The sequence below is a fragment of the Hibiscus syriacus genome, unplaced genomic scaffold (genome assembly GCF_006381635.1).
Source record: "Hibiscus syriacus cultivar Baekdansim isolate YM2019G1 unplaced genomic scaffold, ASM638163v2 tig00110469_pilon, whole genome shotgun sequence".
In the NCBI taxonomy this organism is placed as follows: Eukaryota; Viridiplantae; Streptophyta; class Magnoliopsida; order Malvales; family Malvaceae; genus Hibiscus; species Hibiscus syriacus.
In genome coordinates, this window is record NW_024062751.1 from 865,212 (window position 1) to 937,300 (window position 72,089).

Here is a 72,089-nt window from a genome sequence, read left to right on the forward strand (position 1 = left end):
CAATTAGGATCGTTATTTTACCTTTTTAATTTAAACTTTCTATTTCTTTAATCTAAGACAACTGGAAATTATGTAGTATCGAAAGGGCGGTTCAAGGGTGCTAATCCTTCCTTGACCGTAACCGACTCCCGAACCCGACATATCACTGATAAGATGCAGATCAGGTAAGACCTAGGGTATCCGATCAACCCATTTATTTTAAAATCAATGATCGGTGGCGACTCCAAATCTATTTTCCTAAGTCGAAGCCCGATTCCGGGGCCCAACCGAAAGACGGTTCCGACAATTTGTAAAAAATTACTTAAAATATTATTATTTCTACCTAAAACATTAATGTTTTTTAATAATTGTGACAAAGTGTCCAATAATAACAAAATCGATAGAAAAAATAACTAAACCGGTAGCGCTTTATCGGATATGTTAATAAAACCAGTAAAGTGCCCAAAAAAACAAAACATAGAAATAATAATGTTTCCTGTAATTTTTTTAATTTTTTCTATAATTTATTTAACCGATAGACAACGTCAAGTCATAATATTAGTTGTCTATCTCATATAATTATTATTGGATTCTTTTGATGTTTAGTCATCATTTTCAATAGAATGTTTCTTTTTTCTTCGTATCTTTGAACTTAATTTTTTTATACGAGTTTTTTTGTGTGTGACTATTGTCTCGATTACTCTCGCTATAGTTTTTTATTAAGCTAATGTAATTATAAAGTAGTATATGTTCTAAATACTTTCAACCATTCGACAATGAACGCTCAATCATCTTGCTGCAGCTGCTGGTGCTCGAACATATTACCTATAGAAATAACAACAATTTATTTAATCACTAAAGTAAATTGATTTATAATTAAATACATTGTAATTTAATTACTTTATTTTTATTAATAAAATTCAATTGTCATTATTTTAAAAAAATCATCTATTATTTAGGCATTGTGTAGATACTCGAGCAACATTTTTTTTCTAGAAACCTTCACCTGTTTTCATGCGATTAGATATAAATTATTTGTTTCGAAACAGTTATCATCGTGAAAGCAAAAAACAAAAAACTTTATGATTTGAGTAGGTAAAATAATACTCGTTATAGAATTGATAACTATGATAAGAAAATTCATAGGAATATATTCGAATTCAATGGAGCAGGTGAATAGGTTTATCAAGGAAATTTTTTTTGTTGATCTTCAGTTTTAGGGTTTCGTCCTGATTAATCTAGAACAATCTGAGTTGTACATATGGTTTTGATCGGTGAATCTCTCAACGAAAATTTTCTGCATTTCAATAACTCGAATCTAAGACTTTGTTTAAGCAATATGAAATTGTTTACTACTTGAACTAACCTATGTTAATAACTAATTTTTGTTTGTATAAACTATATATAAATATGTAGCGGTAGAACACAATGGGCGCCTCTGGGGTTATTGTCCTCCCAAAAATTTGAAAAATTATAATTTATATCTTTAAAAGTTTAATTGTTCTTTTATAAATTTTTTAGAAATTCAAGTTAAGCCTCTCAATTTTTTTAAAAAAAGGTTAGACCCAATTTTTTTGAAAAATATAAACTAAACCATTTAAAATTTTAAAAAAATTAATTTAAATATCTAAAATTCTTAAAATTTTAAATTAACCTCCTAAACTCTATCGCTAAATTTCGTCACCATCTATATATAAATACGATTTTGAGTCTTGCTTAAATTTCACTCGCCCTCTATTAATAGTAATAATATGAAAGGGGTACACAATTTCAAACGCGGTTGTTGCACCATACCAACACAAATAAAACAAGTGGCGGTGTGGGATAAGGGTGTGACGTTTTATCGACAACAGGTGGAGAGGAGATGGACAAAAGCCGAAAAATGGAAGCGCGTTGCGTTGGGTATAAGTAACTGTAATATTTGTGGAAATTGTTTGTGGTCGGACGACTCGTCAATGTGAAAGATTCTTTTTGTCAAATAAAATTAGAAAAATGTGGAGACTTTATAGTAAAAGATCATCTTATTATTTGAAAAAACACGTATTTGTCCCTATTTGGCTTTGAAACTTCTCATAGAGTGTAACAACCGAACGACTTCAGAAATAAAAAGAATTGATATTATCATTTAAGATCTCGAGTTTGAACATAAAAAATATTGGGAGTGTGAGCGTTTAATATTAAATGATTGAGTATTATCTTTAAAAAATATATTACCTTATACTTACCCTAAATTAATAAAAGAAAAAAAATCCACAAAATCATATTATCGTCCCGCTGTTGATTTTATTGCATTACATCTAATCCTATTGTATAACATTTATTTATTTATTAATCTAAAAGTGATTTATAAAGTAATATTTGTTTAAAAAATTATCAGTTCATTTGATAAAACATTCAAATACTCTTGACATATAATGTGCTCTAACCGATATCTCTAGAGAAAACAATCATCCCTAACATATTGAATGACTTTAGTGACAAATTTTTTTTATGTTCGAATAGTTATATTCACATGATGCGTAAGTTATCTTCAAACTAAAAAAAATATCTAAATGGATATGCAGCTCCGATCCTAATCTTTTTGAGGCCCTAGGCAAAATAGTAGACTGGGACCCCTATTTAAAATGAAGAAAAAAAATCTTGTTGCCATTGATAAAAGAAGATTTAGGAGTTTTGATGTTAATAACAATTTAATTTTTTTTTGGGAAATAAGGAAATTTTCCATGAGTTTAATGGTGAGTAGAGATTTAGAAATTGAATTTTGGATCTTGAGGGGAGAGAGAAAATAGAGAATTCGAAGAGTTTCTGATGATACTGTTGAAGCAGCCGTGATTCAAGGGTCTTTGATGAAGCTTAAGAGTTTTTTTTAGGTTTTTGATAAAGTCGTGTGTGATTGATGAGGGAATAGCAGTACATCAGTTCTTTTCCTTCTATTTTTGTCTTAATATGTTTTTTTTTTCTAGAACTATTTTTAGATCCAACATTGAACCCCTTCTCATCTTGGGCCCTTGGCTATTGCCCAACCCGGGCACTTCTTAAGGCCGGGGCTGTGGATATGATCTTGTAATCACCCAATATATTTAAAAAAGTTTAATTGAAATATGTTTTATGTTATTAAAGTTATTGCGTTTCTTTTTTTTAAATAATTAAATATATAATTTTTCCATCGAATTAAATTATAAAATTTTATAAATTCATCTAGTTAATCAACATTGATTATTAAATAAAATTTTAAAGTAAACATCGCACACAAAAAATACACCACTAATATGATACACAAAAAGATACCACTAAATAAATTATTCTTATTAAGAAAAATATTAAAAATTTCAATAACCTCTTTATCATTAATACCATATAAAAGTTTATATTTAATTCAAATACAATTATTTCTTTTTAGATAAATGGTAATCAGTGACAGGTTCAGAAATTTAAAAAATAGGGGAAAATTATTTTTTTCATTTTTCCTTATCCTATTAAACTAAATTTCACCTTTTTGAAGATACACTTGGCATTCTATGGGGTTTAGTGCATCCGCCCTTGATGGTAATTCTTATCATACACGTTTTTTAGAATCTTGTGGCCTTAGGGTAAATTTAAAAGTTAGACGTCTAATAAGAAATGTGCATAACATTAAAATTAGCCCTCAATGTTTATCAAAATGATCATTTTGATCCCTATTTATTTTCTATTTTGAAACATTTTAGTTCTTAATGTTTCATTTTAAGGCAAAAAGGCCCCTATGTTTGACCAAATAGTCATTTTACCCTTATTCCTGTTTCTTGAGTACTTTGGCCCCAACCTTTTATTTTAGGATAAAAATGCCCATGTTTTAGTGTGTTAACCGTTTGTTAACTAGTAGTTTTCATCTACAGAGAAATATCTTTGTCCCAAAATGAAATGTTGGAAACTGAAATACTCCAAAAAAAAATGAGGATTACATACAGAGAGGCTCACTTCTTAATAAGGGCAATTTATTTATCACTACAAGAAATTTCTATTATTGCAACAAAATTATTTATCACTAAAAATACTAAATTTGTCACAATATATTTATTTTGACGAATTGTTTTTGTTACCATGTTTGTTAGAACAACATTGTTATGTAAAGTATATTATGACAAAATTGTGTTTGTTACTATTTTAGACTATTTATTGTAACAATAAAATTTCGTTACTATTTTAGACTATTTATTGTAACAATAAAATTTCGTTACTATAATTAACTTATTATGATAAAATATTTGTCAGAATTAATTAAATATTATGTCATGAGAAGTATGTTTTGTCATAATTAATTTTTATTTTAACATTAAATATAAAGGGTTCTTGTGACAAAAATACATATTACTACAAAAAAATATTTTCTCTATTTCTATTTCGCCAGTAATTGTAACTTACTGAGACAAAATATTTCTTAAAATAAAATATTTATTTTATCACAAAAAGTAAATTTTGTCACAATTAACTTAAATTATAACATCAAACAAAAAATGTTTTCATGATCAAGACATATTATAACAAAGTTTAATTTCTCACTACTTTTATTTCGTCACTAAATATTACTTATACAATATTTTTTTGACTAAATAACTTTGTTATAATTTGTTATTGTAAAAAAAATATTATTTGTCATAATTTTTATATTTAAAAATTAATATTTGTTATAAATCGTTATTATGATTAAATAAATTTGTCATAATTTATTATTCCAATAAACTATTATGACTAAATAAATTTGACATAATATTTTATTTTGACTAAATTTAATATTTTATTACGACAAAATAAATTTGTTACAATTTATTATTATGACAGTATAAATTTCTTGTAGTGTTAATGGTGTATTTTGGTGTGTCAAATTACTGGTACATTCTATGTGCAACGTTCGCTCTAGATTAATTCTTTTTATACATATTAATGTCACATATTATAACCTAGTGATAAAATAAAATGTTATTCTACCAAGAAGTGTTGTGTTTAGGGATGGCAAACGGATGGGACGGGTGCAGATACACCTTCCCCCGTCCCCATCTTCACATAATATTTTCATATCCACCACTACCCACGATGGGTACAATTTTTAAATCCACACACGCCCACGCGAATATATTCTCAAATCTACCCCTACTACCCAACTAGATACCCACCACCCATCTCATATTCATCTATACCTGCCCGTACTCGTCCATACCCGTCAATTTGAGATTGGAGAAACAATGGTCTTCAATTATAAAAATGTTTATACCCTAACATTAGGTTAAATTACAAGTCATGTCCTATAAAATATTAAGATTTATATAATAGTCTCTAAAATTATATCTAAAATCATAACGGTCCAAAATTTATATTGTGAGTAGTTAGTGGCCGGGCGGATGCGGGGGCATGTGAGGTCTCGAACCCATCACCTACCTACTACCCACAGCGGGTATGACTTTTTACATCTACACATGCCCACTACCCACTAAACTTATATCCATCTTCATCCCAATTGGAGCGAGTATGGTGCGAAACCCACGAAATAGTACACGTCTGTCATTCGTTGTTGTGTTCGAACAAATGTGTCTACAACGTGTATGTGTGTAGTCAGTTGATTAAGAAAGTTACCAATGGGGGTTGGTTCAAGTGGTAAGCAGCTTGATATCGCTTAAGTAAGGTTTCAGGTTCGAGTCATTGTGTATGCAGAAAATTCCCGTTGGGAGACTCACCCACCAAAACCAGGTGTGCAACCCGGGTCGGTCCAGATTAGTCAAGGCGAAGCCTTGGAACTAGAGGGAAACAAAAAAAAATGTTATGAACATATACTATGTCATCAATAAAAAAGGATAAACTACATGTTTAGTACCTAAACTATTACTTTTGTTTTGTTTTAGTACCTAATTTTTTTTTTCAAAATCATACTTAAGGTTTAGTTTAGATTTCATTTTGGTACATTGTCGTTAAAAAATTAACAGAATTGCCAACGTGTATTTTTTTCAACGATGATGTGACATTATCTAATGGTGACATGTCAATATCATTATTGAGTTTTTAATAGTGAGTACAAAAATGAAACCTAAACTAAATATTAAGTATAGTTTTAGAAAAAATTAAAGTTTGAATACCATAATGAAACAAAATAATTTGTTTATGTAATAAATGTGTAGTTTACTCAAAAAAAAATGTTACAGATCACGTTATGTTATTGTCATATAGTATTTTTAAAAATATTAAAATATAAAGAATTTTTAAGAATTAAAAAAATAGAAATTGTATTGAGACGTGATCCATTGAAGTGTTTGATAATTGTGAGTAGGGCTGATCTGTTTTGCGGCAGATGTTGGGACAATGGGAGTTGCTTGTTTCCCACGTCTATATAACATGACATGAGCATTAGGTTTTGTCAGACCTAAATCATAATAGATCCATATGTCAATACTATAACTGAAAGAGTGATTCAAGTCAAACTATTATTTCATCTCAAATGCTGACAGTATGCGACTTATAGGTAGCATTTTCATCAACTTCGATACGCAGCGTACAGGTAGAATTTCGTCAAAATTCGTCACATTCAAATATTTTAAGGGTAAAGTATAGTAATGATCACTGAACTTTTCTAAAGCTTTCATTTAAGTCCTCCAAATTTTAAAACTTGCAATAAAGTCCCTAACATTTAGTCCGTTTGCAATATGGTCTCCCAACAGTTACATCGGGGACCATATTGCAAATAGACTAAATGTTGGAGGACCATATTGAAAATAGACTAAATGTTGGGGGATTGTATTGCAAGTTTTAAAAGTTGGGAGACCTAAATGAAAGCTTTAAAAAAGTTCAGTGACCATTACTATACTTTAACCTAAAAATAAATTAAAAGTATATTATATAATAATTAATTATTTTTATCTATTTAATGTCAATTATAATGTCAATAATGATATTAGTAATTTATAAAAGTTGAAATAAAATCAATTTACATATATAATTATAAAAAAAATTAAAATTTATGATATAATTTAAGATTTGACCAAATTATGTGAATATGTTAAGTGAAGTATATAAGCATCTCAATATAAATACATACATATACATGTATACATAATAATTATCATCCATTCATCGATTGAACATAAGAGAGGAAACAATTATATATAATATTATAAATAATACTTGAGTTTATCTATATTATCAAATCGTATTAAATATTTATATCTTTTGGATTAAGGAGCATTATAACTCTCGAAACAATTATAATGTATAAAATACAACCTCTTATAAGTTTACGTGATTTACTATAACAAAATTCAAAGTTCAATTATTAAATTTATTTAACAAAAATAATCATAATAACCCTATGTCTAACTATAATAATCATGATTCAGAAAGAATTCTCACTGAGAAGATGATTTTAACCACTTGTATCCTTTGCTTCTCTATTATGTCTTTTTATTTATACCTTTATCTCCATTTAAATTAGAAAAAATGAATTACTAGTGAGAGTCGGTTAAACTGTTACCATTAACAAGTACTATAATGACAAATCTCATAAACTTTAGGGCCACTTATGACATAAATCAAGAGTATATAAAATAAAGGGTAAAGTATAGTAATGGTCATTGAACTTTTCTAAAGATTTCATTTAAGTCCCCCAACTTTAAAAACTTACAATACAGTCCCCCAACATTTAGTCCGTTTGCAATATGGTCCCCCAACATTTAGTCCGTTTGCAATATGGTCCCCGACGTAACTGTTAGGGGACCATATTGCAAACGGACTAAATGTTGGGGGACTGTATTATAAGTTTTAAAAGTTGGGGGACCTAAATGAAAGCTTTAGAAGAGTTCAGTGACCATTACTATACTTTACCCATATTTTAATTATCTCTTACATAAAGTATACAGACACAACAATCCTGGGCTCTTCAATATCCATGGCCATTTTACCTGTTGATTAGGATTGGGTCTCATTCATATCGGTGCTAACTTGACCATCCTGGTCGATCCATAGCAAGGCCCTAAGTTTGAGACTCAGAAGCTGGCCCAAGACAGGGTGAGCTCAATAACACATTGAATCATTGCTAAAACAAATGGTATTTTACCTGTTGGGGTCTCAAAACCATTTTGTACAATATAGCATATCCCAAAATATGAAAGCAGCAACACGGATCACGCGATTTCTGTGATTAAAAAAATAGTTGCTATCTTTAAAGATTTTAAATTCGACTATTTAAACATTATGTTGAGTATTCACTATCAAATGATTAGAAATCTTTCGAACAAATATTGCATGTATTCGTCCTAGGCTAAAAAAAAAATGAAAACAGCGTATAATTTCCCCCAGCGTGTTAGTTTTTGTCCATTGTAGCATGGACGCCAGATTGGTCGCCCATTGAAGTATTTGACAATCCGCACTTTGTTTAATTGTTTGGTTAAATTACATCATTCATTATTGAACTTTATTCCCTCTCTTGTTTTATTTACTGTATTTTAAATCTATTCAATTTCCTTACTGAATTTAATAAAATTAACATTTTGGTCACTCAACCGTTAAATATTTAACGATATTAAAACGACGTTGTTTTAGAAAAATAAAATTTTCACCAAAATAACGTCATTTTGCATTTATATAACAGTTCATTTATAACGACGTTTAGTGAAAAAACATCCAAGTGACCAAAAATGCTAATTGTATTAAATTTAGTGAGGAAACTAAACATTATTAAAGTAAAATAAATGAAATATGAGAGAAAATAAAGTTCAGTGATGATTGATGTAATTTGACATAATTTGTTTTATGGTAGATTTAGGGATTACGTGGTTCCCAAGTATATGACATACTATGGGGCTGTTTGTTTGCCTTTTAATAGAACCATTCAGTTTTGAATTCTGAATCGTTCAGCATTCAGCGTGTTTGTTTCACACCTCTGAATGATTCAATGCTGACTGATTCTGTAAAACAGTACTGAATTTTTCAGCACTGAAGTACATTCTGAATGATTCAGAGCCATTATCAAACAATATGTCACATTCAGAACTAATTCATACAGAGTTTCTGAATCATTCAACATTTAAATCATTCAGCGCTTAATCATTCTAAAGTAAACTAACAGTCCCTATGAGTAGTAGGTTTTTTTTTTTTGGATAAATGAGTAGTAGGTTTTTCCATAGCCAAACCAGTAACTTTCTGGACTATTTATTGAAAATTGCTTTTAAAGAGTAAACATCGTAACATTAGATTGTGGTTGGCTTCTTTTAGCATACTTTTCATTTATTTGTTACATGAAAATAAATAAATTCATACTCATCGTGATTTCTTCTTGAGAAATAATATTTTTTAACATTTGAATATAGTATTTTATGATAGTGTATATTCTATTTCAGTTTTTTTTATTAGTGTGACGTAAATACAAATAGCGATCGAACTAAGAATTTATTATAGGAGGGTTAATTTTTTTTTAATAAATACAATTTTTCTTAATTGTGGGGAGCTTGGTAAATTTTTATTTATTTAATTTTTAAAAATATATATTTTTAATATTAATTAATACTGAGAAAAATAATTGCGGGGCAAGCATGGCCCCCATGAAATTCCGCCCATAAGTACAAGGTAGGGGCGTTCAAAAAAAGCCGTAACTGTTAACCGTTAATCGGTGTAATCGTTATATTTAACAGGTTAATTAACCGAACCGTTAACATTAAACGGTTTTGATTAGTTAAACCGCTAAAAAATAAGGGTTAACGATTAAAGTTACGGTTACGAATTTTGATAAACGGTTAACAGTTAATAAATTAAATTTATAATTTTCTTATATTTTTACACAAATAACTTAATATATTTTTTTATTATTTCTAATATATATATTAATAAAAATTGTGCACAAAAAACTTAATATATATATATATATATATATATATATTTAATTTTTTTATTTCTTTGGAAATGTATAAAGATAGTTACACATATATATATTAAGTTTGGTGTGTTAGGTATCCTTGGATGGCATACCAACTTTCCAAGGATTGCATTCAAACAATTTTCATGTAACAATCGTCTGTTGATGCTGAAGTCCATTATCACGTGATTATCAGATTGATAAGATGAACGAAACAATGATCAGAAGGGGCTCAAGAAGAGTATCTTTCACATTTCGCTAAGGTTTGTGAGATTTACAATTCATGAAGAGATGGTATCAGTTTTTCTTGTATGGAGACTTGAATACCATCTTCCTTGGTGCAGGTAAGAAGAGGACCTTGCCAGTGCGGATTTGTCGTGTTAACGTCGAGATACGTATGAGTACGAGTATGATCATAATTTATATTTTTGCAGCAGAGTTGATTATGTAAGGATTTTGTGCTGAGAGAAGATTGATTTTTTGTTGCAAACTAAAGGTGCTGAACCATTATGCAAAGCTTGATCATACAGCACCAACAATATTTATTGGATCCCGGCAGTGCATATCATACCGTAAGGTGACTAATAACTAATTGGAATGACATTACCTAACTAAAAGAACACAGAAAATACAGCCAACCCAAAATCAGTATAATCTCTGTCACGAGCCGAAGCCTAATACGGATCGTAGTTGTTTCAGTGGTAAAAGAAAATGTTATTTTTAGTAGGGTCTTGAGTTCAAGTAGTTATGTTTTCAATGTGATTTAAACCTATCAAATCTGTTGGACCTGTATTAGAGGAGTCTCTCCAACTATTACTGCTTAACCTAGCAGTTAAGAAATTGATTTCTAACATGACAAACTGAGGGCAAGTGGTTCATCGGTTGTATAGTTAAATAAGCTTGCAGGCAAAAGTGAGTATTAGGAAGTAACGTTAGTTCATTCTAGGGGTATTTATCGAGCGACTCGATCGCGAGTTGGGCAGTGTTCGACTCATGCTCGTTAACAGATTTTGTTACTCGACTCTACTCGTTACTACTTAAGGTCGTTGCTCGTTAAGCTCACTAAAAATTTTACCTTGTTTTTTAGTTTTAGATAAAATCTATTAATACTATATAGAGCTTAATATAAACATAAATTAACAAAATTAACAAAAAAAATTATCAAAAGAGTATACAAAACAATTTCAAAGCCAAAATTCCAAGATAATAATAAAAAAAGAAGTTCAACGATAGATAATCAATCCTAAATTTAAGAAATCAACATCTATTCACTCCAATCATTGTTGCTTGCAATCACTAAACTACTAAAAAAATATATAAAAAATTAACGAGTTACTCGTGACTTTGCTCAACTCAACTCGTTAAAGTCTCGAGTCAGCTCAAGTTAAATCAAACCGAGTCGATCATTTACCGAATTTTGACAGAATTGAAAAGCCTTTTCGAGCATTACGAGCTTCAGTTCATAATTTCAAGTTCGAGTCGAGCTTGAAAATTTTAGACTTGTAAGTTTTCGAGTCGAGCTCGACTCCACTCGTTTACAGCCCTACATATTTTTATAAATTGTTTCTGATATTAAATATTGTAAATTGACTTCATTGATTTAATAGTTCATATTTTTGTTGGAACCATGTCTGAAATTCCAAAATTTGAAACACGTTAGAATTAACTAAATCGGGATATATAAATTAAATGCAGAAAGTATAGGGTCTAACGATATAATTTTATCAAAATTAAAATTCACGAGAAAAAAGGGATTGGCATCACATGCTTTTGCTTATATTCAAGGGAATCTGTATTTAATCTTAGCAAGGTATCATATTTGTTAATATTTTTTAAAAGATGATATATAAGGAAAAAAATCCTATTCTTTTATCAACTTAAATTGAATTTAAATTTGTCCAAAACAAAGAAATTACCATTAATTGTTCTTCGATTGTCTTTATAATCTTTCTTTTTTAGATGAAAATGAAAATAAAATTCAGCTAAGGCTGAACGTAATGAATGTATCAAAGTCTAACATATCCCAAGGATACACACAGAATGTGTCGCTTTTTATACAAAGAAACAATCTCTCATATGCCAATGCTATCTTGCTTGCTGTGAACGTGGAAGCTGCATATTCCTGAGATGCCTTTCCTCTTCGTGCTAGCCTCTTCGGTCCTTCTCCCACCACCTCCTCCAACGCTTCCAACAACGACTCGACATTGGGCGAAAACATGAACCCGAACTCATAGTCAACAACGATGCTGCCTTTGATGCTAGGGAACCTCGATGCAACCACTGCTTTCCCACTGATCATCGCTTCCATCAACGTCAGATCCAACCCTTGAGGCCTCAGTGTCAGATTCACGAAAACATCGATCGCATTGTAAAATGCGGTCAATTCGGATGAGCTCATAGAACGGAGAACTTGTACGCGAGGACCTAATTCCTTGTATTGGTTCTCCCACTCTGGTCCCCGCCACGATCAAATACACATGAGGGTGCTTTGTTATGAGCTTGGAGAAGGCTTCGTAAAGCAGAGGATGCCCTTTGTCCTTCACCAATCTTCCGGCCACTCTGAGCACCAAACTACCATTTACGGGGACATCGAGCTTAGACCTGAACTCGAGGCCTAACGATAAGTTGTTTTGAAAGACGTTTTTATCGACACCATTGAGGATGACATGGACTCGTCTCCTCGGGATCTGATACACATCCCTTAACATCTCCCCCACAACTATCACTGATTGCAACATGGTGATTACAGTCGTTGAAGAATCTTATTTCGTTAAGCTCCGTATAAACTATCGTTGAAACTTGAAAGTAGGGGACATTGGCTCGTTGGGATTACGAGTTAACTCTTGGTAGGTACTCGATTGTAACCTGGTTCTCGAGGGCTATAAGAAAAGACTATATTGATGAAATTTTAAATATAAAAAGTTAAATTTATTTAATTGCTCCAAATCAGGACTAAATTGATCGAAATGTATAATTTGAGGCTAAAACTATTATTATATCATATTATGTTAGAAATCTATTTTAACTTTAACAATGAGATTAATTGTTTATAATAATATTTAATTAAGTAATTAAATTATAATTTTTAAAAGATAACCCGTTTAAAACTAAATAATAATTGAATGGCCTAAGGTGTAAAATTATAAAATTTACAATCGGTTTCACATTACAAAATGCTAACCGCATAAGTTTGTTTTTTCTAATCAAATAGGCAGTGGGAGTCGCACCCACAAAAATAAAACGTGCCCCCAGCAATCATCTTTTGCTTTTCCCCTTAAGCACTTCATGCTTTGTTAGTTGTTACCAGTTACTGTAAGCCAACCCCAAAAGCAATAACATCTTAATAAATAAATAATAATAATAATAATACAGGAAATATGATATGTTGTGGATTGGCGCCTAAGTGGTCCATTAGTCATAGTGGCGGATCCACATATGTACGAGGGTGAGCACGTATTTATTATAAAATTTAAAATTTATTGACATATATGTATCTATCATAAAAATATTTTTAAATCCGTTGCCGACCCAACGCTAATGCACAGTAACTTTGACAAATTAGGCTGGGCCTGATGCATATCCAAACTAACGGCAAGGTTGGTCCAATTGATTCAACCACTAGACAGTAACTCCACCGGTGGAGACTATTTCATGAAAACTTCCATCGGAACTCCACTGGTTCCTGTCCGGTTGCAGACTCTGCTTGCAATTACGGTCCGATTTTATTGACGGGAATAAATTTAATCTCAGTGGTTATTCTCAATTTATCCATTCTAATTTGAACGGAGAGTCGCGACAACGAGAGAATAACCGTTGATTGATGTTCTTCTATATAAGAACGAAAATTAGAGAAAAAGACATATGATATAGATTAAGTCAGGTCCTCTGGAAGAGTTGTATATTCTATGCCTTCAATCTTTTATTAGAATTTAAATACTCATGTTACAGGGTGATTGATGCTAGACTTATGATGATGTCGACAATGAATTATGATCTTCCAATCTTTTTTCTAAGTATAGAGAACCCAAACTTTTTCAGGCGTGTGGTCTCTTATATGCAGCAACTGAACGACATGTCAAGGACATATGTGACCTTGATGATACCTTTCTCGAAAACTTCCTGCAGCATTTCACGCTCAACTTCAGCACTGCCATGGAACCCCTTGAAGTACATTAACAGGCTCTTTTTATACAATACTTGTGGGTTCCCAACCTGTAAGACCCTTTGTAAAAACAAGTATTTTCTATGATAAAGAGACATTAAATTCATAAAATGATTATCAAACAATTATAACAAAGAAACTAATTTCGTAATAAAGATTATCAGACAAGTCGGATTGTTTGATGAATCACACGACGACTAAACATAATAGGTCTGTGGTGACTTGAGCCTAATCTTCTAACCACTATATCACCTCCTCTAATAAATGATCTCGTGGTTATTGCATATTTGAAATATATAACGTAGTAGCAAAATGAAGACTCTCTCTCTCTCTCTCTCTCTCTTTCAAAATAATAATTTCTTCCTCATTTTTTTTTACTTTTTGTACAACTATGAAGTGTCACCTCACCTGTTGTCTATCGATAATATTATGTAAAAAATATTTTTTTGGTACTAAAAAGTTTAAGTTAGGGTGGTTTTCTAATCCATGATCAAAACATACTTAAGACTCAATTGAGATTTACATAGAAATTTATAGATCGCACATCAAGAGTGACAGTGATAGAATTCAGACTTAATCTTACAAACTCAAATTCTTAAATTCCAACCACTTTGCCAACACTCGTTGAGATGTAAAAACATATATAACCAGTAAACCATAGAAAAGGACTTATTTAAATATATATATATATATATATGACACAATTGATATAGTGGCTGTAACAATTTGGTTAAAAACATATAGCATTGTATCATGAATCCAAAATCGTTTTGCTGAATGGCCACCATTTATTATCTCTGCTTGGCATACTAGTTAAATTCTGTTCTGCATTTGGCTGCTTTACGAAATTCCTTATACGACCCAAGCTATTTGCTTAAAGACGAGAAGAAATCATTGGATTGATGTCTTGCATTCTCATGCATCTTCATCGTTGATTAGATTTAGTTTGCAATGAAGTTTGAATTGAGTTGTGTATTAGTCTCATTATCATTAATGCTTAATGCATGTAGTCATCCCTCTTTACTTGATCCTTTCTTACTTTTCATGATATGTTGGTTTGGTGGCCACTCAAAAAGTAGCTTTGGTTTCTGATTAAGTCCTCTCATGTAGTTGGACCACCCTTAACTAAGCCATGGCAACCACATCATAACCTATAGAATTTCCTATAAAAGTCAATAAGGCGTCAGTTGCAAATTGCAACCAAAGCAGCTTCAAGAAGCATACTTTCAGATTTGTATGTCTAGTTCTTTTCATAGCATTTCCAATAACCCTCGGATCAATCAACTATGATTCTTATCATACTAAAATGAGTTGTAGACACTATTTATTACCAGCTGAAGACATTAGATGAATAAATGAGTGCGTGAATTGAACTCCATTTGTGAGAAATTGATTGAGATTGACATCTTTCATCACATTGTTAAGCATTTGCAAGCCGTTTCCGTTGCCATTCTGATTTCCAGTATAGTTGTGTTTGTGATGGTTAAAGTTTGCTGGATGTTTATGCTTGCAGGATGTACAGTATGAATCTCTTGAATCTTTGTATTGTATGAAGCATTTTGTTGCAAGGTTAGTGTAACAGTCTAAATATCGCTTCTTCTTGAAATCTGTATGAAATGCTGTGTTTGATGGAGGAGCAACTTATGTTTTCACTTCAGAAGGGAATCACCATGGAAGTTAGATGGTGAATCTATTGAGTTTCCTCTAAACTAAAGCTGCTTGAACAGGGATTATTGAATTTGGGAAAAATGGGCAAAAGTGATGTTTCAAGGGTACCTTCTCTAATGGGGAAGCAAGCCAGAAGATACCAAGCTCATACCGCAAAGAACGATGATCTCTGCAGAAGATTGGTAAGACATATCTGCCTTAGATTGTATTTTGTTGTCTTACATTTTTCTACTTATGATGGTCTTTTAAGAACCATATACCTCCGAATTAGATCCTTCATACTGTGTTGCTTGGCTTAATTTTTTTTCATCTTGCAGCAGGCTACTGATCCATCCGACCCTACACTCAGTCTAGAGTTTCAAACACAGAGACAGACCGAGTTTTTGCTGGAAGCGTTATGGCTTCAGCAGCATGCATCCGAAACTGGACAGAAGCTAATGACATTACAAACCGAAATCGGGAAGAGTTACAACAACAGGGATGACGTTGGAAGCCCAGCCATGGCCAAAGTCGGCATGAAACGATCCATGGGTTCCATTAGAAACAACTTACAAGAAGACTCTAAGTGCAAAGAAATCTAGAGATATGGTTGGCCAGAATTACAGGAGACCTGAAAGGGATTCTGGCCAGAGATGGCTCGTGTTCGTCTCGTGTGCGTTTCTAGATATAATGACAATCATCTTGTGCAATAGAAAAAATACCGGTCTAACAAAATATCCTCTCTTAGTAAATATGAACTGATCTGATCATATATATAGTAGTAGTTCTAGTAGTTAGTTTATCTATGAGGAGGACATGAAAGAAATAACATTTCAATGAATGTAAGCGTCTGTAATTGCAATATTCCTTTTTGTTTCTGGTGGCCTCAAGTTTTCCCAACACTTAATGAAAAAGAGATGAAATCGTGAATGCAAAGAAGTTTAAAAGACTAAGCATAAGTATTCGAAACGCATGTGCAAACACCAGAAACAAAACGAGTCACAAGCTAGAACAGACATAGCAGCAAATTTCAAGGTTCCAAACAAAGACATTAATGATTGCTTCAATATTATGAAATCTCCCTCGTTCTCCATACGACCCCTCCCACCCTATTAATCAATACTTGCTCTTCCTCCTTTTCCGTCGCCATCTCTGGTAGCTATCTCCACATACCACTTCCAAAACAACTACATGGCTGTACACACCATAGCTGCTTATATCAAGCATCAAATGAAACAACTTTCTGTTAATGAGCGGCCAGACCAGTCACCAACACTTGTTTATCGGTTTCTTCAAGCCATACAATAAACAGAATAGCTTTCTCAGCTCAGATGTTGATTAATCCCTGGATTCGAGATGTGGATTTGTGTTGGTGAGGAAGTGTTATCCACCATTTGGTTAAAGCGGAGCCTTTCAAAAACACGTCATTGCTTATTTGATTACCACGGAACCATTCCTCCAACTTTCTTTCCAGATTTATAATCCTTTCCCTGATATCTTCAAATGCTCCAGGGTTGGTAGTCCTATAGAGAAGCAGCTCCTCTACCTCGGCCCAGAAGCAGGATTCAGCGCTTGATCCCACAGGCATCCTCAAGGCATGCTCACGCCATCTTTGGGTGTATTTGTAGCGCCTTGGTCTGCCTTTGTGCATATAGGGTCCGGTGTCCTCGTTCTTTGCATGTCGATAGTAGTTGGCAATGTCCAAAGGTTCAACAATCCGGCGGTACTTTATTGCAAGCTCTATCCAGTCTTTTCGGCTCTCAAATCCTTCAGGGAGTTCATACCTATTCAGCATTTCAATAATCTCATCCCATATTCCTGTTAGTTCCAGCCTCTTTACATTTGCTTTGAAATCATCCTCTTCTTTTGAAATCTTAAAAGCTTCATAATAGCCCACATTGCACAAAGCAGATTTGGTCTTGTACTCTTCCAGTGCGCGAAGTCCCGATTCGATGTCCTTCTTCTTACTATCCATTCTTTGTTGGTTACTTAGTTTTTGCTTTTTGTGCTCTCCTGCAGCCCGAAGACACAACCTGGCTCTAGCGCTCTGGAATTCCAAGACACCAGAAAAGGGATCACATAAGGAATAACACAAGTTTCAGACACCATTGTGATCGAGTGAAAGGCATATTTGTTGACAAATTGAACAGGTGAAATTGATACTTACCAAGCCAAGGTCATTTAAGGCCATGTTTGTTACAATATTCTCAGCAGTTATGCCATTTGAAGAGAGTGGAAGCGCTTCCAAATGATCTAATTGAACAAGTGGCTTGTTTAAGCTTTCTAGAAGCTCACTTAGATAATTGAAGTGGTCGTCGAGGCTTCTCTCAGCGACGGATTTAAGTTCATTCTCGGAGCGCAGCTGAGAAGAGTAGAACAGTAATTGCAAAACAGCATCCGCATTTCGTACCGAAACCAGCTTCCTATGTCCAGAGCAGAAGACAAATGTTCCACAGGGCCTATAAGGGCTTAGCTCAATGAAGCTTGATACTGTCTCCAAAATGGGATTTGTGTTTCCCATTAGTCTGCAGGCAGCATGGCTGGCAACGGCTGATGCATTTCTCATCACCGTTTCGTAGAACTTCGATGCTTCTACAATCGTTCCCTGAATCGGAAACATTGCCTTTTGGTTCAACAGAGAAAAGATCTGCTCTAGTTCCTGCCCCATGGAAGACAAAGGGGCAAGCAAAATCCGAGGGACAATATCATATCTCATCACAAAATGAAGGAAATACTGCGACCAATTCTCTCTCGTAAGAGCATGGTTGAAGATGAAATCACCGACAAGAGGCGATCCGAACGTCACACAAAGAGGCGGCATCGAAGTTTTCTCGGGTTTCAAGTACTGCTCCAGGTACCAAACTGTGGCAAGGATAGCAACAGCACCACCAGAAGCATGTCCAGTAAAAACTACCTTCTTCTTCTCCATGATAGCTTTTTCTACCTGAGAAATATCAAAATCTCGTAGTATTAAATTGCGACTGTAATATTTTTCGAGATCACCTCCAAATAGCAACTGGAATTTAGAAACATAATTATTTTTAAAAAATAAATCACCTTATAACATCCATAACCACAATTTTGTACTATGCAAAATCTACAGCTATGAACTTCAAGCTATGCTCATTTACTTACATAATTCCATTATTTTGGCCAATGGTATGTTTACTTAACTATAAATTGAATCTAATTCCACAATTTCAGTAAAACTAATACTAAACTCAAATCAATTAGTACATAATATCCGGATCCAAAGACGAGTAAACAGAAATATGCACTCAATGGTAATTAAATTAACCGATACCTCAGCTTGAAGTGAAGAAGTACCCAAAATCGTCTCAAATCTTCTCAGAAACCCTTCATTAACAGTTGCAAGTTCATCACGACCGATACTTCTAAGAGATGTGGCAACTTTGTCGTTGCCCTTTGGGCAAAACAAGTCGGACTGATCAACCTTGATTTCGCCGAAAGGTTGACGAGTGAACCAGTGACCCGCAGACCAGGATCCAGGGAAGCTGAAGATGACATCGGATGAGGTACGAGAATTTTCTACAACGAATAGGTTTTGCGGTGACTTGTGGGCTGCCATGGCCATTGAACATGTTTTCTTGATCAGTTTTTCGCTGATCCCTGAAATTTCCCCAAGCGTGAAGCTACCCATTCTCCTTTAGAATTAGCAAAGCTTAGAACAAGTTTTAAAAGCTGTGCTTTTTTTTTTCTTTTAATTCTTAGCTTCGAGTTTAAGCTGAAGGGAGATGAATGGCGAGAAAGTCCACGGAAAAGTCTTCCATGAAAGGGATTAAATAACAAAAGGACCATTTCAATTGCATATTGATGGGACTTGACCGGTGCAAATAGGGGTTTGTGCCTCTTGTATTTGAGCTTTGGGTAATCATTAGATGTGGCATTATAGTTCTTCATCTCCATATTTAATTATATTGTTTTAGGTTCGATTTTTGCTCATGAAAATAAAATACATATTTTATGATTAATTAGTTATTTTTTTGTAAAAAATAAAAAATAAAAATGTAACCATCGTTATCGATCATAGATATTTAAATTTTAATGAAAACAATTATTTTATTCATCATCGTTATTGATGGTTAATTTAATATCGTTAATTGTTGACTCTGATTATTGAGTTAGAATTTAAACTTTAATTTCAAAAGTTTTATCTATTTCATTTTACTTTAATATATACTCTTTCGTTATTGATTTGTGTAATCATTTATAATATTTAAAAGTTTATTCTACTGTTTACTTTTGGAATGTGACTTTAGTTTGGATTTTACATATTTGTTTTGAATCTTTACGAGGATAGTTAGGCGTTTATTTTAATTTTTCACGTTAATTTTTCTAAACATAATCTAATTGCTTTTCTAAAATTCGAATAAAGGCATTTAAATAATTAATAATATTATTCACGAACGTTGTTGTATAATAAACACGTAAATTGTAGTAATAATATAAATTCTATAACCGAAATAGTATGTTACACACCGATAGATGTTGGTTCAAGTGGTAAGTAGCTTGATATCGCTTAAGTAATGTCTAAGTTTGAGTCTTTGTGTATGCAGAAAATCTCTGTTGAGAGACTCACCCACCAAAATCAAGTATGCGACGCGAGTCAGTCCGGATTAATGAAGGCGAAGCCTTAAAACCGGGAGGGTAACAAAATAATAGTATGTTACATAATCAGATTCTTTAAGAGAGTCGTAATGTTCAACCGGTTTCTTGCTCAAACTTCTCACTGTTGGGAAATTAAACGAGTAACGAGTAATTTTCCTATAACCAGATTAGTGAGAATGCGAAATAAAAGCAGAAAAATAATACCCGAAATTGATAACGGAGTTCAGCCAATTTGCTTACGTCTCCGGACTGCTGCAGATATTTTACTAAGAGAGAAAATTTACAGGTGTTTACAAATCACTCACTACTCACAAGAAAACTCTTAGTATTGGGAGAAAGAAATGATTTGGGATGATTTAGAAGCTAAATGAGCTAGGGTATTTATAGTTGAAGCTTAGGGACTAATCTTTGAAAATACCCTAAAGTCTAGTGACTAAAAATAATTTTCCCATGTCATTTAGCAGCCCATGTTTTAGCAGCCCCTTTTTTTTAATTCCAAGCCGTCGGCTGCCATTGCATTTTGATCAACAATCTCCCACTTGAAGACTGATTTTAATTTGTCTTCACACCTCGATCGATGCAGAAGCATTTCTAGTCTTGTTATTCTAGCATGCCAACTAAAGCTGAACACAACTTCAGTTTGTCCGTAGTCACCATCTTTGTCAACATGTCTGCCGGATTTTGAGCTCCACTAATCTTTTCAAGTTTCAAAATCCCATCTTCCAGAAGAGACTGGATAAAATGATATCGCAATTGTATATGCTTCTTCCTGGAATGAAAAGACAGATTCTTTGCTAGATGTATAGCACTTTGACTGTCGCAATACAAAATATTGTTCTCTTATTTCTTGCATAACTCTTCCAAGAAACTTTGGAGCCAAACCATCTCCTTGCTGGCTTCCGTAACAGCGACATATTCTGCTTCAGTTGTGGAGAGAGAAACTATCTTCTGTAGTTGAGAAACCCAACTCACTGCGGTTCCTCCTAGAGTATAGACATACCCTGTAGTGCTTCTTATGATGCCAAAATTTTCGGCTAAGTCAGCATCTACATAGTCTGTCAGTATCATATCTCCACCTTTGAAACAAAGTGTTTTGTTTATAGTACCCCACAGATATCTGAGGATCCATTTGACTGCTTCCAGTGTACCTTGCCCGGATTATTCATGTACCTGCTAATAGCTCCCACTGCTTGAGCAATATCTGGTCTGGTACAAACCATAACATACATCAAACTTCCAATTGCTGAGGCATACGACACCTTCACCATGTGTGCACGTTCTTCCTCCGTCTTTGGTGACTGTTCTTTGGAGAGTCTAAAATGAACACCTAAAGGTGTACTTACTGGTTTAGCATCTTTCATGTTGAACATGGAGAGTACTTTGTTGATGCACTCAACCTGTGATAACATTAAAGTCCCCGACTTTGTGTCTCTCTTAATCCTCATTCCAAGAATCTGCTTTGCAGCGCCCAGATCCTTCATAGCAAACTGCTTCGACAATTCTTGCTTCAAGTGTATAATCTCTTGCATGTTTGAGCCTGCAACGAGCATGTCATCAACGTACAATAATAAAATAATGAAGCTGTTGTCGAACCTCTTGATGTAGCAATAATGATCTACTTGACATCTGGTAAAACCACTACTACTCATGAAACTATCAAACTTCTTGTACCATTGTCTAGGAGCTTGTTTTAAACCATACAAGCTCTTCTTCAACCTGCATACCAGGTTTTTCTTGCATGCCTCTATGAAGCCTTCTGGTTGTCTCATATATATTTCTTCCTCCAAATCACCATGAAGGAAAGCTGTCTTTACATCTAACTGCTCAAGATGTAGATTTTCTGCAGCTACAATTTTCAACACCAGTCTGATTATAGACAGTTTCACGACTGGAGAGAAAATTTCATTGTAGTCAATACATTCTTTTTGCTGAAAACCTTTGACAACCAATCTCGCTTTATAGCGTTTTTTCCCATCGTGCTCTTCTTTGATCCTGTAAATCCACTTGTTGTGGAGCGCTTTCTTGCTTGGTGGTAATTCAGCTAATTCTCACGTCTTATTTGACATAAGCGAGTCCATCTCATCTTTCATGGAAGACTCCCACTTGACTGAATCCTCCACATGCATTGCTTCATCATAGCACTCTGGTTCACCATTGTCAGTCAGCAACAAGTAGTGCAAAGAAGGAGAATACTGTTGGGTTGGTAGGAATTCTGGAGGAGCGTCTCAGTTCTGGTGTGCCTAGTTCTTCTTGAACTGCTTCAGGACTTATTTGAACATCATTTCCAGAAATCTCCTCAAACTCAGCAAATTTCTTTGTTTCAGCTTCGGTATTGGAGCTACTTGATTCTATGGTTGCCCTATCTTTGCACATCACATTCTCATTGAAAATGACATCTCTACTTCTGATGATCTTCCGATTTTCATAGTCCCAAAACCGGTAACCGAACTCATCACCGCCATAACCAACAAAGACACATTTGTTGGACTTAGCATCAAGTTTACTTCTTTAAGTAGAGTCTATGTGTATATAAGAAATACAACCAAATACTCTTAAGTGTGAAAGGTTTATTTCTTTCTTGCTCCAAACTTCCTCTGGTATTTTGCCATCCAAAGGAATTGAGGGCCCACGGTTGATTAGGTAAGCTGTAGTGTTGATAGCTTCAGCCCATAGAAATTTAGGCAATCCGACATGTATCCTCATGCTTCTGGCACGTTCATTCAGAGTTCTGTTCATGCGTTCTACTACGCCATTCTGTTACGGTGTCATGGGAACTGTTGTCTCCATCTTGATCCCATTATTTGTGCAGAAATCTCTGAATCTCCTATTTCTATACTCTCATCCATTATCAGACCTCAACCGCTTGACTTTCAAACCAGTATCATTTTCCACCATGGCCTTTCATTTTCTGAAGGTATCAAAGACTTCTTATTTCTTCTTCAGAAAATAAACCCACACATTCCTTGTAGAATCATCGACGAATGTGACATAATATAATGAGTATGGAAGAGATGGAACTGGAGATGGTTCCCATACATCAGTATGAACCAACTCTAACTTTTCAGCCTTGGGTGTCTTACCAATCTTTGCAAAGCTGACTTTCTTTTGTTTGTCAAAGATGCAATCCTCACATAGTCCGACATCTACATTCTTTAGATCCGGCAACTTCCCTTTTGAAAAAAGTGTCTTCATCTCTTTCTCGCTCATATGACCAAGCCTTTGGTGCCATAGGTTTGATTTTCCATCAGCATCTGCTGCAGCAATGATATTCTCTAAATTTGAGGTTACATAGAGAGTATCAAACTTCTTACCACGAGCAATGACGAGTGCTCCTTTGGTGATCTTCTATTCACAGTCTGAAAAAGTTATGCTATATCCTTCTCCATCAAGCTGTCCTACAGAAATCAAATTTCTTTTGAGGCCAGGAATATGTCTTACTCCTTTCAACGTCCAGGTGGTCTGGTTTGGCAACTTTAATCGGATGTCTCCTTTTCCGACAATCTTCAAGGTTTCATCATCAGCTAGATGAACCTTCCCAAAATCACCACTGACATAGTTCTCCATGATTTCTCGGCATGGGGTGGAGTGAAAAGATGCCCCTGAATCCAAGATCCATGATTCAATTAGACCGTTGACGCTTAGAATCATGGCATCACCTGTCTCCTCTGTCATGTTGGCATATTCTTGTGCGTCGATATCTTTCTTCAGTGCTCGACAATCTCTTTTAAAGTGACCCTTCTTGCCACAATTATAACATGTAAAATCTTTCTTTCATGTTCTTGATTTGCCCCTTCTGGATTTCAATCTTCCACGATTTGAATTTCTTTCTGAAGTTCTCCCTCTGGACTTCGTATGCAAGGCTGAAGAGGTTGATGCTTCACCCGATTCTCTCCGTCGAATTTCTTCGCTTAGTACCAGATCCCGAACATCGTCGAATTTCAATTTGTTGTTTCCCGACGAGCTGCTGACTGCTGTAACCGTAGCATTCCAACTGTCTGGTAGAGATGATAAGAGAATTAAAGCTCGAACTTCATCATCGAATTCAATTTCCATTGAACTCAACTGGGTTGTGATTGTGTTGAGTTCATTTAGGTGTTGAGCCACCGATACCCCTTCCGTCATCCGTAAATTGAATAATCGCCTCTTCAAATAAACTTTGTTTGAGGCCGATGGCTTCTTATACATACTGGAAAGAGTCGCCATAAGACCCGCCGTGGTTTTTTCCTTTGCTATGTTGAAAGCAACATTGCGAGATAACGTCAGTCGGATAACTTCGAGGGCTTGTCTGTCGAGAAGAGCCCAGTCTTCATTCTTCATGCCCACTGATTGTTTTCCTGATAGAGGTTGATATAGATTTTTCTGGTACAGAAAATCTTCAATATGCATCTTCCAAAAGCCAAAGTCCGCACCATCGAACTTTTTAATTTTCACATTCCCTTCGTCTGCAGCCATCGCTCCCACTCGAATCTGGTTTCGTTTGGATCGTTTCTGACAATTATTACGAACCACCGTGTATTAGAACACCTCCGTCGAAAAATTCGTATCGCCGACAAATTTTTTACTATTCATGAAATTCACTATTTATATGAATAGTAATAAGTAGTAACCTCGCAAAAAATTGACAAAATTCACAACCAAAAACTCTGATTACCAGTTGTTGGGAAATTAAACGAGTAACGAGTAATTTCCCTATAACTAGATTAGTGAGAATGCGAAATAAAAGCGGAAAAATAATACCCGAAATTGATAACGGAGTTCAACCAATTTGCTTACGTCTCCGGACTGCTGTAGATCTTTTATTAAGAGAGAAAATTTACATGTGTTTACAAAACACTCATTACTCACAAGAAAACTCTCTAGTATTGGGAGAAAGAAATGATTTGGGATGATTTAGAAGCTAAACGAGCTAGGGTATTTATAGTTGAAGCTTAGAGACTAATATTTGAAAATACCCTAAAGTCTAGTGACTAAAAATAATTTTCCCATTTCATTTAGCAGCCCATGTTTTAGCAGCCCCTTTTTTTAATTCCAAGCCGCCGGCTGCCATTCCATTGACCAACACTCACCATCAAATTCTTCTGCATTGTTGGCATCATTGTCATCTGACAATGAATGCTCGTACACCTACATACGTGCTTGAACTCAGGACCTCAAGGATAACAACATTCTCTTAATCACTAAAGTCGTTTGGTTTATGCTGAATTTCGAGTTTAAATACCTAATAAGTTTTTATATTTTTCTTAAATAGTATGATATTTCGATCCATACTAATATTTAATTCTAGCTTCATCCCGCTTCACAATAACAACCAAATTTCTGTTACTATCCCTGATCTCATTCAATTGCAAAAAATCAATTACACAAGTGTCAACAAAACCAGCAGCGGCAAACACATGAAAGTGCCTCGATACATCAACTTCTACTAACTTCTAACAATCGAGATATATGGTAAAAAGATTTAATAGCCTATTATATTATTTTCAATTCATCTCCTCTGTGAAACACCATAAATATCGCGCTAACCTACTAGATTAAACACAGTTTAAAAACTCTGTTCTTCCTTTTTTGTTTTCGGTGATAGTTTCTAGCAAGATTTGGTTAGTGATCTCGCAAGTTGTGTTACTGTGCGTTGATCATATCGTTGTTGTATCCTGGAAGACAGACGACCAAGATATCTCGAACACCAAGGAGTAGTCCAAAAACTGTCTTAAGTAAACTCCGTTGTTGCAGGCCTCAACCTGATTCAAGTTCGATATTCTGTTCTTATTCGCTTTCTTTACTCTAATCTATTTCTTTTACTTTATTAATAAAATTCGATTTATTTTTATTTTATTTTCGTCTCGGATTGTATAGCAAGTGGGCGCATTGCATTCACATTAATTTGTTCAAATGATTCATTGAATTATCAATAATGGCATCATGTTACCTTTAAACGCACATTTCATATTTAAAAACATGGCAATGCTATATATTTTATCATCAACTCCGGTAATGCGGATTAACTTCTTATTCAAAAGAACGCTAATAATTTGGGCACAATTTATAAACCTAATTAAACACCGTATCAAGGACGACATTCATTAAATTCTGTCCAATTTAAATGATTTACTGATTACAATATACCTAATTAAAATTACATGATTTTTTTTCTTTCAAAAAGTACCTTTAAATTAAAAATCACCTCCTCATTTCCGAGAGAGCAAAGGGTGCACAGTTCCTAGAAGAATGGGAATTGGAAATTGAAATTACCTTGTCTTCGAGATTAGATTCCTCCATGGTGAGAAGGGTCCCTTCGTTGATGGGTTGGGGCCATTGTGAAGGAAACAAATGCAACGGCGGAATAGCCCTCGCCATTGATGGGAACTGGGTCATGAACGCTGGGACTGTAGCATCCTTTTTTTTATATATATATATAATTCTGTATCCATTAATCCAAAGAAACAGCAAAAAATTGTTACAACCGACCTAGCAACACAGCCAACAACGCATGCGAGTATGCCCCAAGTTGCTCACAAGCGTTCATTCGCAAGATCAACCCTATCAATATTTTTCCCATACAACTTGATTCGAACCACCTCCCTAATATAATCAAAAACAGCAACACATGCTCTAGTTTTACCCACAAAAATTCTATTATTTATCTCAACCCGCACCATATATGTATAAGCATTCCAAGCTAACTTTAGAGTACGGGGCGATTTACCCTTTAGGCGAGCAACTTCCTGCTGCCACGAAACCAACAAGACGGAAAGCCTGCAAGAAACAAGAACCTTCTTCCAAACATTCACCGAAAAGGAACATTCAAAGAGATTCTCCCTTGACTCCAACCCATTACCACAAAGAACGCAATGGCTATCCACATCAAATCCCATCCGAATAAGCCTATCATTGGTCGGAAGCCTCCCAAAACAGCAAGCTAAGCTATAATTGCATGTCTTGACACGTGCAAAGGGAACCAACGTGAGCGCCAGACCACCACGATCAAAATTCTAGTGGTCGGTTGTCGAAACTTGCCGTCGTTCGTCGTGAATCGTTGATCGAAGGTTCGTTGGAGTTCTAAGCCCCCACCTCGATTTTTCATTTTTTCGGCCATTTCTGAGGTCCGGTGACTACACCGTCGCCTCCATTGAATTCCTCGTAGAATTTCAAACAAAATCCGACCTGTTTCGTTCCTCGCTGTCGCCGGTGTGTGAAAGGTAAAGCGAGAAGAAGTTCGACCGTTCGGAAAATACCATTTTCGCTGCTCTCTGTCGTAAAACAACGTATGCACGAGAATCCCGAGGTGTTGATCTCCATTTTTGGAAAGTTTGGTCATCGTCAGGGTCGCCACACGCGTTGCGCGTAGGGGTTGTTTCCAGCCGATGGAGTTTTTAGAACGACTCGAGCTGAGTCGAGCTGCGAACCAAGCCAAACCGTTGACTTTTGACTGACCATTGACCGGCGTTGACCAACCGTTGATCGGGTGTTAACCTTTTTCATTACCACCTATCATGAAGTTTTTTGACGTCCTGAGTTCGTTTTTGGGGTCTGTTTCGTCAAATTTGAACCCAATAAGCTATTTTTCGACATTTTATCTTCCATTCGATCCATTTTTCCCGGTTAAGATCCATTTTTTTATGTAATTTATGTTGTTTTGTATCTGAGATACTATGAGACATCGAAATCAAGTGAGAGGGCGATCGAATGGAGTTTAATTGGTTAATTGATACACACGAAAATCGAGGTATTACTCTACTTTGTATGCTTTACGGAATCCGTTGATAATTGGTAAATACATGAATGGTAAATTATGTGTAGTTAATTATTGCTAGACTCGAATTAAATTCAGTATAAAGTTAGTTAACTGAATAAGATTCGGATAACTCTCATCAGGAATTGAAAGATCGATAAGAAATAAATCCAAAGTTAGTGACTAATCAATAAATTTATTAACCTCAAGATTTGTAAATTTTGATTATTTTTGTTAAAAGTTAAATGTTGTATATACATGGATAAAAATTTATGAAAATACCCCTGAGATATAAAAAGGACAAGAATTGCCCCTGAAATTAGAAATAACCCTGAAAGTTATACCTCACCCAATAAAACTACTATTTCACCTGTTAAAAGATTGTTTTGCCAAGAAAACTCTGGTATCTAATTATGACTTCCGAGATGGTAAAGGGCTTAAGATTTTGATTCTTGAATAAACACTTAAAGACCAAATTACCAGAAATAATGTATATGTTTGGATCGAACAAAATGACTAAAATGCCCTCGAGCTACAAAATGTCTAAAATAACTTCGGGTATTGAAAAGTCCTAATTACCCTTAAGTCTTGGATTAAGTGAATGGTTTGCATAGACTCTGGAAACACCGATGAACCTAAATGTAGTACTGGCCCTAAAGGTTATATAGCATGACTCAAGCTGACGAACATTCTGGATACTGTTGCAATACATAAATAAATTAAACACTATCAGAATACATGTTCGTCTTTTGAAGATTTGTTCAATGCTGATTCTAAGGGAGATTCATTTAACTGGTGCAATCAATATTAAGAAGTTAATATTTGTGAAGCGTTTTAGCCCGAATGATTGACAAGTATCGTAATGTTGGAATTTAATTAGTTCGATTTGACGCAAAGTTGATATTTTGATATAAATTCTAAATACTACAAACAATCTCTTAACCCTTTTTTTGGTTAAATCGTTAAGGGTTCTCCAAGAATCAAAATGTCTAAAATACCCCTAATGGTTTAAATAATGGGATCACTCTTATTATGTTTTGATGTTAGATAACTATGATATAAAAGTTCTTGAATACCTTCCTGATACACCTAAATCGTAAGTGGTCATGAAACATCAATTTTTGAATGTTGATTAGATATGTTAACAAATGAACCCCTTAATAGGTACCTTGATTATGAAATCTGACCAATCTACAAAATTCTCACGTTTTCCCTCCCTGATAACTACGAAGTGCCTCCAAAAAATATATAGACCATCTAGTGTGTTCCTTGTGTGCTATATATATATATATAAACTACCACATACATATGATTGTTTTAATTGATTTTGGAAGCATGATTCAGTCTACTGATTTTCCTGAGTTCTGATTTTACTGATCTGAAATTTTTGATTGCCTAGTAACTATTATCTGAATTATTGTTACTGTAAAATGTTTGATTTATGATCTCCTAATTTTATCGGTGTTATCTGAAACTATTTTGGGGTACTATCTGGGTAGGTGTCTGAAGACTTTGAGGTTCAGCTAGCTGGTAATTCCTTTCTATTATGATCTTTCATATTGGACTCTTATATCCTAGGGGTTTAGGTAAGTCTTTATTGATATATGTTCTGGGGTTTTTTATTTGGTGTATGGTTGGAAGGTAACTCTGTGTTTTATAAAAAAATCCAATCTCTGATTTCTGTTTTCTGATATATAATATATCTGGCTCCCGATCTCTAATATTACTAGTTATTGTTAAATTGATTTATAGTGGGGTATTGACTGGGTAGGATTCTAGAGACTCTGAGGTTCAGCTAGCTATTAATTCCTTTCAGTTCTGATCATTCATATTGGACTCTTAGACCCTAAAGGTCAAGGGTAAGTCCTTATAGATGCCTATTATGGGGATTTACATTTGGTGCACAGGTGGAAGGTATTATAGTGATTTTAAAAAATATGTTTTCTGAAATAAACTACTTCCGTTTTTAAATTATATATAAATTATTTTTGTTTTATGAGATCACACTAGACGCCTGTTTTCAATCTCCCGAACCTGGTCCTCTGAACTATAAGCTTCCTGTCTGTTACCCGAAGAAATACCAGTAGAACCTCAACTCATCACTAAATCCTGTAGATGTCTGAATCAATAAGAAAATTTTTATGCTTGCCATTTATCTGCACGTCCTTCAGCATCATTTGATAATTCTGTAGTATTGAGCTTCCCAAATCTCACTCTTTTACTCGTTATTTCAAGTTTAAAGAATCAATTTAGTGCAGCTATCAACATCAGTATAGGAGTTCCTTCGGTGTTGCTTGCGAAGTACGATATTAGTATAATTAAGGGCATGTATGTCAAATTTTGTTTGTATATGAGAATAAGTGATTTGTTTTGATATTTATTGTGTTACTGAATTTTGTTTTAACGTCTGAATGTCTTCTGAAATCTTTGTAATTATTTTGACATGGTTTTACGATTTTAATTTGTGTTTGGTAAAAGTTTTTATTTCCTCGAATTTTACAGTGGGTCGCTCAGGTGGCCCTAATGTGACACCTCAGATCGGATTGAATTACTCGTATCGGTCTGAAGGGGTTACATATATCATATTAGTTTCAGAGATTATTTGATAGTATTAGGTCTAATATGATTTTACAATAAATATCATGATAAAAGAATTATAATATTTAGTATATTTATATATTCACATGCTATTAATATGATCATGTATATCTCATTTATAATTATATAAGTAATATAATATTTGGACTCATTGAGTGATATGAGTGATAAAAAGAAAAATTGTTCTCTCAGAAGTATTTGAATTCAAGTAATTATGTTTGCAGGGGAACATTATTTTCTTAAGAGGATCTAAATTCAAGCAATTGCATTTGTAGTTTGTGTATTGTCAAAAACTAAATAAAATTCTAAACAAATATTACGTTATAGTCATCTCATATTAATAAAAAAAAGTAATATAATATCTAATATGTTGTATGGAACAAGCATTAAACAAACTAATATGATATAAAGAGTTAAACACTTTTATTATTTTAACTATGTAGTCTAAAATTTATGGCTCAAATTAAAATTAAACATTTTTTTATTAATATAATTCATCATCAAAATGTCCAAACTCCAAATGATTATTTTGTGAAAATTTGACAATATAAATGAATAATATATAACATTTAAAAGCTTAATAGACAAAATTAGAAGAAACTGAAAATTAAAGTGATCAAAAGTGTAGTTTATCCAATACATAGAAATAAAATACACTAAGTATTTATAAAATTTCTTTTAATAATTCCCGACCTATTCTCAGTTCTCTGCGCTCATCCCGCCGCCTCTGTGTCCCAGCCTCGCCTCTCTCTTCTGAGTCAGTCCTCTTCCGCCTTCAAGTTTCCGGCAGAACAAGAAAATAAGGTAAAATTTTAAACCCCAAACTTAACTTGAAGATTGATTTCTACTGGTCATGAGATATTGAGTTATCTCTCTGCCTCTGCAGTACTCTCCTATATTTGATTTTTATGTTTTTGATCCTACCGCATCTTACTTTCTCATCGAGTTTTTAAAGAACCTATCGGTTTAGCTGAAATAGTGGAACGTTATCGCCGCTAGTTTCCTTTACACTGCTATTTGCTGCCGCCGTACGCTGCTATTGATGTGAAAATTGTTCATACCGCTGTTAAGATTTTTAGCAGCAGCCGGCAGTGTTGCTGCCGCGAAATGCTATTTGATATCTCTATTGTTTCTCTTTTTGAACTCAGGACATTAAAGAAAAGAGATGCAGCACGACGAGGTGATATGGCAAGTAATAAGACACAAACACTGCAGTTTCATGTCTAAGTATAATTCTCCCCTCTATTTTCTCTTTAATCCTTTTTTAAGCTTTGATTTGGTATCATCTTTTTTAATGGTGTTTTCTTTTTGCAGAATCTCTACTGGTATTTTCTGCAGAAACCCTTATAACGTAACTGGGATCTGCAATCGTAGTTCCTGCCCTCTTGCAAATAGTCGCTATGCCACTATTCGTGACCATGATGGTAACTCATCCTTCTTTATTAATTGTCTCTATGAGAAAATTAGAGAAAATATAAAAGGATTTTACTGGTTTAGGTTATAATTAATGGTAATGCATTTTGCTGTGTGAGTCTTAGTTCTGTTAGATACATAAGATGTGTTAAATATCGTTAAAATAGATCTGTTTCATTAGTTATCACAATCAAAAGAAGCATCGTGTATCTTGTAATTTGGCTGAATGATTGATTGCTAGAGACTGAGAGTGTCTGCCTGACTGGGTAATGCGATTGCTGTATATTTGAATTTGAGCGTGATTAACTTGAGTGGATTTTTGCTGTCATGCTCTTATGCAGGGGTCTTTTATTTATATATGAAAACTATAGAAAGAGCTCATAAACCCAACGATTTATGGGAAAGAGTGAAATTACCCAGAAATTATGAGAAGGCACTTGAACTTATTGGCAAGCATCTGGTATTCCATGCTTTACACTTCTACTAGTTCATAATATTTTTCTCTTAACTTTGCTTCTCTGTTGCTTAACCTGCTTTTTTTTGGGTCTCTCTTGTCACTAAGATGTACTGGCCTAAACTCCTTGTGCACAAAATAAAGCAGCGCCTCACAAAAATGACCCAGATGCGTATCCGCATGAGGAAACTTGCCTTGAAAACAAGGTTCCCATCTGCTTTCACTTTTATTTATTTATTTGGTGATGTTTGTCTAGAATTTAGTTGATGAAAGTCATCGAAGATAACTTTATTTACTAGGAATTTACCCAAGGTTCTTGCCAAAAGCTTCCTTCATAAACTTCATTTCCATTCATCATATCTTGTTTATTTGTTTGCTGTACTTTGCATTGGGCTGAACATTGTGGGTTTTAGTGGGAGTTTTGTACCTTTCTAAAAAAGTGACTACGACCAATTCTGCCACTATACCATGGTTCAATATATAATTTTGCTACAATTCTATTATTTTTTTGGTTTCTGGAGAAAAAAGGGTATTGGATAACCCCTTAATGTAAATGACCGATTTTCATTGATTCTGTCATTTTTTTGTGTTTAAAAATAAACTACTTGGAAGTATAGTGGCAAGATTTAATGACATTGAAGTAAAATGGCTAAGTTCAACTCTAGCCATGATGTAGTCAAAGTGGCTATTTTGGCCTTAATACCAAAACTTATTTTTAATTGACATTTATTTGTTTGCGCTGGATTTCTTTTTATCAGTGTTCGCTGTTTATCACTTCTATACTTTCCCATAGGGAGAAGATAATGACTACACCTAGAAAGGAGAAGAAGAGAGAGGCTAGAAGGGAGGAAAAGGCTGAAAAGGCTGCAATTCTGGATAAGGTTATAATCTGCTTAATTGCTTATCCTGAAGTTTTTGCATCTCCAAATTGGTTTTAACTAATATCTCTACAGGCAATTGAGAAAGAGTTGCTTGCAAGGCTTGAAAATGGAATTTATGATGGCATATACAACCTCCCCTTCAATAAATTCCTCCAAACTCTTGACACAGATGAACTGCAGGCTGAGGATGAAAATGAAGAGGTTTGCGTTATGCTACATATTGTTGTATTTAACCTGAGTTTATTTTCCCTTTTCTTTCTCACTGCTTGTTTTCTGGGATTAAGCAGGAATATGAAGTTGAATACGTTGAGGGCAACTTTGAAATTGAAGAGGAAGATGACATAGAAGATTTGGGTATGAAGGATTATCACATCGGTAATGGTATGACTCTTGTCTGTGTTCTCGGTACTTGATGTGATATAGCATGCAATGTGCATGCATAATGTTAAAAATGCATGTATATTACACCATGTTTGCTTTTTTTCCTGTCTTAGCTATTGTCTTTGGAAATGGTATGAGCTACATTTTTGTGACAATATTATCACACCAATTGCATACCATGTGCCTGAATAAGAAATTCTGCATATTCATTTCTGCTAAGGTTGAAATTTACATACAGATGAGTTAGCTGATGACGTTGAAGAAGAAGAAAATGCAATTGAAGAAAAGAGAGTGAGAAGTAAGTCTAAGTCTGCCCATGAAAAGTCTGAGAAAGATGAGTTTGGTAAAAAGTTGAAAAAGAGACCAAGGATTCATGTTGAGGTAAGAATCCTTGTCTATGTCCAACTCCGTTTCCTGTTATCATATAGGTATTCTTTCATTTTTATATGTAGATATCCATGATTTTTTAGACAGTATTTTATTTGTGTGATAGTCTAACATCATTTATATCAATTAAGTGACCCCCTTTTTTTCCTTTTTAAATAATGGTGATTCTATCTATATGTAGCTTGGGAATTTTGTTTTAAACACTGCAAAAAAAATTATACGACATTCTTTGATATCGAATAATATTAGGTCGTTTGTCACATCTGGAAAGAAACATTGTGTTGATATCTGGTGCACTTGGAATCAGACAGATATGAGTGCCGTGCAAGTGATTTTTGTTGATGGCTGGTAACGAGTCACGGTTTTAGTTATTTGTTTTGATAAGAATGACAGGCCTCCTTAAAAACCTCCTTCTTGATTAAAGAAGGAGGAAAAGAGTGCCTTAGAAACTTTATTACTCCTCCGAAATTACATAAGATTTAACATAAACACCATACTGAAAAAACAAAACAGACTAAGCTACTCAACAGACAACCAAAAACCTAAACTCAAACGATACAACGCACTGGAAACGACTAAACATCAACCAATTCCCATCTTTGCTAAACTATCAGCCTCCCCATTACACACCCTTGGAATCAATCTAATTGAGTGCACCCTGTCCGAGATAAAAGATGAAATCTCTTTAACTAATGGGAGGATAAAAACAGGGGCCAAAGATGGGGTGTGGACCCATTCCACAGCCGACTTACAGTCACTTTCCACAATCAACCTTCCAACATTAACCCAACAAGAAGACATAGATTTCACTTACAGTCACGGTTTTAGTTATCAAATTACCATTGAATTCTGTTGCTTGTGATACCTATTTTACATACATATCTCCGCCACCTGTTTTGAAATAAGGCTTCACTTGGTGTATCCTTTTATGGAGTTCCCCTCCTAGTAAATGATACATTCATTTTGAGCATGCACTATCACGGGTGATCCTGAACATCTTTCCAGAATGTGTTCTAAGGCCATTTGTATTGTATTTTTTGCATTTACCAGGTTGAACATGAAGAGGGTGGTGAACGGCAGAAAGTAAGCTCTTGAGTCGCATGACCGATGAGAACGCAGAAAGTGAATTAAACTCGAGGAAGCCTGATGTAACAACCCCGCCCGTAAACATGTAATACCACCTCTGGCTAAAAGAACACTTAGGATAGAAGAATGAAGAAATGGAGAAAAGGGGAAGAGTTTTTCACTTTTTTTTGGATTTTAAAAATTTTTGTTGAACTTATTGGAGTGGTGGTTTGTTTGTTTAATGCAAAGGAATGTGGAATTTATTAATTATGCAGAGAGATTGTTAATTGCAATGCAGCTTTGCTTTTTATACTATTCTGTTCTTAGTTATCTAACCGGAATCTCTCTGAACTTCAACTCCCTTTTCTATAACAGCACAGCGTAGCTTCCAGCAACCTCAATGAAGATTATCTACTGTTTTTAGGGTAAAATCTCCCTTTTTTTCATACAACAGATTCTCTATTATTTATGGATATTCCGATTTAGTTAAGTCCAAGGGCAATCTGCTCACTTTCCAGTGAATGTTGGGTTCCTTTTGTAATCAGTTTCTAAGAATGTGATTCTTTTAAATGATAGTGATAAATTGAAAGAATGTGATTCTTTTGAATAAGATGGAACCTATCGTTTAATACCAATATGTTAAAAAAAGGATAAATCACATGTTTAGTACTTAAGCTATTACTTTTTGTTTTGGTTGGGTAAACTTTGTTTTGGCATTTTTTGTGAGTAAATTACAATCACTTAATTATCTTATCATTACTATTTTGGTCACTAAAGTTTCAAAAATTTCAATTTAACTAATCAACTTTTAAATTGCTTATATTTTAATCATTCTAATTTATTTTATTAATAATTTTTATGATATGACATTTTTATTATTTTTTTAAAATATAATTAAAAATTAAATTTGAAAGTTAAAATGATTGAATTAGGAGTAATTTGAAATTTAAGTAGTTAAAGTAAAAAATTAAACTTCAATGACCAAAATAAGAGTGAGAAGATAATTGAGTGATGAATGATGTAATTTACCTATAAAAATGTCACCTAAACAGTTCTTTTAAGTTTTTAACGACGAATACCAAAATAAAATAAAAAGTAAATATTATGTATGATTTGAAGAAAATGAAAGTTCAGATATCAAAACAGAACAAAAATAATAATTTATATACTAAATTTATAGTTTACCCAAGCATGGGTTTTAACAGATGTTTTGCCCTTGTACTATAACTTAATTATCTGTTTGGTACTCGAATACTTTATCCATTATACTATCATCCTGTTTTCACACGAGTTTATCATCATTTTTAATTTCAAAAAAATGACATGACCAAGTGTTATACTAATATGTCTAATAAAAAATATGGTAAAGTACACAAATGGTCCCCGACTATGGGTACTACTTTATTAAGTTTCTTGATTATTAAAAGTTATAGAATAGTCATCGACTAAAAGACAATATTTTATTGAGTCCTCCAACTGTTAAAAATTACAAAATGGTCACCCAACTATTCATATGTTTCAAATTCTTCTTCTTTTTTCTTTAAAAAATTGGTGGTCGTTTGAGCTGAAGTTAATATGACGACTGAGATATGATAGTTGTTTGAGATTATGTGATCATATTTTATCATATCAATGTAGCAAATTAATGTTCAGCTCAGACTACAATCAGTTTTTTGATGGACAAGGATGAGTTTGGAACATATGAATAGTCGGATGATCATTTTGTAACTTTTAATAGTCGAGAGACACAATAAAATAATGTATTATAGTCGATGAACTATTTTATAACTTTTAATAGTTGAGAAGATTAACAAAATATCGTTGTATAATCGGGGATATGCGTACTTTACCCTAAAAATTATTTTAAAAAATAAAATTTATTTTTTCATCAGCATTCAAATTATATATAAAAAGATGATATTTGGTTAACGGTGATGATATTGAGCCCAAGAACGAACTAACATATGAAAAACAGCTGAGAAGTGAAAACTCGGGAATCTCCCATCATCACTGTGTAAATTTTCTCAAAGCCAAAACTGGCATTGGTTCTTTTTCCCTTCTACAAATCCTCCGTCCCTGAAAATGGATTCCCACCTGAAAAACTCCCCGCTCCTTTCCTACGTTTTGTCCCGCCTCCCTTCCATCTCATCCTCCAAACCTCACTACGATCCTCTCGTCGACATCGAACAACCACCGCCGACCGACGCCTCATCCTCCGCCACTCTGCCCCCAATCGTTGATGAGATGCCCAACCTTTCCCATCCCAAAGTCCTCGCTGCCATGACCCATGCTATCTTGGACGTCGCCCAAACCCGCTCCGTTCTCCAAACCCTCGGCCCACGACCCGATCACGAGTCCGTCGACATGGCTCGCTCCAAGCTCGCAGAGATCGAGTCTGGAGTCTCCAAATCTCTAGGAGAATTGGTTCTCTCTCCTCGACCCGCCGAGGTGCATCAAGCCGAGTGGCGCGCCAACTTGGCCGAGAAAGAGCAACAGATTCGACAAGAAGCCGAAAAAGAAAAATCCATGTACAAATCGATATTGCAATTGGACGAAATGCACGAGGCGTACGGAAAGCTTGTGAAGCAAGCGGAGGACAGGTTGGTTAAGATTTATGAGAAGGCGGGAGAAGCGGAAGAAAACTTGGAGCAAATTGAGGACATTAATCCGGAAGTTGTTGGGATACTGGAGGAAGCGCAAGGGAAAGGATTAGAAAGAGTTGATTTGTGTGGAAGGAAGCTCAGATTTTTGCCTGAAGCCTTCGGGAAGATTAGTGGTTTGCTTTCCCTTAATCTTTCCGGTAATCAGCTTGAGGTCTGTTCTTTCCTTTCTTTTTCTTTCTTTGATTTCTTCTTTTCGGCTTTTATATTTTATTGAATTGAGAATGTGATCGGATAAGAAGAGTGAACGGCAAATAACACAACAAGCAATACAAGCATTCAGGGATATTTGTTTTCTTTTAACAAAGTTGATAACTCATGCCTTTAAGGAATAGCAATAGCTAACATGCCCGCTCCTGCTACTCGGAACTGGCATTGCTTACGATGCTGATGGATTTATTTAGTGATCAATGGTGTAAGAACTACCAAGTAGTTTTCTACTTTCAGTTTCCCTGTTATATTGATCATTTGTTGATACTGTGAATAGATTGCTCCTTGGCAGGATTAGTATCGACTATCGATCCCTTTGACCCCTTAACAATCATTATTGCATTCTAGTGATATATATGCTTTATTTCGTGCCCCCTTATAAATAATCAACTGGACTTGTGGGTTCTATACTCTTAGGAAACAGTCCTTCGACATTATGTTTTGATGATTAGCGTGAGAGTGTAGACTCAGAGATGACACTTTGAATTTGATTCAGACTAGGTTCCAAATCTGTTGGCACCATGTCCAAGGTTCAAACCTTGTTGTTAACCCTTCCCCCGCCCCCCAAAATCGTATTTTTGTGCTCTTGTCACTTAGAAGAACTTTAAGGAATAACAATAACATTTCATCTCCTGCTACTTGGAACCGCTAGTGCTTGCAATGCCGGTGGAGTTATTTACTGGTCAATGGTGTAAGAACCAATTAGTAGTTTTCTATTTTCAGTTTCCCTGTTATATAATTGTCCATTTGTCTATACTCCCGTAACCCCTTACTAACCATATTGCTCTCCAATGATTTATGCTTTAGTTCATCTCCCATAGTAAATAATGAACTGGAATTGTGGATTCAGTATTCTTAGGAAATAATCATACATTATTATGTTCTGACAATTGGCTTGGAGACAACAGAGATGAAACTTTAAACTTATTCAGACTATATGTTTTCTGTCGGATAACAATTAACTTTAATGATGCATAAGACTTGTCTCTGTTTTCATGTTCTGTAATTAAAAGGGATAAGTTAAGCAATCGACTTGTTCTTGTATAGGCATATTAAATCTTGGCTTTGAATCTTTTTATGAGTTTCTCTCGAATCTGACTAATCCGTATGATACTACAGGTTATTCCTGACTCGCTTGCTGGATTACAAAAACTTGAGGAGCTTAATGTTTCCTCAAATCTTCTGCAGTCTCTGCCAGACTCAATTGGATTGCTTCCGAACTTGAAAATATTGGATGTCTCGGGAAATAAATTGAATGCCTTACCTGATTCCATTTGTCAATGCAGGTAATTTTGTTTATCATTATAAAACAATTTGCTCTTGGTCATTATCATCGCTAAAATTTGATTTTCATCAAGTCAGGTCTTTGATAGAGTTGGATGTGAGCTTCAACTCCCTCTTGTACTTGCCAACTAATCTTGGGAATGAATTGGGGAATCTACAAAGGCTTTCAGTTTATTTGAACAAACTTCGGTCCCTGCCAACTTCTATTTGTAAGATGAGGTCTTTGCGTTTTCTGGATGCCCACTTCAATGAACTCCGTGGTCTTCCGGATGAAATTGGGAGATTGACAAATCTTGAGGTCCTCAATGTGAGGTGCAATTTCGCTGATATGACAGAACTTCCTGAGTCACTTGGCGAATTGGTCAATCTTAAAGAGCTTGATATCAGTAACAACCAAATTAATGCTCTTCCTGATTCATTTGGCCTGCTTGACAAGCTGACGAAACTGAATTTGGACCAAAATCCTCTTGTTGTTCCACCTAAGGAAATAGTAAACCAAGGGGTTGATGCTGTGAAGATTTTCATGGCGAATAGGTGGGCTGACAAACTTGCCGAGGAAGAAAGAAAGATCATGATGGAAGTAAATGAAGTGCAAGAGACTGGGTGGTTGACACGCAGTGCCTCTTTCTTGAAGAGCTATGCTTCAATTGTTGGTGGGACTGTATCAGGGTACATTGGACCTGCTGCTCCCAGGGACCCGTTTCTGGATGAGGAGCGATGATTTCAGTCACCTTCGATTTGCTGCCAATTTCAGTTATTCAACTTTTTCCTCAGCTTTTCATAACCTTCAATTCCAGCTTTAGGTGAGGCCAGGATTGAAAAGGCAACAGATTTTGTTCTTGTTCTGATTCAATTGAGAGTTTTGCAGGAAAATAAATTGTGAAGAACCTCGATATATTATCGGGGTACCTTGGAGCCCCTCCACCTCGGGACCAGACCCTACTCTGGATGAGGAGGGATGATTTCGGTTCACCTTCAATATTCTGTCAATTCCAATTATTCAAGCTTTTCCTCAGTTTTCCATGAGCTTCAACAATTCCAGCACTAGGCCAGGGTTGAAAACCTAACAAATTTGGCTCTTGTTTGATATTTGAGATTTTGGATTGCAAGAAAATAAATTGGAAAGAACCTTGTTATGCATTGCCCAAATGGTATGGTAAATTTTCGATCTTTTTGCATTTTATTTTATTTTTTTTCAATTCAAATTTTGCCTACAGAAAAACATTTATGGTTTTTGTTTGTATTAGATGTGGATGTTTATAGATAATAATAATAATAACGATGCAATATATTGTGTTATATTAAAACATGGGATGATGCTATGCTAAAAGCCCAAGAACCCTAAACGCCCTCTCTCTCTCTCACTGCCCATGAAAGATGGCAATGGCAGCCTGAGAAAATGAAGCAACGCAAAACAGAAATAAAGAATTGAAGCCATTGGTGTTAAGCAAGCAAACATTTTGTTTGCAGTTTCAATGTCCAGTTTTCATGCCAAATTAGTCGTTTATCACTGAAGCAAAACATAAAGACACTGCCTCTCTATGCATACAAATCGAAGGAAAAGAGTACTTAACGTCCTGTCCTGTACCGTCTGTTCCAATTGGCCCCACTCTCTTCCACGCCAAGATTGTTACGTCCACCTCCCCTTTATCAAGGGCGTGCCAACTACTGCCAACTTACCCAATATATTTCTCTTCTTTTTTGATCAAATACACTTTTTCTTTTATATATGCATAAAGCCCTTGTTTGTTATTATGCTTAGTTAAAATCATTTGACTCACATGCATATATAAGACGATATAAAAGTGAGTTTATCTTACTTAGATCATCAGCATTCAAAAGTTAGTACATCCTTTGTAGCCCTATCATAGAATTATTTGTCCATTCTTGACTTACAGTGTTAATGATAACAACAAAGCAAAGTAAATGATGTCCCCCTTTGTAACAGGGGAGGATGCACTAAGCCCTGGTGGGGGCAAGTGCATCCCATTATTTTGAGAAAATGATTAAATTTAACATAATGTGTTAAGGAAAATAAAAAAAAAATGCATACTTTTATTTTTAAGAAAAAAAAATTAAAATTTTGGACCCCATTATTAAATTTATGGATCCGTCATTGCTTTGAAGCCCTTAGTGGGAGAAGGTTGAAAGGAGTCCCCAGCTTTACTTTTACTGCACCATGCCTTTGGCTTTCCTTCATCTCTGCAATGCAATGTCCCCCACTCTCGTGTTTCAGTAAAGCGCAAGGTGCACATGCGTGGGCATGCGGGAATCTAATATTAGCCTTTGTACATTACATACATTTACGCTTCCACAACTCGGTTCGGCTGCTCCACAGCAATCATGTTCCAGGGTCCCTCTCCTCTATTTATACTTTCTCATACATTTCTTCATCATCTTAATCATACTAGAATGTAGTCTCCCCGCGGTAAATGGGAATTATCTATGCTTTTCCCTTCCCATCATCGTCGTCGTCATTGCCATCTTTCTTGCAGGTTGCATCCATATGCAGGAGTTAAGTTTCTGTTTCGTCTTCGAGAATGAATATGATAGCTAACTGTTTGTTCAGTGAAGTTTAACATGGAATATCGGTGAGCTTCCATACACCCATCCATGCATAGGGGAATCAAGCGCTTCTGGTCCGATCCACATGCAATAATAGATTATCTGTTTTGATCATTCTTTCTAATCATTTCAGAGTTTACCATCCCGGCTTTTCTTACATTCCTTTTAAAATTTACCATGTTTTAGTTAGGGTATAAAGCATATCTGTATATGCATTAATGGCGTATACAAAAGGAATGTTGTTGAATCATTAATAATGACCAACAGAGCTCATGTTTCAGGCGCAGAAGACTTTAAGAATGTTAGAAACGCATGATCAAGCGCTTAATAATGTAATAAATGTTTCATTTCTGTTTCCTTAATTTCTGCGTTTTGAACCATTCATTAATCCAGTGTGCACAATCCAACGGGTTGTTTCAGAATTATTAAAGAAACAGGAGGAAAAAGAGAGTTAGAGGGGAAGAGATATGTTTGGCTAAAATTCCATATGTTAGAACCAAATCATAATAAATATGAAAATAAATCAAGATCTAATCATGCCAAACTATTAAGAATAAAATAAATACTAGAATGCGGAAGCGTACGTGAAATAATTGATAGGTTAAAATATTTGAATCTTTCTTTCGTTGTGATCTTCCAAGTAGATAGAGTTTTTTAAGTATAAATTCTCTTACGGAGATAAGAGTAAATACGAGAATGTCTATTTCTTGAGGACCATAACCCCTTTATATAGTTGATTTAAGAATCAATTATTATTTATACTTATAACTCTGCCCCTCATCAAGTTATAAATACATCTTTAATAGTATTTACACTTTTATTTCCATGACACTTCTAATATATTATGACTTTATAACATAATTAGTCACTTAATTTATGTCATATTTTATGATAACAATATACATTATACATGTGTCCATAATTATGGATTTTAATCCAACAATCTCCTACTCGGCCAACATATGTTTCCTGATAAATATATAATCTTATGAGCTGAAAACTTGTTATCATATAATATGTATTATATAACAATCTCGTCCATCAACTATATCTATAAAGGATCAAAGCGGCCTTTACCATATTTATCATGACTATGCCCATCAATGGTCACGTATACATAGTCAAATGACAGATCAATTATGAAATATAGTATGGAAACTACATACAATGTGAACCGTACAAGTTTATGTCCAACTGGTCCTCTTTAAACATGAATGAGATCAAATTGTATCAAAATCAAAGTGGATAAACCAAAATAAAATTTATTTTTGCAGAAAGTAACTTTAAATAAACGTCCTTAAACTGAGATAACAGAAATTGTGTTTATAATAAACGAGCATTAAATACAAACTCCCACTAAAATCGAATATCCTTAAATGATATTACACCCATATGAGTAGTGCGCTCATAAAAGATCTTGGGTGACAGTTCCTTAGTAAGTGCGCAATTATGAGTTTGTACCAATATGCTCTATAAACATATAATCACTTTGAATTTTCTTTAACAGCCAGAAACATAATGTTTATGTGCTTAGACTTTAAGGTGTTTCTGTTATATATATGAAATAAAGGATTGCAACTTAGTTGTCATAAAATAACTCAAGTGGCTTTTTTTATCAATCCATAATTAGTAGTTCACGTGACAAAAATTTTGCATCCATATTGCAATAAGTCGAAGTCCATAAACCTAATGATTTTTTCCTTATTAGACTTCTGATACGTGAGCATGTAACATTTTTGTTCTTAAATATATAGTATGAATCAATTTGACTGCTACCCAACGATCCATACCCAAATTACTTAAATATCTGCTTAATATCTTAAAATCATACGCTATATTCGAATGCGTATAAACCCTAGTATACATTAAACTCCTCATTTGATTTTGAAGAATAAAAAACTTTTAATATCCCCTTAATTTCAAAATCATGGAGAAACCATAAAACCAATTAAATTAACGCACAATATTGAATGATAATCCCCAAGTTACCGGAAAAAAGTGTTAACGCACAAAAAAATGTTGGGTGATTAACCAAACAAACTCTAAATATTTGAATGATAATCTCTAAACCAATTGATTCTTAATAATTCAACACGTTGAGACTCGGACACCATTTGTTAGAACTAAATCATAATAAATATGAAAATAAAACAAGATCTAATCATGCAAAACCATCAAGAATAAAATAATTACTAGAATACAGAAGCGTACATGAATTAATTGATATGTTGAAATAATTGAATCATTATTTGGTTGTGTTCTTCCAAAAAAATAGAGTTCTAAGTACAAACTCTCTGACGAGGATAAGAGTAAATACGAGAATGTCTATTTCTTGGAGACCATAACCCCTTTATATAGTTGATTTAAGAATCAATTATTGTTTGTACTTATAACTCTGTTCTAATCATGTTATAAATACAACTTTAATAGTATCTATACTTTTATTTCCATGACACTTCTAACATCTTATGATTTTATAACATAATTAGTCACTTAATTTATGTCATATTTTATAATAACAATATATATTATAAATATGTATTCATAATTATAGATTTTAATCCAAAACCATCGTCCCACTTCATAAATCTTAGCCTCTTTTAAACCCAAAACCAACAATTACAATATTATTTAAATAACCCATACTATTAAACATGTGTTTGGTTGACATGATATAATAGTATTTATGAAAATATTTTTTTTGGTATAATAACCTATATATCATATATTGATCGATTAATTCGGATCAGATAGTGCATAGACAAGGGCGACCCTCCCAACCCAATTTACTCCATTCACAATCGTCAGGATTCGAACCCCTAACTTTACTTAAGGGATCTAGTATTCCATCTTACTAAACCAACCGGTTGTGAGTTTTATGAAAATATAATTGTTGAAATATAATATTATTTTACATATTATTAAAAATATTAGATTATTTATTATTATATCACAATATAAATTATTTTAAATGTTTGTTCAAAATTTTAGTGCATAGTTACTTGTATAATCTTTTGATATTTTTCTGCTCAAGTAACTCAACCTACAAAAAAATATATGGATTTGAACTTGTTTTAATCACTTGGTCTCTATCACGATAAATAAATGCAATGTAATTACGAGCAGTTGTGTCTCTATTATTAGATCTTAATGGTAAAAAAATATTTTTTTAAGTGTTTTGGATTCGAGAATACAATAGAAGAAAATTATTCAAAAAAATAAAAATCAATCACCATACAATAGAAGGGTAACCATTTAGATATATGTTTTAAAAAATAATATGAGAGATGTCATAAACATAATACTAATAGAAACATATTAAATATTAAAATACTGTTTAATTATGTATAACATTATTTATATTTTTTTTGTTGCCCTCCAGTTCTAAGGCTTCGTCCTGAGTTTCCTGACTAATCTGAATCAACCCGAGTCGCACATTTAGTTTTGGTAGCTGAGTCTCCCAGCAAAAAAATTCTGCATACATAAGGACTCGAACTTGAGACGTATTTACATATTAAGTTAATATAGAATAAAAATATTTAATAATTCTTTCTCAAATAATTAATTATTTAGTAAAAACTATATTAAAAGATTCAAATGAAGAAAAATCTTTATTTCAGGATAAATATTATTTCATTTAACCCGAATTCACAAATACTTGTGAAAAAATTCAAAAAAAAAACTTATGAAAATGGTATGAATGATATTCTCACGATTTGATCAAAACAAACGCTATTAGTATTAAATATTAGGGTAAAGTATAGTAATGGTCACTGAACTTTTCTAAATCTTTCATTTTGGTCCCCCAGCTTTTAAAACTTGCAATATAATCTCCCAACATTTAGTCCGTTTGCAATATGGGCCCTCAACATTTAGTCCGTTTGCAATATGGTCCCTGACGTAACTGTTGGGGACCATATTGCAAACGGACTAAATGTTGGGGGATTGTATTACAAGTTTTAAAAGTTGGGGGACCTAAATGAAAGATTTAGAAAAGTTTAGTGACCATTACTATATTTTACCCTATTATTAAATAAAATTTGAGTACTTTAATCTGTTGAGTAAGTCGAATATAAATACTTTGATATTTGAATCAAATGACTATTAGCCTTAGATTGGAGGTTTTTATATTTATTTAGGCTAATATGTATAGAAGAAATTTTCAAGAAAAGCCCTTATAATTATAAAAAGTTTTCAAAAAATAAAAATATTATATAAAATTTGAAAATTTCGAGGCGGGGCTGGACGGGATCAGGTTTAAGGTGAAAAATAGCTTACACGACCCGACCTGGTTGTTATTATTATTATTATTATTATTATTATTATTTTAATAATTTTATTTTTATATTATTAAAATATATTTTTTAATTATTAAAAATATAAAAATATTATAAAATATAGCAATTTAACAATTTAAATATAATAAATAATTATTAAATATATTATTATAAAATATATTATTTAAATTAGTTTAAAATATTAATATATCGAGGTCGGGTTGGGGATTTAGTCTAAAAATCAGAACGGGTTCGAGCAGGAAAAAACTCAAAATTCCTCGAGGTTGGACGAGGTAGGGTCGGGTTATATATATAATTTTGGATTGGGGTCTGAGCTAATACTCGAGCTCGACTTGAACTCGAAAAGTTTAAAATTTGGCTCGACTCGACTCGAAAACTCGTGAGCTAAAAATTATCAAGCTCAGCTCGAACTCGAAATATAATATTAAAATTCGACTCGAACCCGAAAAGGCTCGAACTCAAAAAATTTCAGGAGCTCGATTCAAGCTCGAAATCAAACTCAGATTTGAACCTACAAAAACCTTATATTACATTTTAAAATATATTTTTAAAAATTTATAATTATCAATAATTTATTTTTAATATATTTTTAGTAATGTAATTTTAAAAAATCTAAAATTATAATATAACACTTTTCGAGTAGCTCGCGAGCTTTTCGAGTCGAGTATTAAGTAGCTCGTTTTAGCTCGTTAAGAATTCGAGTCGAGTTCATTCGATTCGAATGTTGATCGAGCTTTGACCGAGTCGATCTCGAGTAGCTCGCGATCTGTCTCGTCTTATTTACATCCCTAGTCGGGGCGACCAAAAACGCAGTTCGCCCCACCCCGTGCCCATCCCTAGGTGGACTTCGACCAGAGAGCCTCTACAGCCAGCCCACATTTTTTTTTCTATTTATTTTTTTAATCATGAGCAATAATAGATCTAGAAATATTTTTTAGGGTAGACACACATACTAATAACATAATTATTGAATGGATTGGACTTAAGGTGGACACCATCAATAAAATAAATAACTAACTAAAGAAAATTCAAATTTTAAGTTAGACACGTATTCACCTTGAAAAAACAATTAATATGTCACTGACCATGCTAATCATACTGCGTGTTTTCGAATTAGATCAAATAAAAAATTTGGTCACAAACTCTAACAATGAGTGAAAATTCATAAGAGTAGTGTACAACAAAAAACTATTAATGGAAAATGTATATTCACCTTTTCGAGATAGTTAACTTGTGAGATATTCGTCATAATTTTAAAGTTTATGGATATGTATGAGTTAATTTATCTCAATAGTTAAATGAATTGTTTTTGTTCTTAAAAGTTATAGGTTCGAGCACCAACGATTGTAATAGGATGACTAAGCGATCATTTTCAAATGATTGAGAGTGTTTAGAATAGATATTAGTCAAATGATTGAGAGTGTTTAGAATAGATATTAGTCAAATGATCCTATTAGCGTTAATCTAATTCTCTAATTAGAAGTTCATGTCCATCCTTTATGGCTTGACTGCAACAAAAACTCTGTTACTACAATATATAATTATAAAATTGTAATATGAGGTCTATTGTAGGATAACTCCAACTTGGGAGAGCGTCAGACTGAAGATTTGAAGATCGCTTGTTTGATCCACGCTCACTGCATTAGTATTCCCCCCCCCCTTCTTGGCAGATCCAGACCATTCAGAAGCAAATAACTTAAAATCTCCGCCGTCAAATGGCTTTCTGTTTTCACTCGACTTTTTGATCAAATATTCCTTAAAACCTCGACCGTCCAAATGGAAAAACGTTAATGCTTGAAATCTGAGCCGTTAAATGAAAAAACCTTAATAAGACACGGCACTCAAAATCAAAATTCAAGCAAACTTATTTATCAACGAATATAAGCAGAAATTCAAAGAAAAAAAATGCATCTGAGCTGAAGAAAATTTTGGCATTAACCCCCTCAAATTCAACTCAATTATTTTTAGGGTAAAGTATAGTAATGGTCACTGAACTTTTCTAAAGCTTTCATTTAGATCCCCAACTTTTAAAAATTACAATATAATCCCCCAACATTTAGTCTATTTGCAATATGGTCCCTCAATATTTAGTCCGTTTGCAATAAGGTTCCTAACATAACTGTTGGAGGACCATATTGCAAACGGACAAAATGTTGGGGGACTGTATTGTAAGTTTTAAAAGTTAGGAGACCTAAATAAAATGTTTAAAAAAGTTCAGTGACCATTGCTATACTTTACCCTAAATATTAATGATCTTTCTATCTTGGTGGCATGTGTAGGATCAATGGATCATAAAATCAATATCAATTATTTTTAGGGTAAAGTATATAAATGATACTCTAACTATAAGATATTATATGTTAAATATTCTAATTATTAAAAATTATAAAATGATCTATCGATTATAAGAAGTTGCTTTGTTGAGTCTTTTGAACATTAAAAGTTACAAAATTATCGTCCTGTTATTCATTATGTTCCAAACTCATCATTTTTTGTTAAAAATTAACGACAGTCTAAGCTGGACATTAACCTACTGACTGAGAATGATAAAATATGATTTCATAATCTCAAACGACTATCATATCTTAGTAAGCATGTTAATGTCCAACTCAGACGACTGTTATTTTTTTTAATAAAAAAAGATGAGTTTAGAACATAATGAATAGTTGAGTAATTATTTTGTAACCTTTAATAATTGAGGTACTCAAATAGCCAGGATAATTTTGTAAACAAAACAATATCTTATAGAAAAGACCATTTATGTATTTTACCTTATTTTTAGAGTGATACTAATATTATTTTAAAAGAATGTCAATTTTATTTTAATATTTTTATATTAAAATTTATAAAGATTTTTTTTAAAAAAAATAGATGTCTCATTCCGTTCCCTCATGATGAGAATCACTACAACAATTACCATAAGATTTTTTGTTGAACTAAATAAATTTATTATACAATTACTATAAGATTGAGGAGGATGGAACTTGTTCAATAGAAGCAGAATCTCAAAAAAAAAATTAATAGAAGGAGCTAGTATTATTAAAAAAGTAAAAATATTCAAAATTACAACAAGAGTTTATAATTATTATTGTAAACTAAATACATTATAAAACTAGCCACTTTAGATCATATAAGGATCATATTTGAAAAATATTAAAAATCCAACTAAGAGACTTGAATAAAAATATATACGAATAAATCTGATTGCATCGGCAAACGAACAAAAAAAAAATTAAGCTATTGAAATACCACTGAGAATTGCATATTAGAGTCCAACGTTGTGAGAAACTATCTACAAACGTAAAACAAAGAAGATCAATAAGATTTCAAATAAGCGTCATCTTGATCCAGTCGTGACGTCATCAAATCTAACCCTAAGAAAACATAAATATAAGAAAGGACAAACGACCGAAAAAAAAAGAAAAATATCCCACAAATACATATAAACATGCAACATATGCATAATTGTTCTTATTAAAAAACAAAAGAAAAAATAAAGAGAAAAAAAATCAGTGATCGACAACCAGCATTAAAGTTGGTGCCGTCAAATGCTAAAGAAAATTGAAAAAAAAATTGATATAATCTATGAAAAATGATACAAACTCAAAGGGGAAAAAAAGAAAACAAAAGAGAGATCGGCTAAATCCTTCTCCCTTCTAACGAGAAAGAAACATGAGAGTAGACATGGAGTGATTTTATGGTACAATATCTTAATATAAGTATAAAGAAAAATATGATCTAAAATATTATCAATATAATATTTTATGTCGCGCGTAACTTAAAATGATAGTTTTTTAAAGTTTTGACTCAATTGAAAATATTATAAAAAATAATATTTTTTATTACAATCTAAAATATTACGAATAAAATTTACAAAAAAAAATATAACATTTTAAATTATACATAATATAAAATACTATGTTTATTTATAAATTTTTATATCAATTTTACTTAACTTTATATTAAACTGCTGGACGTTAGAACTCGGTAGGCATCGAGTTATTTTCAAACAAGGGATCTTCATCCGTTCGCCTGGCCCCATTCCAATTCAGGACAATGGGCTACTCCACGTCATTGCTTACAATCTGATTGTCCCATCACTATTTGCCGCTCTGCGTTTCTGTAGGAAACACTCCTCCCATGGAGCACGTTACTTGTTCGACGTAATGTCTCAGTTACAGTAACATCCATCAAACCCAGCTCATCTTCGTTCCTCCTGACTTATAGCTCAAAACCCAACAAACAAGAGAGAAATAGCTAATGACTAGACAAGTCCAAAGGAGATGTGGAGGCGCGTGGCTTCGCTTTCGTCTTTCATCTCTTCCTCCAGCTCCTCCTTCGTTGCCCAAGTTCCGATTCTCTTTCACCTTTTCTCCTTTTCTATTCAAAATCAATACTAATTCATATCACTTTTGTTCATCTCATCTTTTAGTTTACTTATTCTGTTATTCATCGTTTTAAACAATCGTTTGGTTGTTGCTGTTTTATGGACAGCGTCCAGACTGAATACTTGGGAATCATTAACGACAGGGATCGCCCAACAGGTATTGTAATTCGATTGTCTAACTGATGATCGTGCTTTTTGGCATTTCAAATTATGTTAGGCTTGTACAGGTTGAATCTTTAAAACTGACCGATTCTTCACCCTAAAAAAGGCCCCAAATTTATGGGTTGATTTAAGGATGTTCTGTTATTTTTCTTTCCTTTATTTATTGAGGGGAAATGTAGCTTCCTGTTACTTTGCAACTTACTTTCAGAAACCTTCTTCTAGTTTGGATAGATCAACATATATATGTTCTTTGGATCATGGAGATGATGCCAAAGCATTTAAAATGCTTCCTGTTGTTAGTCTTGTATCAAACCACCTTATGTTTGGTATGGATAGTTTACACCCGAGTTCTGGATTGAAGCCGTTAATATAATTAGTTTAGAATTCAGTATACCAATCTTATTTCCCCAGGATTTCAACTTATTCAGTCGTTTCAAATTTATTTACATTTTAATTCTTTTTACTTTTGTAGGTTTTCTTAATTTTGCAATAGTAAATATTCCGTGATATATTCTTAATTCTTAATGAGAAACAAGTTCAGGATCGATCCGAGAATGGAACACTATGCTTGCATGATAAATCTTTATGGGAGAGCAGGACTGATAGATGAGGCTTTCAGCTTCATAATGGACAGAATGGAGATTGAGGCTGGTCAAAACTGTGTGGGGTATGTTGCTTTATGCTTGCTTGGTCAATGGAAACATAGAGATAGGAGAGATTGCTGCTCAAAAACTTTTCGAGCCGGAGCCGGATAAGCGACATAATTTTTAGCTATCGTTGAAGATTTATAGCAGTGCAGGTAGGTGGGAGGATGTGGAGAGAGACAAATGATGTTGAAAAGAGGATTAAGTTGAAACTTACCTCAAGAAACTGAAAACATGATACAAGTAGTAATATTTGGCTGAGCACATGAAGCTTTCATTTCTACAACCTTTCCTCAAAAGGGAAAGGACGAATAAATGCAGAATCCATTTCCCATATTTTGAGTGTGGCCTTCACATTTACTCCACTTGCATTGTTGAACAAGAATATCCGAGCACCTCCGTAGATGGCTTTTGTCGGATAAATTCTCGATTTTATCACTGAATGATCCACCTGAGTCATTCATCATCGTAGTCAATGGTAAAAATCTTTATGGAAGAATATCGATCTTCACTTACCAATACCCTCATGTTGTAGTGCTCATCGTCAAGCACCGGAACTTTGACGCCATACACGTTTTAAGACATCGGAAGCTTCAGAAGACCTTGTTTCGTCGGCGCAAAAGTAAGTCTTAAGACTATCATCAGGCGAAATAAGGGGACGGAAATATACAGGAGTCTGCTCTGAAAGTGAAACATCGGCAATAACCAGGATTCCGAATGGCCCGTAAGAGCTTATATCAACTGCACCTTCACCGCAATCACCGACTTCGTCCGTGGTATTAGATACCGAAGACTCTATTCCGAACTCTGCTAATATATCCAACTGCATTAATTAATGGTTTCAAGAGAAATTGATGATTAATAAGTGTAGGACTATTGTTTCATTTTAAAGAACGCCAGTCACATAACCTGATTAGCTGTGCCTATGTCGAGGGGTTCAACTGATCCTACTTCAATTACAAGTCTCAAGCTCTCTACTTCTTCCACTGGCCATTGAAGTAAATGGGTTCCTGTCTTGTTGTCATACAAAACAGTCCTGGGAATTGTCTGTAAAATGCAGAATCAAAATAATATCACGAATCGTATGCATGTGTGCATGACCACGGGTCGGATCAAGTTTTTGGCTCATCCGAATCAGACTTAAAAATCAGATCCCTCCACTTGCACCCGAGTCGACCTAGGTTTAGAAGGGTCCTAAATGATTCCAAACTCGACCTCATTTCTTAGGTCAAAACTTACATCATACCTATTATAATTATCTCTAAATATATAAGAGATAATTGTAATATTATATTGAATCGAATTGGGTTAGATTTTTTTTTCATTCTAAACCTGAATATAAACTTGACCTGACCTCATCTTAAAAAATTTAACTTGATCCAAATCAAATTCAAACTTTTAAATTAAAAAACTGACCGGACAGAATTAGATCAGAACCAATCAAATCCGGGTGAAATGGCCATCTCTATGTATGTATCTGAAGAGAAGCCCATCCCTTTCTGAGGTCAGCGGTTTCAGTATCAGTTTCGTTAACCCAACCAAAAGAATCCTACTTTGTTTATTCCGGTCAAAAAATGTCTTTGAGGCATAGCATCTCCCATAATCCACCTTCAACCAGATGCCTCATCTTCTTCCGGGTTATCGGGTGTCCATTTATCCAATATCGGGTCATAGGTCCCGAGTGCGTAATGATCCACCTTCGTGTCATCCAAACTAGCCTTCAGTACGTGCTTAATTCCAGGACCAAGTGACGACGTCCAACCCGCCCGACCCGTTTATTGAAACCGGGTAAAAATCCACACATTCCCACGTACCCGTACCGGGAACAGCATGTAAGACCCCATCCAATAATTCATAATCTGTAAAGTTTGTTGTTTGATAAACGAGGGACATTCCTGTGGTAGAATTACACCTTGAGCCAACCGCAATCCTCCACAAACCATCCGGTCCAAACCAAGCCGTCGTTGGGTCTCGGAACTCATTGAATTCAATCCCGGTCGGAGGAACAATAACCGGGTTACCCGGGTACTTGAACCAATGAACGAGTAGGGGATCAGAAAGGTTGGCAGGGTATGCAAGGTTTTGAACCTGCACAGACTCGATAGCGCTGCCGGTGTAAAGCATTACGATCCGGCCGTCGGGTAAGAGCGTGGCAGATCCCGTCCATACGCCGTTCATGTCGTACCATTGATCGGGGATCGTGGCAAGGGGGAGGTAGAACCAGTGAATGAGGTCGCTTGATACAGCGCGGCCCCAGGTGATGTTGCCCCGTGGTGCTGAATCAGGGTTGTATTGATAGAAAAGATGATACCATCCCTCGTGATAAAATGGACCTGCAACCATCGTATTTTTTGTTTCGTCATGTCGCATGTTTACATCTTTGGCTAGGTATCAGCTTTAGTTATTATTGTAATAATTTAAATTACATAAAATTTAAGCATATTTAAACATATAATTTCTTTTTAGTAGAGGCTCGGTTAATTTGGAGCAACATTATGAAAAAATAGGAACAAAAACATGTATAACTTTAATATTTTCTTGAACTTCAATAAAAAAAATTAAATTGAATAACTAAAAGAAATTTACATCGATTATATTGAATGAAAAATAAATCTGAATAAAATAAGTTTAGTTTTGTTCGAAAAAAACATGTGTATTTATGTATCGAAGACACATGTTAAAATACAATCATTTATATTTATTCTCATTAAGTAATTAGAATCAAGGTCTTTGCACGTATGTCGTAAATCAATCTGATTCGGAATTCGTGATAACATGTGTCTTTGATACATAATACACTTATTTCTTTTTTAAAGTAAATTTTGATAATACAATATATATATATATATATATATATATATATATATATATATATATATATATATATATATATATATATATTTAAAATTCTGTCACTAATTGTACTTAAAAATGAACTAATGATAGTTATGAGAACTCACCGTCAGATCTGAAGCAGGATACGTGAGGTTCCAAAACCAACGTGAAACAATTAGAGAAAAAAAAAGACAAGAACATTCGATCATTAGAAAACCAAACATAAAGGGATATATCATATGATGTAACTTGACTAGGTAGAGCCGTACCATTCATCCAATTCATTTGAGGCTGAAAGTGGTAGGCACTTCTTTGCCAGTAAAACATAGCATTTGTCCAATTAAACCAGACCTTGTCCAGAACACATGGATTCGACTTGGCCGAAACACCTTCGACGATCCCTCTCGGTCTTGCCGAAGGTGACGCCTCGGTCTCACCGCCGGGACTTGCTGATGGTCCTGGGCTTTGGTTAGTGATTAATGTGAGGAATAAGATAAGGAAAACGACTGAGCCGAATATTACGGAACAACCACTTAAGGGTCTCCGAGGCCGCGGTCGGGCGGAGGAGTGTAGGAAGGTGGTGGCCTCCATTTTGGGAGAGGGTTGTGTGTAGTTGGTTTTGCTTGCGGAAGAGAAGTCATGCACATCAATACAAGTAGAGGGAAATTAAGTGGAAAGTGGATTAGAGAGAGAGGTTGGAATATTGGTGGTTGTCTATTAGATTAGATCCGGTAAATGGCAGTGAAACAAAGAGGGACATCACATTTAAAAAATTTATGTTTTAACATATATGTGCTCATCTGAAAAATATTTTTGGATCCACCGCATCTGAATGTAGGGTTTGTTATTTATCTGACCTGAAACAAAGAGGGACAAACTTTGCTAGAAACACTGTTGTTTTCAAATGATATGCACATTTACAAACTGCACTGAACAACATATAATTTTACCCATCTGACCTTGTTTTATAGTTTAAATGTGAAAGATATAAACTAGTTTAAAATTATATAATTTTAAAAGTTTTCTTTTTCTTTTTCTAATAAAAATAAACTTAAAAATATTTTTCATCTTTCAATTTTTTATTTCTTAAATTTTTTATCATGTTAACTTTGTTTCCATTCTTCTAAAAACTTTAACGATATTTCAAGTGCATTAAAAACGTACCACTTTTATATATCAATATATTATAAAAATCTAACTAATAGTATAGTATATGTAATATAATTATGTGACATAAATATACAAATGTTTGAGAATTTATATAATCCGTATTCAATCCGATTATTTCTTTATTTTTAGATATTTAATTAGAGTTATTCAAAAATTAAAAAAACAGATCGAATATCTGAATTTTCAGATCAGATCGAGTTTTTTTTACACACCCCTAACCTTCGCTAAAGCCCAATGTCAAATATATACCAAGGAAAATTACCTTAGAATCAAGCATGAAAACTAGTATAATTAACAGAGAAATATCAATCCATACTCGTTTAATTAACGTTGTGTGGTGATTTTTTTTTTACTTTTTTAAATAATCTTCGAGTGAATGTAAGTTAGTACTTTTTGAAATTTTTTTAAATTTATTAACAATGCACATACACCCTGCAAATACAACTGCTCGAATCTTGAATCTCTAGGGATAACAACATTCTTTTTCGTTCCTGTCGCAACCGTCGTTCGGTTAGGCCCCGGAATTGAGCTTCGACTTAGGTAAATGGATTGGAGTCGTCACCGATCATTTATTTAAAACAAATGGGTTGATCGGATACCCTATTTCTTACCTGATCTGCGTCTTACCAGAAATATGTCAGGCTCGGGAGTCGGTTACGGTCAAGGAAGGATTAGCACCCTTGAACCGCCCTTTCGGTACTACGTAATTTTCAGTTGTCTTAATTAAGAAAATTATAATTTTAAATTAAAAGGTAAAAATAACGATCCAAAACTTACCTACGTTCGATTGAAAATGTACCCTTAAAGAATTGAGAAACATGTTAGATATAAAAAAATAAAATAAATAAATAAATAAATTCAACCAAAATAAAAAGAAATAAAATAAAATAAAATAATAAATAAATAAATAAATAAAGCATAGAAAAATGATAGTAAATAATAGTATAAATATAAAATAAAAAGGTAATATATATAAATAAATAAAATACACATAAAGAAAATGAAGCAATAAATATAATATATATAATAATGATAAAAGGTAATATACGTAAATAGATGTTAGAATGAAACACTAAAATACATATATGTAGTTATATGTACATAATATATATATACGAATAAAAAAGAAGAGGAGGAAACAAATAATAATATATAAAAAATATATAGATATAATTGTTAGTGAAAATAATAACAATTAAAATATAGTATAATAGGTAAAAAATGCGAAATCAAGAAAAGGAATTAAAACATGAAGGGATTAAATTGGAACAAAAAAAAATCAGGGGTCAAATTTCGAAGTAATTGGGGGAATATTAAATACTTAAAAAAATGAATATGCATCGGGAGTAGATCTAGGTTCGAAACCCCACCCCTTTTTGGTCATCGGCGCAACCCACATTTTAGGTTATTCGAATCAAATCTCAAGAAAAATAACGTGCACATGCAAAAAAAAGAAAAAAAAGATAAAAAAAAGATGCTACCTTTTATTTCCTTTTCGAATCGTTTACAATAGCTTTGCCTTTGTATTTTCCGTGCTTTCCTCTGTGTTTTGTATGTAAATCCTCCGTTACAATGGTGAGTTACAATGGCTATTTATAGTGCTTGTGGATCCTATCTTTAGGAATTTAAATAATAGTAGAACTCTATCCTATTTTTAGGAGTTTGAATCCTAACAAAATTTCATCCTATTTTTAGGAGTTTGAATCCTGAAATTCTATCCTATTTTTAGGAGTTCGAATCCTAGTAGGACGAAAAATGTGTGTTGACAGCTGCCCCTCTTTGCCCATAGTCGTGTAACGGGGATAGGGCAAAGATTAAAAGACACACTTTTCGTTCAGTGGAGTTGAAAATTAACTCTGATGTTTCAATAACTCCCTGTCGAATTGAGTTACGGATGACTCCTCCATCGTGAAGTCGAGTTCATCTTGAAATGATATGAAATTAAAGCCGTAGTTCAGAATTTGAATCAGCACGTGGCTTCCCGTTACCCTTCGGTCTTCTTCTCGGTTTAAAGACCTTGGATCGAAATCGAACTCAGAAATCTTCATTGACAGATAGCTTTTTCTTGACTTAAGCTATGCTGATTGAAAATGGTTGCTTGTCACTAAGGCACGGCTAACCCAGGTCCTCTTCTCGACTTGAAAACCTCGACTGTAACCGGAAAGTAGTGCGATTGATGTGTCATCGAGCTGAATGGAGTTGAACTCGACAATTTTGATGGCAGATAATCCTTCTTTTAGTTGGATATCCTTCGTCGTGAAGTTGAAATCCAAGTAGGTAGCATTGTTCCAAGTCCAATATCCTCCGTCGTGAAGTTGAAATTGGCTCTGGAACCGGGAAATTGTTTGTTGACAACCAGCCGTCCCTTCGTTGTGAAGTTGAACTTGTGTTTTCTCGAGTCCAATATCCTTCGTTGTGAAGTTGAAATTGAATCTGAATGAAATTTTGTTGACAAGCAGCGGTCCTTCGTCGTGAAGTTGAACTTGCGTTGTCTGGAGTCCAATATCCTTCGTTGTGAAGTTGAAATTGGCTCTGAGATTGGGAATTTGTTGTTGACAAGCAGCGGTCCCTTCGTCGTGAAGTTGAACTTGCATTGTCTGGAGTCCAATATCCTTCGTTGTGAAGTTGAAAATGGCTCTGAGATTGGGAAGTTGTTGTTGACAAGCAGCGGTCCCTTCGTCGTGAAGTTGAACTTGCGTTGTCTGAAGTCCAATATCCTTCGTTGTGAAGTTGAAATTGGCTCTAAAATTGAGAAGTTGTTGTTGACAAGCAGCGGTCCCTTCGTCGTGAAGTTGAACTTGCGTTGTCTGGAGTCCAATATCCTTCGTTGTGAAGTTGAAATTGGCTCTGAAATTAAGAAGTTGTTTGTTGACAACCAGCCGTCCCTTCGTTGTGAAGTTGAACTTGTGTTGTCTCGAGTGCCACGATATCCTCCGTCGTGGAGTTGAAATCGCGGATGGCCCCTTCGTTGTGAAGTTGAGCCTTGAATTGAATATCCTTCGTCGTGAAGTTGAAATCCAAGTATTGTATGTTGCGGGTGGACACAATTCCCTTCGCCGTGAAGTTGAAACCATGGAGACCCCTTTATTGTGAAGTTTGGCTTCGAGCTAGATATCCTTCGTCGTGAAGTTGAAATCCACTCTCGAGCAAATCGTGTCGGTTTGAGTTCAATATCCTTCGCCGCGAAGTTGAAATTGACTCTAGCTAAAACCTGAAAAAGTTATGCATATATGTGATGCTATGGATGCAATGCTCTTAGGTGTGCCTAAAATGCATATGCAACATATGTTATCTTGGGGCTCTAGAGAGAAATCTCGATCTCTAGTTGCCTGTCTGGAATCTTGATTCTTGAATCTTCAAATTTTGATCCCTGATCTTGAATTCTTCAAATGTTCAGATCTGATGTGCACATTCTATTTTTGATTTGAGAAATGCTTCTCGACCATCTCAAGTATGTGCCTGAGCTGAGTGTAACGGTTCAGATGATGCTTCAAAAGAAGTTGTCTTGAAAGAGATAGAATTCATTTCAAGGGAAACGATCTCAAAGATATCTGTTGTTTCATGAGAAACGGTCTCAAGGGAAACAAAATTGTGTTTTAAGGGAAATAAATTTGAAGATTTTGTGTTTCAAGAGTAACTGTCTCAAGGGAGACAAATTTGTTTTAGGGGAAATAAATTCAAAGATTTTGTTTCAAGGGAAACTGTCTCAAGATAGACGAAAATTGTTTCAAGAGAAACTGTCTCAAGAGAGACAAAACTTAGTTCCAAAAGAAACTGTCTCAAGGGAGAGGAAATTTGTTTCAAAGAAAACATATTCAAATATTTTGTTTCAAGGGAAACTGTCTCAAGAGAGACAAAATTTATTTCAAGGGAAACTGTCTCAAGATAGACGAAATTTGTTTCAAGAGAAACTGTCTCAAGAGAGACAAAATTTGTTTCAAGGGAAACTGTCTCAAGAGAGACAAAACTCTTCTAGTGAAAACGGTCTCAAGCGAGACAAATCTTGTTTTAAGAAAAACAATCATGAGTGAAATAAATCTTCTTTCGAGTAAAACAGTCCCAAGTGAGACAAAGTCTGTTTTAAAAAAGCAATCTCAAGTGAGATAATCATCTGCATTAAATGAGACTGTCTCAAGCGAGACATAATTTATATTGGAAATGTCGAATCTGAAAATGAATGTCGATCTTTCTATCTGTCAAGTTGGTTGAAGTGTAGCTTCTTGCTGCTGAGCTAAGCAACCGACATCAATCTGTAAAGGTGCTTTTAAATCGAGTATCTTCATCTTGAAGTCGAACTTGACTCTAAAGCTGTAAAAAATATGTACGTGGAAAGAAAATGATAGATATGACGCTCTAAAATGTATGCATAAGATGCATGTAACATGAATTGGTTATATTTTATCTCCTGAAAAATGTCTGATAATTCGCATTAGGATGTTGAATCCCCAAAGATGCCTCAATATCCAAAAATGCCCCAATATTTGATGTTGAATCTTCAAAGATACCCCAAATGTTCCTCATTTCTTGCTTCATCATTGATTCTAAGCATGAGCTTTGTGTTTGAGAGTCACATGTCATTTACCAAGATCCACTCTAGAGAGACTGTCTTGTTTGAAAAAAAAATGTTTTTCTTTCTCTTTTATTTTCAAAGTCATGAAAATATCAATTAAAAGAGTTTCAAAAAATGTTTAATCTCAAGTTTTAAAAATATTGCCCCTATCACGGTTTTACAATTGAGACAAATCATAATACTAGAGTTCATCGGATATCAAAGAATTAATTACAATGTTAATCCTTCAATAAATTATAGCTATTTGACAACTGCCAAGATCCAAGCTATCTTTGGGAGATAGTCAAGTAAGGAAAGGATAAAAAGTCTCAGGTTATTGTGTTTGGTCAAAGGTTTGGCATTTGATGCTCAAAGGTTTGACATTTGATGCTCAAAGGTTTGATGGGATAGCCTGCATGCTCCTATACTGGAAGTGTTCTTCGACTCCCAGTATTTGTGGTCACACTCGGATTGTGCGACGCCTTATCAAGAAATTTGTGTGACCGCCTCAGTTGCACAATTTTTATATTTGAGCCACCTTTTCAGGTTTTTAACTCGAACCCTCCTTTGGTTTCAAGACGCTATTAAGGATGTACATCTTGAACCCCCTTTTGTTATTTTTCTTTACCATGCATTAATTACATTGTTTTTTGCAAACAAAGATTAATCCTGATGGGCGGGATGAAATCTGAAGATAGTCTCTTCTGTTTAAAAATCCATGTATGATTAGAAGGGACTTTTAAGGCACGTAATGTAGGCCAGAGTTCATGGTTATGAAAGAAAAGGATAAATAGGCCCAAACAAGTGTTTCAGGGTGTTGAACCAAGGATCAATTCATTCTGATGCCTTCAATCCTGTCTTGCTCAATTTGGATCTGCTCATATGTGTTTCTCTGGATTTTCTCTGGATGTTCCATGATCTTCAAGTGAAGTGATTCAGAGATTCGAGAATGATTGTGCTTGATCAATCTCATAGTTTGAAGATTGATGTGCCATTTGTCTTTAGGGAATATTTGCATGTGCTTTTTGTCCCTCTTTCTTTTTGATTCTTGTTTTTTCCTTTTGTTCTTGTTTCTCTTTTTCTTTGTTTTTTTGTTTTTTTTTATTCTTTTCTTTTTTCTTCTTGATTGGATCTTTGCACTTGTCATTTGGTCCACCTCGAGGTATCTCCTTTGGATTGATGTCTTCACTCATGTGAGCAGATTTCTTCTATATTGCCCCCCAGTGTGGAGGGTGATCTTTGGTTAGGGTTGAATAAGAAGAAAAATACTATAGGCTCAAAAGGGGACACAATGGATATATTTTTTCTCCTGTTGTGAAGGGATAAAGAAAGAAAGCCGTTCATCATTTCATACATGGAAGTCCTCACAAAAGAGGTATCCCCAGGGGGATAGATTTGCAGGATTAATTCTATTCACATGAAAACAGTGTAATTAATGCATGATAGGATTATTTCGAATGAATTGTTTTTTGTTGCTCCTTGCTCCCAACATGTCTCAATGTTCAGGCTCCCCGCGAGATGCCCCAAGTTGTGTCTTTAGAAGAATGCTCATATTCAAATGAACAACTCAATGCCTTAGGTTTTAATGGTAAGAAAAGGTTAATTTTGAGTCTAAAAAGACAATGGTGTGATCTTATTGACTCAAAGAAAGGTACAGGTGTATCAAAAAGATAAAGGCAATGTTCAAGAATTTCAAAGGGAGGTAATGTCAAAATTTGTTTTTTTGGTAATGGTCATGAGTTATTTTGGGTAAAAAAAATTGAGGTATTTTATTTTGGGGTTTGAGATAGGGTAAGAAAGGCCTAATCTTGCCATATGTCAAAAATCTATAATTCTTGAAGAATTAAAAGAATCCTTAATTCATTTAATATTCGAAGAACTAAAGATTAAAATTTGTTCAATTGCTCCACTTTAGAAAGTAGCATAAATTCAATCCTTTAAAAGATTAAGTAAACATGAAAGATCAAAGACGTGTTCAAACAAAACAATCCTCTAAGTGCAAATGGTATATGCCATGCCCCCTTCGACAAGTGCCTTACAGTTTTTAGAAGAATGTTTGGGGTTTCTTATGTGGTAACAACTAACAGCTTCAACATCGTAGCCCTTAGGATATGGAGATTCTTTAGATCATCATGGCAGGCTTTGTCCTACAATCAGCTGATCAGGCTTCCACTGTATTGTTTTCAGTTTTTTTCTTTAAGGTTACAATCTTGCTTCCATGTGGTTAAATCCACTTCATCGAATCATCTAGGAAGAAATTTTATGTTTATGAAAATGCTTAAAAATGTAGATGAAGATGCAAAAATGCAAGAATGCATGAAATGTTCGAGGCATTGATCCAAGAAATGTGCCTGTTATTATGGATAATAATTATTGGGGACAAAAACGTTTTATCTTTTAAGAGACAAAAATATCCTGACAGCTTCTGACATGTTGACTAGTCTTCTGCTTTCGTCTTTCACCGGTTGAATAACCTGTCGAACCGCTCCGGCCTCTCTAGATGAACCGTGAAAATGTTGAGTTGTTTTTCGTAATGGTCCAAGAAGTCTCGAATGATCGCATCTCGAGCATTTACTTTTGTTGAGCCTGTTCCCAACGAATTCGTCATTGGAGCCCTTAATTGATAGGAACTATGTGAAGTTCATTAATCTGTTTCTTGAATTCGCGAGCAATGGTCTCCAATTTCAGCTATCATTTTGCCATTGTCGTGTTCAAAGGGACTTCCAAGATACATAACCTTCATCCTGCCCCTGCAACATCTGCCAGTCAGTTCTTCAAAGATAAGCTTTCATTGTGCTTGATGTAGACCCGGTTCATTCTGAGTCCTTTATAATGCAGCAGAGTGATATACTCTTTAATTGTGGGCACCACGTCTTCTGGATTGAATGTGACACATAGTCGCCTTGTAGACTATCTTCTGTATTTTCATCTCTTGTATTACAACACCTTTGTCCATGGATTCAGATTATTCGAGTTTTAACAAACATGTTTTAGTGAATCAATGACCTCTTTTGAATGATGCAAGTGATGAAAATAAAATAAAATAAAAGAAAGATGAAAAGAGTTAGTGAGGTGAAAAATAATAAAAAATGATCATAAAAATGAAAGTCCTACCCCACATGATATATACCTCACATGCTTATTATTCCTACCCGAACATGATCTCTATCCCGCAAGTTGATTTTGAACAAGTCCTAACCGCATAAATTTCTAGTTCGCATGCTTTGAACAGAAAGTAAACTAGGAAATAATTCCGGCATCCTAGGGTTTGGAATGAGGTTTTGGGTGGGCTCTAACTTCTTGTAGTCTCCCGGTTTAGGTTCTAAAAAAGGTACCCGAGTTATCCTTGCCGGTGCCCCCTTGGGCTTGCCAGACCCTTAGTCCTAAACCCATCACAGGCTTGTGTGGACTAAGTTAAACTCGAGGGGACACATTCCCTTATGCCCGCACGGTGAATAAATTCACACGAAGACATAAGGTATATGAATCCCGAAGACTACTTGCTAGGCCCGCACGGTGAATAAATTCACACGAAGGCGTCGCTTTCACCCCCACTTAAAACAGGAATTGGAGCTCGGGTATAGAGCCTTAGATGAAGAAAAAACTTTGAAGTCTGAAATCATGAGAAAACGATTAGTCCAACTATTTACTCGAAAATATAATCAAAAGTAAGTAATAAGGATCGAAATGTTGCCTTAAAATTCAAACTTACCCTTTTCGTTAAAAAAGACAACTGGAAATTACCTTAGCCTGACTCGCTTACCTGCGTTCCCAGTGGAGTCGCCAAGCTGTCGCAACCGTCTTTCGGTTGGGCCCCGGAATTGGGCTTCGACTTAGGTAAATGGATTGGAGTCGTCACCGATCATTTATTTAAAACAAATGGGTTGATCGGATACCCTATTTCTTACCTGATCTGCGTCTTACCAGAAATATGTCGGGCTCGAGAGTCGGTTACGGTCAAGGAAGGATTAGCACCCTTGAACCGCCCTTTCGGTATTACGTAATTTTCAGTTGTCTTAATTAAGAAAATTGTAATTTTAAATTAAAAGGTAAAAATAACGATCCAAAACTTACCTATGTTCGATTGAAAATGTACCCTTAAAGAGTTGAGAAACATGTTAGATATAAAAAAATAAAATAAAATAAATAAAATAAATAAATAAATTCAACCAAAATAAAAAGAAATAAAATAAAATAAAATAATAAATAAATAAATAAAGCATAGAAAAATGATAGTAAATAATAGTATAAATATAAAATAAAAAGGTAATATATATAAATAAATAAAATACACATAAAGAAAATGAAGCAATAAATATAATATATATAATAATGATAAAAGGTAATATACGTAAATAGATGTTAGAATGAAACACTAAAATACATATATGTAGTTATATGTACATAATATATATATATACGAATAAAAAAGAAGAGGAGGAAACAAATAATAATATATAAAAAATATATAGATATAATTGTTAGTGAAAATAATAACAAATAAAATATAGTATAATAGGTAAAAAATACGAAATCAAGAAAAGGAATTAAAACATGAATGGATTAAATTGGAACAAAAAAATCAGGGGTCAAATTTTGAAGTAATTGGGGGAATATTAAATACTTAAAAAAATGAATATGCCTCGGGAGTAGATCTAGGTTCGAAACTTCGAAACCCCACCCCTTTTTGGTCATCGGCGCAACCCACGTTTTAGGTTATTCGAACCAAATCTTAATAAAAATAACGTGCACATGCAAAAAAAAGAAAAAAAAGATGCTACCTTTTATTTCATTTTCGAATCGTTTACAATAGCTTTGCTTTTGTATTTTCCGTGCTTTCCTCTGTGTTTTGTGTGTAAATCCTCCGTTACAATGGTGAGTTACAATGGCTATTTATAGTGCTTGTGGATCCTATCTTTAGGAATTTAAATAATAGTAGAACTCTATCCTATTTTTAGGAGTTTGAATCCTAACAAAATTTCATCCTATTTTTAGGAGTTTGAATCCTGAAATTATATCCTATTTTTAGGAGTTCGAATCCTAGTAAGACGAAAAATGTGTGTTGACAGTTCCCGAGACTACTTATGAGTTGAAATTGTGTTTTGAACAATAAATAATAAGCTCATTTTATTCGGTTACAAACACTCAATACCATTGCATCAAATTGTGGGTTAAAGAGGGAGAATTGGATGAAAATAGAATCCAACAGGAGCTGGAAAATACAATAGAAAAAGGCGTTTTTATACTTGAAAGAATGAAGAAAAAAATAGTGTTTCTATCAGTGAGAAAAGATTACTGAAGCAGGAATATACAGTTAAGACAAGAAGCATATAATTGAGTAGATTTGGCTTTCATCTCCCCAGTTATACTTCCTGCGTTAACTAGAATATATATGCTTATTGTGTATTTTTTTCTTCTTCTCTATGTTATTTCTTGTATTCAGTGAGCACTTGTCTTCTTCTATGTCACCAGTGATTTAAGAAACTCCATGACCTGGATGAATATGTTGATTAAATTCAATAATCCAAGCTATATTTCCATATTAAGGGGGGGAAATGATAATATTTTGTACCTCTTGTTGATAAAGAATGGCAGCGGAGTTATGAACATTGCTCGTCGTTGAAGAATCAAACCTAGAAAGATCTAGACTCGATCAAAGAATGAAGGGGAAAAAGATTGGAGGGGCAGTGGCAATTAAGGTTTTTAGAGTTTGCTGGAAATTGAATAAGAAGAATAAGATTAAAACAATAAAGATAAGGGAAAATAATAATAATAATAATAATAATAATAATAATAATAATAATAATATGATATGAATAACTTAGCCAAGTTAGGGTTTTGTTGGTGATGGACGAGAATGGTGATTCAATGATGATGATGATTGATAGATAGTTGTTCTACGAACCCTCCTAACCGCAATTGACTACGCAAACTCGATAATCGGCTCTAACCAACCCTCCTAATCGTAATGAGAAGGCAAATTGGAGTGTGAAGATCTACCTCACGAAGAACTTGAAAGAACTTAATGATGGAGAATGCTTCAAAGGCACAAGGCAAAAAACACTTGCAAAAACGAACTCTCGTTATATTATATTCAAGAAAAGATGTGATTACAATGGTGGGAGGAGCCTCCTTTATATAGGGTGAGAAGTCATTATTATAACACGACTAATGAATAAAAGATAATGTTTCAAGCCTATCCTAATTCCTAATAAAATAATAATAAACTAGGAATAATGTTTTAACTTGATCTTAATTCCTAGTAAAATAATCAATCTAATTCTAAAATATAATGCATTTAAATTATATTATAAATATTCAATAAAATTTTGAAAATTTGTAATATTTAGAAATTGATCCTTTAAGGGATTTTAAAGATATTTTCAGGATTGTCTCTGGTTGTGTCATTAATTGATCCTGAAGTTGTTTCAACTTGAGTTGTTGAGATCCAAGTAGATGTAGTAGGAATGAGAAATGAATTTCCTTCATTGAATTCTTCAATCTCCATGTGAGCATGAAGTCCCTTGCTAACGAAGGCTTGAACCATAACTTGAAGCTTGTCTTTTAGAAGTTTGGACTTGGCCCGTGTGATTGGACCTAGTGGAAGAGTCAGTCCATATTCTTTTGTCCTGTGACATGTCGTGCATGTATCATTTCCCCTTCTTTAAAAGGATTCGTCCACGAATCTAAAATATCAAAGGGAGATAGATCAAAAACATTAAAGGATGCACTTACGTCATACTCACCTGGAAAATCAATGCGGTAAGCTTGTCATTGATTCACTGAAGGACTTGGAATGGTCCATCAACAAGCGGATCAAGTTTAGATTTCCTTTGCTTTGGAAACCTTTGTTAACTTTGTTTGCAACTGCTTCGTATTTTTTTTTATTTGTTTAGCTTTGGCATAAATATCCTTGACCATCTATGCTTTCTTTTCTCCATCGATGCTTGTAATGTGATCTAAAGGAAAAAGAATGAGTTCTAAAGTAGTTAGTGGATTGAAACCATAAATTATCTCAAATAGATAATAACCTGTAGTAGAATGAATTTATCTGTTATAAGCAAATTCAACAAAAGGTAAACATTCTTCTCGATTACGATGTTCTTACCTACAACCGCTCTAAGTAAAGAACCTAGAATCCGGCTTATTACCTCAGTTTGTCCATCGGTTTGAGGATGAAAAGTGGTGGAGTATAGAAGTTTCGTATCTATCTTACCCCATAATACCTTCTAAAAGTGGCTTATGAATTTTGTATCTCGATTGGATACAATAGTGCGAGGGATGCCATGAAGTCGTACTATCTCTCGGAAGAATAAATCAGCAATATTTGTAGCGTCATTTGTTTTATGATATGAAATAAAGTGTGCCATTTTTGAAAACCTGTCCACAACCACAAAAATACTATCTCGTCCTTTCTTGGTGCGAGGTAAGCCAAGAATAAAGTCCATCGACAAATCAATCCAAGGCGAGGATGAATTGGTAAAGGAGTGTAGAAATCGTTAGGATTTACCTTAGATTTGGCTTGTTTGCATGTGATGCATGAAGCATGTACTTTTTCCACGGTTTTCCTCATGTGCGGCCAAAAGAAGTGTTCCGTGACCATGTCGAGTGTCTTTTTAACACCGAAGTAACCCATTAATCCTCCTGAATGTGATTCATGAACTAAGAACTCTCTCAGTGAGCCTTATGGGATACACACCTGTTTAGTCGAAAAAGGAATCCTTTTACAAGATAAAACTTGTTAAGCACCTATTAAACAGTGGGTGTAAATCTCAGAAAAGTCTAGGTCGGTAGAGTAAAGTTCTTTAACATGTTCAAAACCCAAAATAGTAGCATGCATTTGAGTAATTAATGAGTACCTTCGAGATAATGCATCAGCTACGATATTATCTTTCCCTTGTTTGTATTTGATTATGCAAGAAAAAGATTCAATAAACTCAACCCATCGAGCATGTCGTTTGTTTAACGTACCTTGTCCATTTAACCACTTCAATGATTCGTACAAACCAACTATTGGGCCCAAACCAAGCCAATCCAACACTCTTTTGAGTCAAGCTTGCTACAAGGCTAGAGAATTTATCCAAATCACTCTCGGTTTAATCCGAAACTACTAACCCAAGTTTTGGGGCGTTACATGGTCGGTTAACTGAATTAACCAAAATTTAAAAATAATAACTATTATATATTAAATATCTAATATTTTTGGCTTATTTGATTAATTTGGTTGGTTAATTCGGTTAAAACCGAAGTTTAAGCACCCTTAACGCTAAATAAAATATAAATATTATATAATATATTAAATATTTAATAATTTTGACTAATTCGGTTAATTAACCAATAATCGAAGTTTGAAAAAATCATTAACCATTAACCAACCGAACCCAAAATTAATCAACCGATTAACCGATCGAAATTTCAGTTCGGTCTGTTAATTCAGTTTTAATCGAATTATGAACACCCCTAATAGGAGAGCACATGCGAAGGGGAGGGGGATGCGGCGGAGTGGGGTGGGGGGAATTGCGCAGGGGAGGTTTTAAAAAAAATAAAATTATCAAAATTACCAAAGCATGACATGTGTCACTTAACAAGGTATTTTAACCATGGTTAACGATCGAACACCTAAAATGGTAACGGAGAAAAAGTTAGACACTGGATGAATCAAAAAAATAGTTTAGACACCTATTCGAGAGAAACTGTATAGTTTGAGCACTTATTTTGGTATTAAGCCAAAAAATATATAAATTAAATATATCCATTCATGAGATTATAAATTAAACCTAGGTGAAAATCATGTTCATAGTATTATTCATGTAAGTCATTTTCAAGTCCTTGCGGTCATGCACATGCCACCATCGTCGTCATAAATATCTATTTGTTTAATATATTGCATAAATAACAAAAAAAAAAACCATCGTTGACCTTTAAACTTAACCAATCGGCATGGGCAGATTGCTCTAGTTTGATGACTTGTTTGTAATTTATTTTTTTGATAATCAAAATAACCTTCTTTAGTTGTTTAACTTGTATAATCGACCCTTCAAGTATTAATTGGTAATAATATAAAGGAGTTGAGGAACAACTTAATTAATTAAGTTGCCATGCTCGAAGCGTGGCTTTAAAAAACATTGTTAACTAAATTAGAATCTCAACTAATCCTTCTAAAATGATTATACAAAGTCAATTAGTGTAAACCAATAATGTTTAAATTAATTAACCAACTTACTTTCCGGGTTGCTTCTCCGGGCAAAAAGTAATTTTAAATTAATAAATGGGTTAGTAATTTTAAATTATAGTCAATTAATATTGAAATTACAGTACATGAGAGAAAATACTTTTACATTTTAATTCTATATAAAAAGAGAATTTATCAAATAACCGCAGTGGTTAAAGGGACAGTTATTCTATCCGAAAACAATAACAACTATCACATATCTTTTACCATAATAACAATCCCCAAACCACCACTTTATATACACACACACACATGGAACCATCCGTCTTTCAATAAATTTGTAGGAAGACCTTCGCCTACCCTTCAGATATCACATTTGGAGAAGATTATTCACGGTAACCGTAACAGAATTTGTTCTCTGCAAGTCCTGCAAAATTCCGTTGGAAAAACAATATAAGAATTATAATGGGGATTGATTCAATTCCCAATTGAGTTTTTTTTTTTTTTGGGGGGGGGGTTGTCTCAAAAAAGGATGATAAACCAGCGAAACAAAACAACTTAAAGCTGTTTACCAAAAACCTTAACCTACCGAAGTAGATCCTAACAATACCTGAAAAATAAGCTCATCTGGGACATGTGGCAAAACCTCCCGTACAGTCTCCGCCATGGCAAGTATATTTGCTACACCGTTGCTTGTTGTGCGTGCAGCAGTCCTAATATGTAAACTACCAGTATTTGCAGGATATCTTCCACCGACGTTTGGAGGAGCAGATGAAGCGGATACAGCAGCTTGAGATGGGTTCATGGGCCAAAGGCTCCAAGCAGTATCTTCTACAGCAGTCTGGGCATATGTTTCTCCAACAGATGCAAGATGCCTCATCATCATATGAACTCTCCCGAGTCCAACTGATCTGGTATCAGTAGAAGGACCAGCTCCATCAACATTCTGGTTTGGCCAAGAATGCAACCATTCAGAGTCCAGTCCTGCACCCCTGCAAAGAGTAAATGATATATATCCTAATAAGCACAATAAATAATTATAAATGGTGCAACAATCTGCAACCCGTTTATAAATAGCTGAATGATTTGTTGGTTTGAGATAAAAATAAGAATCAGTTATTAAGGCGTTTGAAGCTTATAATCTCTTTTCACTCATATACACCAGCAGGTGAAATAATGCACAGAAGAGGGTTATCTCCCAAAAAGCTAGGAAATCACCTTTCACATTCCCACTAACAATGGATGAACTAATGATGTCACAAGGTTATAGTCAGGATGTAAAGCGTAAATGTTCATATCATTTTAGTAACTTCTCAAGTAAATGATTGTTCAAACGGAAAGGTATAACAACCTTTTATTCTAAGTCAAGCTATGAAGAATGATTTGAAAGAACCATACCTCCAAGGGCCACCTTCTGCAGTATTCTGCATTTGATTTGGGAATACTCCTGTAGGCAGGGTGTGACCAGGCATGTTTGGCCGATTTAGTTCAGAATTTATCTGACGGGCCAACTGCTCATTGCTTAAAGTTTCTGAGGTGCGAGAATTTGCCTCATTTTCTCTGCTTCCCAGGAAAAGTGGCTTTCTACATGTGGGACATGAGTAAACTTCATTTAAGCCTTGGTCCAACCTGGCATGGTATGTTAATATCCAGCATTAGGTTCATCTGCACACTTACAAATACACAAACCAAACTTCATAATATCATATAACCATACCAGGATCTCAAGCATGCAAGATGAAAAAGGTGATTACAGTGAAGCTTTTTAGCCTTGGCCATAGGTTCCTGTGCTTTGTGAATTTAGTTAGACCTTCAGAAATCAGTAAAAAACCTAAAAAGGCACAATAAAAACCAAACCATACCCGACATATGGCACATTCATCATCATATGCTCGTATCTCTTCAGATGTTGCATCAGGGAGTGCTCCATGAAGAGCCCCAAATGCCATTCTCAATTTAATAAATCCCTTTATACGCTTCACAATATCACTTAGCAAAGCCTGATAAAAAATATTTAATTTGAGCATAGAAGTAATGTCCACTGGGATGTCAACTTATGGATATATTGGACTGTAACATAACATAAAGAAAAACAGAAATTTACACGTATATTAAAGAAAAGAACTGCATCCACAAGATGGAATGCCATGCCATGGAGCCACCATATAAGAACATAGTGTCCGAGTGCCATTAATAGTGTTGCCATGTCAAGGAGGAAACCTAGATTACGAATAAGAATGCCCTTCCATTCCCAAAATGAACCTGCAGTGATGTGAAATTGTTAGAAGAAAATAAGTGGAAGCAGATAGAGCAGGGAACAAATAGAAAAGCATAACATCAAGAAAAAAACCTTGTATTTTCAGCAAGATGATCAAACAAGAAAACAACCATTCTAAAAATGGAAAAGGCATAGTAAAGGAATGCAAAGAACTTATGGGTTAATGAGGAAAGAAACTCATGGAAGAGTAAAATAACATTCAAGCCCAGAAAAATTAAGAAATTACAGAACCAAAGGTATAAACTTTCTAATGTGAAAGACTAGGTTATGGGTCACACTCAGACATGCAAGAAAGACCTTTGCAATTTAATTATATGGCCCTATTATTATACAGCCAAAACTATTTTAATGCCAATGACGATGAAATTATGATACCCTTAGGTTTGAAGCTTAAAACAAGACTTTACAAGCCATGACCTTCTCAATTAGAGAACCATTGAAAACACCCAGCCAACCTATCTACAAACTAAGTAATCACATCCATGTGTGAAAAGAAAAAGTACATACCGGCAGCTGATAAATCAAAAGGTTTTGCTCTTTGGCAATCAGCATTGTTCCCTGTTGAATGGAGTAATATTTCAAGCAGCTGAAACCCATGAACCAGCATAGCCTACAGAGATTAGTAGATACAACAAAGACCACCTCATCAAATCATGATCAAATAACTTTCACGGAATAATAG

General features: G+C 34.2%; 5 protein-coding genes and 2 pseudogenes across 7 annotated transcripts in view; 3 read left to right on the forward strand and 4 right to left on the reverse strand.

Annotated features, from left to right (window-relative positions):
• Positions 1–11,825: 11,825 nt before the first annotated feature.
• Positions 11,826–14,020, reverse strand: LOC120127531 (annotated as a pseudogene).
• Positions 14,021–15,507: 1,487 nt separating this feature from the next.
• Positions 15,508–16,258, forward strand: LOC120127532. The gene is made up of 2 exons (XM_039145411.1): positions 15,508–15,859; positions 15,995–16,258. The coding sequence occupies exons 1-2, from the start codon at positions 15,758–15,760 to the stop codon at positions 16,256–16,258; spliced, it is 366 nt and encodes a 121-aa protein (XP_039001342.1). The 5' UTR covers positions 15,508–15,757.
• A 303-nt stretch (positions 16,259–16,561) lies between these two features.
• Positions 16,562–19,435, reverse strand: LOC120127613 (protein EDS1-like). Its single transcript, XM_039145472.1, has 3 exons — positions 18,961–19,435; positions 17,824–18,600; positions 16,562–17,703 (listed from the first exon to the last, which is right to left on the reverse strand). The coding sequence occupies exons 1-3, from the start codon at positions 19,315–19,317 to the stop codon at positions 16,984–16,986; spliced, it is 1,854 nt and encodes a 617-aa protein (XP_039001403.1). The 5' UTR covers positions 19,318–19,435; the 3' UTR covers positions 16,562–16,983.
• An 11,872-nt stretch (positions 19,436–31,307) lies between these two features.
• On the forward strand, positions 31,308–35,460 carry LOC120127636 (protein MAK16 homolog B-like). Its single transcript, XM_039145498.1, has 10 exons — positions 31,308–31,416; positions 31,761–31,839; positions 31,927–32,036; positions 32,367–32,485; positions 32,588–32,685; positions 33,273–33,360; positions 33,433–33,561; positions 33,648–33,741; positions 33,980–34,122; positions 35,179–35,460. The coding sequence occupies exons 2-10, from the start codon at positions 31,778–31,780 to the stop codon at positions 35,221–35,223; spliced, it is 888 nt and encodes a 295-aa protein (XP_039001429.1). The 5' UTR covers positions 31,308–31,416; positions 31,761–31,777; the 3' UTR covers positions 35,224–35,460.
• Positions 35,461–37,181: 1,721 nt separating this feature from the next.
• LOC120127635 (plant intracellular Ras-group-related LRR protein 9-like) lies at positions 37,182–40,485 on the forward strand. Of its 3 annotated transcripts, none has more exons than XM_039145496.1 (4): positions 37,182–38,007; positions 39,183–39,349; positions 39,426–40,100; positions 40,216–40,485. In XM_039145496.1, the coding sequence occupies exons 1-3, from the start codon at positions 37,276–37,278 to the stop codon at positions 40,066–40,068; spliced, it is 1,542 nt and encodes a 513-aa protein (XP_039001427.1). In that variant the 5' UTR covers positions 37,182–37,275; the 3' UTR covers positions 40,069–40,100; positions 40,216–40,485. The 3 variants fall into 3 exon arrangements, with proteins under 3 accessions (XP_039001427.1, XP_039001428.1, XP_039001426.1); XM_039145497.1 differs by lacking the exon at positions 40,216–40,485 and having other exon boundaries at positions 37,183–37,401; positions 37,435–38,007; positions 39,426–40,101; XM_039145495.1 differs by lacking the exon at positions 40,216–40,485 and having other exon boundaries at positions 37,183–38,007; positions 39,426–40,101.
• Positions 40,486–51,683: 11,198 nt separating this feature from the next.
• On the reverse strand, positions 51,684–54,829 carry LOC120127533 (annotated as a pseudogene).
• A 14,449-nt stretch (positions 54,830–69,278) lies between these two features.
• Positions 69,279–72,089, reverse strand: part of LOC120127575 (E3 ubiquitin protein ligase RIN2-like) — a 5,579-nt gene continuing 2,768 nt past the window's right edge. Inside the window, exons 7-13 of the mRNA XM_039145435.1 lie at positions 71,915–72,017; positions 71,234–71,391; positions 70,992–71,129; positions 70,847–70,914; positions 70,528–70,758; positions 69,740–70,121; positions 69,279–69,556 (exon numbers count right to left, since the gene is read on the reverse strand). Coding sequence (XP_039001366.1) covers positions 69,500–69,556; positions 69,740–70,121; positions 70,528–70,758; positions 70,847–70,914; positions 70,992–71,129; positions 71,234–71,391; positions 71,915–72,017 — 1,137 coding nt within the window. The 3' untranslated portion in view covers positions 69,279–69,499. The remainder of the gene's footprint in view (positions 69,557–69,739; positions 70,122–70,527; positions 70,759–70,846; positions 70,915–70,991; positions 71,130–71,233; positions 71,392–71,914; positions 72,018–72,089) is intronic.

What these genes read in the sequence shown, in the direction of transcription:
- LOC120127532 (XM_039145411.1), top strand. Translation starts at nt 15,758, where the DNA reads ATGGGCAAAAGTGATGTTTCAAGGGTACCTTCTCTAATGGGGAAGCAA. An exon ending in ATGATCTCTGCAGAAGATTG is followed by an intron (nt 15,860 to 15,994) that starts GTAAGACATATC and finishes TTCATCTTGCAG; the next exon opens with CAGGCTACTGATCCATCCGA.
- LOC120127613 (XM_039145472.1), bottom strand. Translation starts at nt 19,317, where the DNA reads ATGGGTAGCTTCACGCTTGGGGAAATTTCAGGGATCAGCGAAAAACTG. An exon ending in CTTCTTCACTTCAAGCTGAG is followed by an intron (nt 18,601 to 18,960) that starts GTATCGGTTAAT and finishes GATATTTCTCAG; the next exon opens with GTAGAAAAAGCTATCATGGA. An exon ending in CCTTAAATGACCTTGGCTTG is followed by an intron (nt 17,704 to 17,823) that starts GTAAGTATCAAT and finishes TTGGAATTCCAG; the next exon opens with AGCGCTAGAGCCAGGTTGTG.
- LOC120127636 (XM_039145498.1), top strand. Translation starts at nt 31,778, where the DNA reads ATGCAGCACGACGAGGTGATATGGCAAGTAATAAGACACAAACACTGC. An exon ending in AGGCTGCAATTCTGGATAAG is followed by an intron (nt 33,361 to 33,432) that starts GTTATAATCTGC and finishes ATATCTCTACAG; the next exon opens with GCAATTGAGAAAGAGTTGCT. An exon ending in GACCAAGGATTCATGTTGAG is followed by an intron (nt 34,123 to 35,178) that starts GTAAGAATCCTT and finishes TGCATTTACCAG; the next exon opens with GTTGAACATGAAGAGGGTGG.
- LOC120127635 (XM_039145496.1), top strand. Translation starts at nt 37,276, where the DNA reads ATGGATTCCCACCTGAAAAACTCCCCGCTCCTTTCCTACGTTTTGTCC. An exon ending in TTTCCGGTAATCAGCTTGAG is followed by an intron (nt 38,008 to 39,182) that starts GTCTGTTCTTTC and finishes ATGATACTACAG; the next exon opens with GTTATTCCTGACTCGCTTGC. An exon ending in GATTCCATTTGTCAATGCAG is followed by an intron (nt 39,350 to 39,425) that starts GTAATTTTGTTT and finishes TCATCAAGTCAG; the next exon opens with GTCTTTGATAGAGTTGGATG.